The sequence below is a fragment of the Xenopus laevis genome, chromosome 2L, assembly GCF_017654675.1.
Source record: "Xenopus laevis strain J_2021 chromosome 2L, Xenopus_laevis_v10.1, whole genome shotgun sequence".
Taxonomy (NCBI): domain Eukaryota; kingdom Metazoa; phylum Chordata; class Amphibia; order Anura; family Pipidae; genus Xenopus; species Xenopus laevis.
The window spans coordinates 165072904-165133851 of NC_054373.1; the positions used below are offsets into that span (position 1 = coordinate 165072904).

The 60948-nt window shown below is 40.6% G+C and overlaps 3 protein-coding genes and 1 non-coding gene across 5 annotated transcripts; 1 reads left to right on the forward strand and 3 right to left on the reverse strand.

The window, feature by feature from the left end:
- Nucleotides 1-20694: 20694 nt before the first annotated feature.
- Nucleotides 20695-27677, reverse strand: rasl11a.L (RAS like family 11 member A L homeolog). The gene is made up of 4 exons (XM_018247712.2): nt 26901-27677; nt 25128-25184; nt 22142-22221; nt 20695-21372 (listed from the first exon to the last, which is right to left on the reverse strand). The coding sequence occupies exons 1-4, from the start codon at nt 27019-27021 to the stop codon at nt 20911-20913; spliced, it is 720 nt and encodes a 239-aa protein (XP_018103201.1). The 5' UTR covers nt 27022-27677; the 3' UTR covers nt 20695-20910.
- Nucleotides 27678-32845: 5168 nt separating this feature from the next.
- rpl21.L (ribosomal protein L21 L homeolog) lies at nt 32846-44892 on the reverse strand. 2 transcript variants are annotated; one of them, XM_041580851.1, is made up of 6 exons: nt 39751-39792; nt 37618-37696; nt 36450-36511; nt 36170-36282; nt 33877-34027; nt 32846-32966 (listed from the first exon to the last, which is right to left on the reverse strand). In XM_041580851.1, the coding sequence occupies exons 2-6, from the start codon at nt 37682-37684 to the stop codon at nt 32877-32879; spliced, it is 483 nt and encodes a 160-aa protein (XP_041436785.1). In that variant the 5' UTR covers nt 37685-37696; nt 39751-39792; the 3' UTR covers nt 32846-32876. The 2 variants fall into 2 exon arrangements, with proteins under 2 accessions (XP_041436785.1, NP_001079727.1); NM_001086258.2 differs by lacking the exon at nt 39751-39792 and adding an exon at nt 44866-44892 and having other exon boundaries at nt 32849-32966.
- Nucleotides 36009-36138, reverse strand: LOC121400261. Its single transcript, XR_005965667.1, has one exon. It is a non-coding gene; the product is annotated as a small nucleolar RNA SNORA27 (small nucleolar RNA).
- Nucleotides 44893-46824: 1932 nt separating the features above from the next.
- On the forward strand, nt 46825-59482 carry mtif3.L (mitochondrial translational initiation factor 3 L homeolog). The gene is made up of 4 exons (XM_018247714.2): nt 46825-46981; nt 49455-49945; nt 53034-53188; nt 58693-59482. Exons 1-4 carry the CDS (start codon nt 46956-46958, stop codon nt 58897-58899), a joined length of 879 nt encoding a protein of 292 aa, XP_018103203.1. The 5' UTR covers nt 46825-46955; the 3' UTR covers nt 58900-59482.
- The last annotated feature ends 1466 nt before the right edge of the window (nt 59483-60948 follow it).

The following is a 60948-nucleotide window of genomic DNA, read 5'->3' on the forward strand; positions in this document are numbered from 1 at the left end:
CACACTAATAACAGAATCCAGCAAGGAAAATATAGAGTGAATAGAAGCTTATTCTTTATGCAAGAACAAAAGGAAGTTTAAGGGTTTGTATCTGTAAAGTGGGCCAGATTATATGATCTATAGGCGAGCATTAGCAATGGACTGAAGGTTACACAGAGAGAGTTGCTAGGGACCAGACAAGGCAGTAACTGCGCTGAAGCACAGGAAGTAGTTCAAGGTTTCGGAACCTGTCATATTTCTTTCTAACGCCTCCACATCCCATCTTTTGTTCAGTGCTACTTGTCTCATCCTGGATAATATACTGTGTTTTGTAGCAATTACTTGGCAATGTGTTGGAACAGATGAAATGCTCCTGAACTCATTGTAATTCAGAAAATGCATTGGCAAAGTCAGACACATCTCGCACGGTATTGTGCTCCAGTCCGTGACTCACGCCTCTGACGTAAACCATAGTACAGAAATGTGTGATAAACAGCAAACACTCTCCTCCGGCTTTCGTCGCCAATTTATCAGCCCTTAAATGGAGCCTACTTCCAGTAAGGTGAAATAAACTGCCAGTCAGTCTTCCATGTGCGGCCTATAAAAATAACCCACACTCCTGATTTATGTTGATTTTCTTTCCATAACTGTGACTCTCTGGATATAAAACATTGTTTTGATGACTGGGAGGGGGGCACTGCTTTTGTTATCGTGACCCTTGTGTTTTATTCAGATAAAACTGCACAGGTTTTAAAGGTAAAAATAGAAGGAGGAGAAGCGGCCAGTGTAAATAATTCATCTATTGTTGCTCTAATCTGTATGAGCCAAGAGCTGGGAGAGCTTTATATATCACACCATTGATCCACATCTGATCGTAGGGAATAGATCCTAACCCTAAGGAATTGTTCACTCTAGTGTTATAGGCCTGAGGGATTTGTAGCTGATATATGTTTCATTGTTTCCTATCGGGTCACAATAAATTACACAGGCAATAAAAAGCTTTTTTATATAGTCATAAATGGCAGCTACTTAAAGGTGGCCATGCATGGGCCGATAAAAGTCGACACCTTATTGGTCGGTATATGGGGCCCTCCGACGGGCTGCCCTGACCAATCTCTAGCTAAAATTCAGCAAGATGTCAATCAAGCAGGTTTAAAATCCTGTCTGATCAAGGTTCGTTGATGTGCTCCTCACACTGACCGCCTGTATTCCCATCGTTAACTTCCCTGTCCGATTTTGGCCTTAAATGAACGTTATCATGACTATAAACTGGATAAACAAATCCGTCTTTCATAAATTCAGATGAGAGTGCTAGTGATGAGCGAATTTATTTGCCAGCCATGAATTTGCGGCAAAATTCTGAATTACTTTATGTGCAAATTTTGGCAAAACTGAGGCGAAAATTGAACACAGAAAAATTTGCCCAAAAGAAAAAACACCCATTGACTTTAACGCATTTGGACAAAAAAAGTCACCATGAGAAAAAACGCCCATTTACTTGAATTTGGAGCAAGAAAAATTGTCGAGCATGTAAAAATTATCGCATGTAAAAATGCCAATTGACTTTAATGTGTTTCGCTAAATTTTTGCCTTTTTGCACAAATTCTCTCATCACTAGAGAGTGCTCATAGAGGCCCCAAGCCAGTGTCGGACTGGCCCACCGGGATACCAGGAAAACTCCCGGTGGGCTCAGGTGTCAGTGGGCCCTTGTGCTGCTAAACGTCTGACCTATTTCATGGTCATTCCCTATTTCTATGAGAACAAAGAGGCTAAATAGATGGAACAATAGGTTATAGTATGTTTAACTAAAGAGACTAGGTGAATAGAGGTTGAGTGAGGGAAAGAAAATTAATAGTACTGAGTGTGGGCCAAAACTTTCTTGGTGGGCCCGACACTGCCCCAAGCAGCCACATCTATAGACTCGCCTTTAAAGGAGGAGGAAAGCTACGGAGGCATTTTACTGGCAATAGATTAGCTGCAATAGTGCAAACCTGAATGCTATATTTATTTCGTACAATGTTTTACCATACCTGAGTAAAAAGTTTTAGAAGCTCTCTGTTTATTTAGGATAGCAGCTGCAGTATTAGCTTGGTGTGACATTTCCTGCTTGAGTCTCTCCCTGCTCACTTATAGCTCTGGGCTCAGATTACAGCAGGGAGGGGGAGAGAGGAGCAAACTGAGCATGCTCACGCCCAGGGCAATGAGGTTTAAGCTGCAAACAGGAAGTCTGATACAGAAGCCCATGTGTACACAATAGAAGGAAAGAAATGCTGTGTTTCTTTTGACAAAGGAGTCAGAGCAGCATTACTTTGAGGGTTTACTGGTATATTTAGGTGGACCTTTCTGATAAGGCTTATTTAGTTTTAACTTTTCCTTCTCCTTTAATTGCTCAACTGGATGTGGTGCAAACCAGGCACAAGTATTTCTGTTACAGTTACAAGTGTTTTTTTAAATGTTTGCAAACGCATGCTGAATGCAAATAAACCTATATATTGCACACGCAATGACGTTGCTACCCGGCGTGCTGCGCACCACTGCGCATGCGTGCCCGGCGCCGCACATCAGAAAGTTTCTTTTTTAAAATTGATTGGGAATGGGAGAGGGGGGTAGTGTGAGATCGCAGGAGGGGACAGTGAAAGGGAGTTCTCAACCCAAACCCGCCCACGACCAACGTTTTTTTTGAGATAGCCAGCCTGAACCCGCCCGACCCCCAGGTTTTGGGATGGTCCACACATCACTAAGGAGCACCATATATTTTAGCCATGACACTCTAATAAGATTTATATACACTTTCTGCTTTTGAAAAGTTACTACAGGTATGGGACCTGTTATCCAGAATGCTCAGGACCTGGAGTTTTCCAAATAAGGGATCTTTCTGTAATTTGGATCTCCATACCTTAAGATCATTTAAACATGAGTTAAACCCAATGGGCTGGTTTTCTGTGCAATAACGAATAATTTAAATCTTAGTTGGGATCAAGTACCAGGTACTGTTTTATTACTACGCAGAAAAAGGGAATCATTATTAGAAATTTTAAATATTTGATTAAAATGGGAGTTTCTGGATAACAGTTTTCCAGATAACAGACCCATACCCATCTCTATTTGTAACGATAGTATGTAGTTCATACAGGAGTTTGTATGTTTGTTTCAAGACCTTCTTAGTGCAATATCTTTTGGTTATTTATACATTATACATTTATATATTTTACAATATTTATTATGTATGTATGTATATATATATATATATATATATATATATATATATATATATATATATATATATATATATATATATATATATATATATATATATACATATAATGTGGGGGAGGGGGTACCATGGCCATTCAGTAGCTTCTTACATTGATGGTCCAGCTTGGCCTTGAATTAAATAATGCTGAGAGTACTTAGCTACATAGAAAAAAAATAATCAGCCCTTGCAGTTCAGCATCTTCAGCAACTTCAGGGAAAAGCATTCAGGTATTTCAAGGATGAGTTATTTTCCACCTATCGCTATATTTTCCTGCAAGGAGATATAAAGGGGATAAAAGCGCTGCTGCAACTGATCCCGTTGTCGCCATCTCATTCAGAACGATGAAGATGAGAAGTTGCACATTATAGCGTAGGCGTTGATGGGAAATAGCTGCAAATGAAAACATTGTTTATTCCAAATACATTATGGTGACAAATGCAATTTGCGGCTTGCTTTTTTTTTTATAGAAATGCTTTGCGATTTCACTTAGAAACAGAGAGAGCAGAGACGATGAAGGTGTTTGGCTTGTCAGAGTCTAATGAACCATAAATGCCTCTTATTCTGTGTGAGTTACTGAGTCAGGGAGTGGAATCATCTCGCAATTTCACTTTCAGTAAACACAGCTAATATGGGCAGGCTTCCGGCACTGTAAAGGCATTAAAAGAAAAATAAAATATATCTTGTTCTTAAACACACACGCACATGCAAGCGTATGATCCAGTTACTTCCTGTCATTTATAATCTTATAATACACAAAATGTAAATTATAGCCTTATAAATGGTGAGTTCTGATGTCATCAGTTATAAACAGTGAGTTCTGATGTAATTTCTGTCACATGACTCACTGAAATTTGTGTATTATAATAAATAATATGAGGATATTAGAAGTTACCTCGGAGTTCCATGACCTGTATAAAAACACTCGGCCTTCGGCCTCATGTTTTTATATGGTCATGAAACTCCTCGGTAACTTATAATATCCTTATAATTTACAAGAGGGGGTACTTTATTCACTATATAATACTAAAGAGCCAATGAATATCCTGTAAATTATATCTTTATAAACGGTGCTTTGTGATGTCATCAGTTAGCTTAGTGATGTAATTTCTGTCACATGACTCACTGAAACGTGTGTATTATAATAAATAAAGATAAATCTGGTGGCAACCTACTTGGGGCCCATAATTGCAAAATATGAGGATATTAGAAGTCACCTTGGCGTTACATGACCTGTATCCATGGTCATGGAACTCCTCTGTAACTTATCATATCCTTATATTGTACAAGAGGGGGTACTTTATTTACTATATAATCAGACTTCTTGTAAATCCTTGCTTTAAAGTACATAAACATGCATTGCAGTATATGTTTATACATGTCACGCTATACAATATATATAAGGATATGTTTAAAGGGACAGTAAATGCCGATATACATCTTTTCTTCAACATAAGCCACATCAATAGAATTTATGCTGAAAATACATTTTGCCTAGCCCTTGCACACCCTCTACTTTTGGGTTGCCACCATTTCTATCTTTGCGATTCAAGTAAGGGGGTGGTGCGGGTGACATTAAGGGTGGGCTAATGATGTATGTGGGCTGGGCTATGACACAGCAGCCTGTGATTGGTTGAATCATATGTAGCTGGGGGGGGCAGGTCTGCTCTGTTTTCTGTCTCTTGAAAACCAGACAGGCAGTTTTGAACCAGTTCAAAAGCAGACAGGTGGAAGCCCTACCTTAAAGGGATACTGTCATGGGAAAAATTTTTTTTTTCAAAATGACTCAGTTAATAGTGCTGCTCCAGCAGAATTCTGCACTGAATCCATTTCTCAAAAGAGCAAACTGATTTTTTTATATTCAATTTTGAAATCTGACATGGGGCTAGACATATTGTCAATTTCCCAGCTGCCCCAAGTCATGTGACTTGTGCTCTGATAAACTTCAATCACTCTTTACTGCTGTACTGCAAGTTGGAGTGATATCACCCCCTCCCTTTTTCCCCCCAGCAGCTAAACAAAAGAACAATGGGAAGGTAACCAGATAGCAGCTCCCTAACACAAGATAACAGCTGCCTGGTAGATCTAAGAACAACACTCAATAGTAAAAACCCATGTCCCACTGAGACACATTCAGTTACATTGAGAAGGAAAAACAGCAGCCTGCCAGAAAGCATTTCTCTCCTGAAGTGCAGGCACACGTCACATGACTTGGGGCAGCTGGGAAATTGACAAAATGTCTAGCCCCATGTCAGATTTTAAAATTAAATATAAAAAAATCTGTTTGCTCTTTTGAGAAATGGATTTCAGTGCAGAATTCTGCTGGAGCAGCACTATTAACTGATTCATTTTGAAAAAAAAAATTTTTCCCATGACAGTATCCCTTTAACTGCGAGTCATTCATGATGCACAATAAGGAACACCTGCAGCCACAAAGTAGGTAATAACTACAGGGCTTCTTTGCACAAAGTCATGTTTTACACTATGGGCCCCAAGAGCTTAGTATTGGGCACTTGGCTCACAATGGTGTAATACTATACAGCAGACCCAGTGGCAACAAAGGTGGGGGCCGGGGGACAAGTGGAAGGTCTGCTGTATGGTAGTCCTTCTCACAAGCAAGTAAAATTAAGGGGGACACGCATGGTGACAGTGGAAACTGGGTTCCCCGTGAAGCCACTGCTCCAGAACTTGCATCTGCTTATATGTAATTGTCTCCTGCAATACTAAGTGATGTTAATAGCACTAGTTTGTCCGTGCACCATATTCATTGGAAGACAATGCTTGCATAACTCCCAATATTTGGAAAAAAAAGTAAAAAAAGATCTGCTATGCTACATGCAGACCACTCCCGTAGTATGGCCACACCCCCTAAATACCATACCCATTTTACAAAATTTGTTAAAGGAAAACTATATCCCCAAAACGAATACTTAAGCAACAGATAGTTTATATCAAATTGAATGACATATTAAAGAATCTTACCAAACTGGAATATATATTTACATAAATATTGCCCTTTTACATCTCTTGCCTTGAACCACCATTTCGTGACTCTATCTGTGCTGCCTCAGAGATCACCTGACCAGAAATACTACAACACTAACTGTAACAGGAAGAAGTGAGGAAGCAAAAGGTAGAACTCTGTCTGTTTATTGGCTCATGTGACCTTACATGTGGTTTGTATGTGTACACAGTGAATCTTACGATCTCAGGGCGGCCCTTATTTTTATATTTATGATTACCCAATGGCACATACTACTAAAAAAGTATATTATTATGATAATGGTTCATTTACATGAAGCAGGGTTTTACACATGAGCTGTTTTACTCAGTATCTTTTAATAGAGACCTACATTGTTTGGGGGGTATAGTTTTCCTTTAAGTTATGGCAAGTTTGAACAATTTTGAAGATTTTAGGTCCATGATTATTGGCCCTAATGTGTTATTACAGTTTCGCTAATGAAAGTGAAATTGCCCTTAAAAGGAGAATTCAACTGTTTTAAAAAAAACACCCTTCCCCCTACCCCACGTAGACCTCCCTCCCTCCTCCCCCCCAGCATAGCAGCACCCCGGGGAATTGCCCCTAATGTTTACTTATACCTCGGGCCAGATTCAGGCATCAGAGTTCCATGCAGCCATCGTCCGGGTCTTTGTGTCTTCTTTCGGCGCTTCGGCAATTTTTGTCAGTTTCGGCACATGCGCAGTTATCGCAAACCGGCAAATTGCTCCAACTGCGCATGCACCGCTTCGCTGGTCTCCCACTCAGCTTACGGAAGACCCAGAAGATGGCTGCGTGGAACTCCGATGCCTGAATCTGTGCCGAGGGGTAAGTATAAAGTTAGGGGCTATTCCCCAGGGGGCAGCTATGCTGGGGGGAGGAGGGAGGGGGTCTACGTGGGGTGGGGGGGAAGGGTTTTTTTTAAATCGGTTGAATTCTTCTTTAAGCTGCAATTGTATCTTTGCTTATCTTAAATAGTTACAAATATATCTTAGGGGCAGATGCATCAAGGGTCGAATATCGAGGGTTAATTAACCCTCGATATTCGACTGGGAATGAAAACCCTTCAACTTCAAATATCGAAGTCGAAGGATTTTGCACAAAAACTCGAAGGAATAATCGTTCGATCGAAGGATTAAATCCTTCGTATCGAACGTTTCGAAGGATTTTAATCCAACGATCGAAGGATTATCCTTCGACCAAAAAAACTTAGCCAAGCCTATTGGGTTCGGTAGCTTTTAGGTGGCGAACTAGGGGGTCGAAGTTTTTTCTGAAAGAGACAGTACTTCAACTATCGAATGGTCGAATAGTCGAACGATTTTTAGTTCGACTCCTTCGATTCGTAGTCGAAGGTCGAAGTAGCCCATTTGATGGTCGAAGTAGCCCAAAAAACACTTTGAAATTGGAAGTTTTTTTACTTCGAATCCTTCACTCGAAGTTAATGAATTGGCCCCTAAGTGTAGGGGCCAGATATTCTGGGCTCTCTGCCAAAAGCCTCTTATCTAAGTGAGTTTGAGAAACATATCTTTTTCTGCAGGAGATAAATATGGGACATATCAATCGGGACAGATGGGAGGTAGCTTGCCTTGAAGGTTGTGGGAAATGCCAAAGAGGCTGCTGTAAGATGCTATAAACAGTCATGATTGATTGGGCCTGTGGGGCTGTTTGGGCCTTTGTGTACCAATGGCAGGGCCTATTTTCAATAGTTTCATGCAACTGATTGTCTTTCCATTTGATACATAGGCAGGCAGTTTGGGACGTTTGCCCACCATGCATTTTTCATGCTTAATATGTAGCATTGACTGCCCAGTCAGATGTGAATGGGCATTGCATGAAATGTGGATATTTGTGCACAATTGTGAATGTCTCTGTTGCCTGCCATGATGGACCTCAATTTAACAAAGTTACACAACATCACTATTTATTGCTGTTTGTCTGGTTTGTGTAACAGGATTGTGAATTATTAGTGATAACGTTCAGTCTTTGTTTATCTTTCACAGTCTTCTCAACAATTAATGTAAGAAGCTCCTGTTCCCCAAGATCCAGGGAGTTTACTGAATTACTGGACCATTGTGTGCATTATAGTTCTCACTTGAATGAAGGTAAGTGTATACTTTATTACTAACACATCTAAATGTTTTGTGGTTTTTATGAACTCAGTAGCCAGTAAAACCCTACTTTGCTACAGCACAGAGATCACATCAAGGATTCAAAGATAGGAGCAAGGCTGCTTTATAATCAGTCTCCACTGGGCTTTGATATTAGTTCCAAACAAATAAATATAGTGCTTGGAAGTGTGATTTCCCAAGATAACTACTAAAGCATCGATATTAGGCTGCGGCCAGATAAGTTTAGACTTAGTTCCACGCCTAATAAGGACATTTCGCAAACATATAAAAATATAAGAAGGCTGAGCTCAGCTTGGTTCCGGGGAAACAGTTGCTTTTCTTGAGCCGGGTGCCAGGAATGCAGCTTCACATGGAGCCCTGGGGGGAAGCAACCGCTGGAAATAAAAAATAGTTTCATTAAAGGCAGGCGACAGTGTATTTAATCTTGGAATGTGATGTTATTCATAAATGAGAAGAAAAGAGTTAATTGAATTGGCTGCATTTCTTTATTTGTCTGGATACAATATTTGTGTGGAGAAAGAAAAGAAAAGGATCAATTGAGAGAAAAAATTGGTACCACTTTAAAACCTATTTAGGTCCAGGCCTCCTAACCTTTCGAAAGATGACCTGTTTTCAGGCCAGGCTTTGTGGGAAGGCCACAAAGACCAGGGCCTAGGGCAAAATTAGGGATGGAATGCCACCCAGCTGCATCTGCCTCTGGAGTACTGGTGGAGCAGGAGTCTCTAGTCTGGGATACAAGGAGAGTTGGATTGCCAGTTTGGCAGTTGGGTGGATGGGGAGCGTGGTTGCAGCTGGCCTAGAAATCCAGCCCTGCCTGTTTTGCAAACATATATGGAAATTGCTTTTCAGTTTGGTGTCCACTGGACCCTCTAGACTCCGTTAGCTCACAGAAGTTGCAGGGTCTGCTTCCTTTACTCTCATGTTTCTGTAAATACAAGAATACAAAAAATGGACTAGCAACAATCCATACTATTTAGGATGGAATGGAGAATGTGATACTGAATCCTTTCAGATATTAGTGTGCAGATCATCAAGAATATTCAGTATTGGGAGACCCTTGTAGCCTGTTGGAAGAAAACTGACACTTTGGTCTTTGACTACCTATGGAAAGAGCCATGGGGGGAGAAGCAGAAGATAACATTCTACTGAGTGGCAGTTTTGTATATCAGTACAGATATGTGTAGAATGATGGTGGATAAAATGGTTATTGGAGGATGAAACATAATTCAATAATATAAAACAGAGTGATGATGCACAGGTTATCCTGAAACTCATTGGATCTGTGGATTGGGTGGAATTTGGCTGACTAACTACTCCAGATGCAAGTCTCAAGCAAGTCATGAGCCTTACCAAACGCTGATGTCTCTACGGTATACACCCATCTCTGACATTACCCAATAGTGCTGGTGGGGCACAGGTTGCTAGAAATGTTTACAAATATCAGACTGGTTTGGGGGAGGGTTGGGAAGGGACAGAAAATGCCCAAACCTAAATGATTACAGCAGGGGCGTAACTATAGAGGAAGCAGACCCTGCGGCTGCAGGGGGGCCCAGGAGGTATAGGGGCCCCATGAGGCCCTAATTCATATACAATTTCAATAAATATTGGAGAAACAAGTCAACCTCTAAACATTTTGGGGGCCTGAAAAATAATTTGCTGTGGGGCCCAGTAATATCTAGTTACGCCACTGGATTACAGTAGAGACCTGTCAGATATCCTAGCAGTTGAAGAATATCAAGAAAAGCAGGATAGGACACTCAGATATAAAAAATTTGTAATCCTTTATTGACATATAAATACCCACTGCATTTCAACACCCACTATTTTAGGGGTTGAAACGGCTTGGCTATTTATATGTCAATAAAGGATTACTAATTTTTTATATTTGAGTGCCCTGCTTTTCTTGATATTCTGTGCACTTTTTGGGGATCATACAGTTGACCTCTGCAGTGAGCACCAAAGAATAATTATTACTGTATTATTACTGTACTATTGAGTTCACCACCAATTATTTTACTGTCCTAGCAGTTGTATTCAGGAATGCCCTGTGAAGCAAAATGAGTGAGATAAGCATCATCTACAGATATCTCTATAACTATATGTCATCTTCCCCCTCCCAATTTGTCCATTGTATTGCTAAAATATTATATAACATCATCAATTCAGCAGATTTCTTTTTATATACAGGTTTCACTGGATCATGTGACACAAATGACATCATAAAGTACCAGTTTTAACTGATGTAATATATTTTACAGGTCATTCCTTGCAATTAGTAAGACGCGCTCCGTCTCTCACCTCCTGGCGCGTCTCTCTGCATCGGCGGGTGTGCAGGCACGCACTTCCGGGTTAGGGGCTAGGTGACGCTGGCGTTTGACGCCAAGCGTCTTGACACCTCCATCATGATGCTGAGTGTCATGACGTCACCAGGGGGTGCCGGATTTGAATTCTTGGCGCCAAACCTTCCTTAAAAGGCCAGTCCACCATTTTGAGAATGCCCAAGCTAGGCTTCAGTTTACTGTTCCTGCTCAAGCTTATTTTGTGATTGATAACCTGTTTTTTTGACTCCTGCCTGACCCTTGACTACGATTCCTGCCGTCAGCCTTGACCCCTTTTGCCTGAAACTTTGACCTTGTCTTTTCTAAATCCTTGTCAGCACCTCCTTTACAGACTTGTTGTTTATTTGCACTTCCTCCTTCCGCAGCAGAAAGCACGTCAGTGAACACCGGAACCCACAGGGTCCACCTGTGCGTCCTAAGGTACTATCACTGAACAAGCTTCCTGATAACAAGATTGTTACAGTTAGCTTGGGCCAGTATGGAACCTTCACCGGCTGCTGCTTCCTCAACTATGGAAGGATTTTTTGACTTTATGAAGAAGCGTCTGGACGGCCAGGAAGCTCAACAGGCTCATCTTTCTTCAGCATTACAGCATATTATGTCTCGTCTCGAGTCTCTTCAAATTTCTGGGTCCGCGGCTCACTGTTCACAGTCAGCACCAGCAGAGGTTCCCAAGATTCCTGCTCCTGTTCATTTTGGGGGTGATCCGGATGCTTGTCATGGATTTCTAACTCAATGCAAGATTCAGTTTGATTTGGCACACAATTGAGTATAATAATGATATCATTGTAGAGACTTGAGGTATGATGTTGTGCCCATAAAAGTTATGAACATGAAATAACAACTACTGAAAACCACTAAAACTGACCATTTCTATTTTCCAGGGAACCAGGCTAATAAGAACCAGGAAAGGGAATTGTAATTCTAAGAGAAGTTGTTCTGACGTTCTTCTTGGTTTTACCTCTGGCCTTGTTCATTTGGAATTCACTTCACTTATTTTTTTTCTGTATTTCATGACATTTGAACATAGGCAGAAGTTTGTTAGGTATTTTTAATAGAAGTTTTTGTTATCCCAGAGGTTCTGCTCTTACGAAAAAAAATGCGGAGCCTTTTCCTTCATCATCCCTTTAGTGTCGGTGATGAGATTCTATGACGTACATAGTAAAACTCATTCCTGCAACCTTTTGTGCTTATGCCTAGTTACATTTTATTGCTCTTTACGATATATGAATTGGCAAACAATTATACGGCCTACTACCAGGGAACATTCGTACAAAGAGAGCTGTTTTTTAAAGGAGTTCCACATCTGTCGACTGTTACAGAGACCCTCACTTCAGTTATCAGTAGGATTGCCACCTGGCCGGTAAAAATGATGGTTGATCCCATTGTTATTAATAGGGAAAAAAGATAAATATATAGGAAGGCTGGTATTTTTTTCCAGAAAAGGTGGAAAACCTAGTTATCAGAGACATATGGACTAGTCAAATGTTACCGTCCACAGCGATGAACAGAGGCAAAGTTTGCCCCAATGCAGAAACTAACTGCCTCCTGTATAAAGTGTCCTACTGAAAGTCTCTTCATGTTCTTGCTCAACACAATTCTATGGCCAGACCCATAGCTCATATTGCCTCCACTTCCATCTCTGATAATCAGTATTCTGTTGAGTGAATGTGAATCACAGAGCTGTCAGCCCTCATGTCCAGATGTTGACTGATTCTATTATGGTGCTACTTGGGCCATAACATGGTTGTTAAATACCCTATATTTAAAGGAACCTTTGATATGTAAACACGAGTGGTTCATCTAGAGATGCAAAATGTTCCATTGTAAATGTTCAGTGAATTCCATGGGTCTCCATGTAACAGGTAAGAGAATCCTTGTCTTAGTTTGTGGTGTTCATACTTCTTATTATTTTATTATATTAGTACTCTGTGTATGTTGTATTGTAAATGCAAGAAAAGACCTGGAGTAAACACTTAAACATTGAGAAAACAAATATTATTGAGTAGCCAAACACAAGAGACCTTTGCTACAAAGAACTTTAGTCTAATTGTGCTCATGAAACTTAATACAGAATCAGTTTATCTAAAAGCAAGTGTCATTTTCCCCAGCCATTATTTCTATAAGATACTGCCTTGTAGTATGTTTTAATGTGATTCGATATAATTCTTTTGATGTTATTTGCTGTGATTTTTTCGCACTAATACATGCTTGAGATGAGCTACCTTGTAAATTATATTTCTTATGTATTATTTACAAGGAAACCCTACTGCCATTTCTCAGCCCAACTGACAATCATGTCCACCTCCGGCTGGCTGAAATATCCAGGAGGATCAAGGGGCTCCTGTGTGATCCAGTCATTGGAATTATGGCCATAGCCTTTATCTACAACAAACTGTAATGCCGTTTTTCTGGCAATTGTGTCCACATCTATCTACCATGAACAAAATCCATCTGATGTTGTATTAGTTAGTGTCACCTGTTTATACTGAGGTTTAGCAGGTCATATACAAACTAACTCTGGTGGCTGACTCGGTTACTCCTCCTCATTTTCATCATGTGGGTGGAGCTAAGAAAAATGGCAACCCTGACCAATATTGCTCATATAGTAGGCTTACTGGAAAATACGTTAGAAAAAGCACCCCAAATTCCAAATGGTCTGCAAGTGACCCTGTCTGATCCTTAAACCATCTTCACAGAATGCATTCCTAGCATTAAAAGAGTTGCACCAGACACAGGCCGTGACAGCCAGCGAGATATTAGATATAGGGTGCAAGGAAACTAAATGTGTGCTGCTCATATATAACTCCAAACAGCTATTAACATCTTCAGTGTCGGACTGGCCCACCGGGATACCAGGAAAACTCCCGGTGAGCCCAGGTGTCAGTGGGCCCTCTTGCTTCTAACCATTTAGCCTATTTCATGGTCATTCCCTACTTCTTTATGGGAAATAAATGGAATAATAGAGTATAGTAAGTAGATATTAAAGACTAGGAGAAATAAGAGGTTGAGTGAGGCGAGAATAGTTTGGAAAACGGTCTAATGTTTTTTGGTGGGCCCCTGGCATCCCAGTCCGACACTGAACATCTTACATGTACCATGAATGTTTTATTAGGTTACTGCAACAGCTTTACCCTTCTAGTTCAGCTTGTTATTCTAGCCTTTATGTCAACTGCCATTGTAGACTAGTGACAAGCTTCTTTATAACCCCCCAAAGCCCTCTTTTTGCATGAGAAACTCCTAACTAAACATTATAAGGCAGTAGTCCCCAACCAGTGTTGCTCACCAACCCTTTGGATGTTGCTCCCAGTGGCCTCAAAGCAGGTGCTTATTTTTCAATTCCTGGCTTGGAGGCAAGTTTTAGTTGTATAAAAACCAGGTGTCAAATAGCTCCTCCTGTAGGCTGCCAGTCCACATAGGAGCTACCAAATAGCCAATCACAGCCCTTATTTGGCATCCCAGAGACTTCATGTTTGTGTTGCTCCCTGACTCTTTTTACATTTTTAGTGTGGCTCATGGGTAAAAAAGGATGGGGACTCTGGCTATAAGGCAATGGGACATATCAGCCCAGGAGCTTTGATGTAATGTCATCAAAGGGCACAACCAACTGGTCAGAGCTATAAATGGAACATTCCAAAGTAAGAGAACTCACTCACCCCAGTGGGCACAGCTATAACATTTTATACACAAAAGTTAATGCAAGAGGCAACTACATTAGAGTGCATCTAAAAACAGTTTCTGGAACATATATTGATATCTGGAAGATGTGGCTCCGGACTGTGCAAATATTTGTTCACCCTCTCCTCCGCCTTATGTCCAGATGTTCTTTTGCAATTTGTACAAGCCACAATTTTCCATGATTAACAACATTAGCCAAACACTGGGGATGCTAGGAGACATAGTACAGTCTGATTTTCATTTACTGCTGACAGATTTGGAATAGATGCTGTTTTTTCCATTATATTGAATGTGGTTCCCTGAATGCTGTCTGCACTCTGTGCGCCATTACGAGGGCCACAGCCCTTAATCAAGTGCATTGGAGGGCACAAAACGCATAGGGCCATTGGAGATACGGCTCCTTTTTTAATAACAATACATATTTATAACTTTGATTTTGGCAGCCCTTGTACCCCTTCTTTGTATGCTGTGTGCTTTGCCAGTGCCCATGTGACTTTCGTGTCTATAGATGTTTAAATTCATATGTCTGTAAGAATGAACAAGTTCTTATAGAACTATTTTAGGGGGCAACATACTTACTGTATACCTAGGAAACTGTTTTTTTTTTAATTCAAAATATTTTATATAAAATGTATTTATTTTAGGACCAGATATATTTGAAATGCTGATGTATAATTTATATTTCATGAGGAGTTGGGCAGGACCTGGACTTGGAGGTGGGCATTCTCTTTCTGTTTTACCGGTTGATACTAAATTGTGCAAAACTACAGGTTCCATGAAGGACACTGACAATTTGCAGAGAGGTTTGACTAAACCAGAAAACTGGGCAGCAAACTGGAAAACAAGGATCAGTGTTGATAAATGCAGGTTATATTCAAATAATATAAATGCAATTTATACACTTAGGGGTTTCCTTAGAAAGATCTGGGGTTTTTGTGGATAACAAGTTGTCTAATTCTGGGAAGTGTCATTCTGTGGCTACTAAAGCAAATAAAGTTCTGTCTTGCATAAAAAAGGGCATTAACTCAAGGGATGAAAACATAATTGTGTCTCTTTATAGGTCCCTGGTGAGGCCTCATCTGGAGTATGCAGTGCAGTTTTGGACTCCAGTCCTTAAGAGGGATATAAATGAGCTGGAGAGAGTGCAGAGACTAAGTGCAACTAAACTGGTTAGAGGGAGGGAAGACTTAAATTATGAGGGGAGACTGTCAAGGTTGGGGTTGTTTTCTCTGGAAAAAAGGTGCTTGCGAGGGGACATGATTACACTTTACAAGTACATTAGAGGACATTATAGACAAATAGCAGGGGACCTTTTTACCCATAAAGTGGATCACCGTACCAGAGGCCTCCCCTTTAGACTAGAGGAAAAGAACTTTCATTTGAAGCAACGTAGGGGGTTCTTCACAGTCAGGACAGTGAGGTTGTGGAATGCACTGCCGGGTGATGTTGTGATGCTGATTCAGTTAATGACTATAAGAATGGCTTGGGTTATTTCTTAAATAAGCATTATATCCAAGGCTATAGGTATTGGCACACATAGGGGCAGATTTATCAAAAGTTGGGTTGAATTTTTGAATGAAAAAAATTCGAATTTCAAGCTATTTTTGTGTACTTCCACTAGGGAATAGTCCAGATTCTATTCGAATTTGAAAAAAATTTGAATATAGAAAGTTTTTTCAATTCGAAATTTGATCCTTGATAAATATGTCCCCATAGTGTGTGTGTGTGTGTTTATATATATATATATATATATATATATACTAAACAAAGGGTGCGTCAGCTTATGCATGCTTTGTACAAACTTTGTAACTAAGGGCTCTTACTCACGAGCGGTTGTAGCTGCGCTCCCCTGCGTTCCATTTTTCTGCGTTCAGCCGCAGGGGAGCGCAGGAATAGACGCATTACATTTTTTCCAATGGGGCTGTACTCACACAGGCGCGTGTAGGCGCCGATCGCAGGTTGAGACATAACATTCTGCATTTTTCCTGCGTTCGGCGCCTACACGCGCCTGTGTGAGTACAGCCCCATTGGAAAAAATGTAATGCGTCTATTCCTGCGCTCCCCTGCGGCTGAACGCAGAAAAATGGAACGCAGGGGAGCGCAGCTACAACCGCTCGTGAGTAAGAGCCCTAAAAGTGTTTTTAAGAAAGTTACAGTTCAGTTGTGCAAGAATATTTTTTCAGGGGGTTATATATTGAGAGTGCTTGGGCTACCTTGTTTAGTATGTAAATTAAGCTATGCCCACATGCACCCAAAAAGAAAGGTGAGGAGTGGCATTTCAGCTTGTTTGTTTAAAAATATTTATTTATTTATATTTATTATTATTAAAAAAAAAAAAAAAAAAAAAAAATATATATATATAGTAGTCCAAGTGGAACGCACACCATAAGAGGTATCCAAAACTGGGTGCCAGTCCTTAGTAAATACAATGTATAGATCCAGTGGTGACAGCACTCCGAGTCAAACAATCATGTCAAAAGCATCAGGAAGTTGATTATAACAGGTTTATTTATTGGATAAAATAAACCTGTTATAATCAACTTCCTGATGCTTTTGACATGATTGTTTGACTCGGAGTGCTGTCACCACTGGATCTATACATTATATATATATATATATATATATATATATATATATATATATATATATATATATATTATTGGCACCTCCTATATATATATATATATATATATATATAGGAAGTGCCAAATAAGGGCTGTGATTGGCTATTTAGTAGTCCCTATGTGGACTGGCAGCCTACAGGAGACTCTATTTGGCTTTTAAACAACCAAACCTGCTTCCAAAACAGGAAATGAAAAAATAATCACCTGCTTTAAAGGCCACTGGGAGCAACATCCAAGGGGTTGGAGAGCAACATGTTGCTTGTGAGCTACTGGTTGGGAATCACTGCCCTTGTTGCAGCCCTGTACTGTTTGATAAAAGCCTTGGGTCCCGTGTGAGTAGAAACTGCTTGGGCAACAAAACACTGTGCGTGCCATTATCCTTAGGTGTCACCAATTAGAACTCTATAAATAATGGGTGGGTGGATAAAAAATGTTGACAAAAAACTGAAATGGCACTACTATTACCATAATAAGAATTATTCTGAAACCATTAAAATAAAAAAGCAACAAACAATGTTGTCTGCAAGCCCTGTGCAATTTGCGAGGAAGACATTAAGAATTTTAAACTTTAATCCTGTCTTATGAGCTGAAGTTGGCTAGAGAAAATGGAGAGAGGCCCTCCTATGTCTGCATTGTGTGTCTGACTGCAGGAAATCTTATATTTAAAGCATTGGAGTCTGGCAGCTGGATTGTGTTATTGCTGGGAAGCACATTCCATTTGTTTTTATGAAATCCCAGGAATGTACAATAACAAATAGTGGGTTACGCCGAGGATTGGATTCATTTAGCAAATTAACATTGTGTCAGATCTCAGCCAACTAAATACTGCTAAGTACTGGGGATTTGGCCATGGGGATATAGACGTGTGCGTCAGTGCTAATTGCACAATGGAGAGACTCTGTCACTTAATATCTTTTATCTATTTATCTTTTGATACAGTTCAGAAGTAAAGTACAACGAAGCAGCGCATGGGGTGACACCTTCTTAACCAGGTTACACATTCCGCTGTAAGTTTAGGGGGATTCCATTGGCTTGTTATGATTTTGTGATTATTTCCTTTTTGGACACTAATGACAAACTTCACATCTTAAAGAGAAAATAAAAATATAACCTGCCTTTTGACATGAGCTCATTCGTTGGGGTTTATGTAGAGCATAGACACTAAGGGGGTTATTTACTAAACCTCAAATTTATCTGGTCAGCCTTGTCGGGGCAAAAACACGAATTTTTCATGGAAAAAAACCCCTACATTTTTTCGAGATTTATTATACCCCAATGCTGCAAAAAGCCAGAATCCGAAAATCTGCCATCTCAGACCTGTCAAGGTCGTGTATACTGTAAGTCAATGGGAGATGTCCCCTATCCCAACTGGAAGATGTTGTGGTCTGTGCTTGGGAAAAAACTATTTGGGCTTTATCTGTTTTTTTTTTTTTTTTACCAGTTCAATTTATTTGAGTTACTTTATTATTAAATAAGGCAATATCTGGGATAAGAGTTTGGTTGAGCATTGAAATTCGTATTTTAGTAAATAACCTCCTAAATTTCCAATTATATATTAGGGATGCACCGAATCCACTATTTTGGATTCGGCCGAACCCCTGAATCCTTTGCGAAAAAATACCGAACCAAATCCTAATTAGCATATGCAAATTAGGGGTGGAAATGGGAAACCATTTTTACTTACTTGTTTTGTGACAAAAGTCATGCAATTTCCCTCCTGCCCCTAATTTGCATATGCAAATTAGGATTCGGTTCGGCCGGGGAGAAGGATTCAGCCGAATCCGAATCCTGCTGAAAATGGCCGAATCCTGAACCGAATCCTGGATCTATATAATTTTTTTTTTATTATTATATTAGACATCCCTCATTCTACAGAAAACCAAGATACTGTGACCAGCCATTTCCCAGCCTCCTTTAGGCTCAGTGTCTTGTAGCCCCTCCCACACTTTGTTCCATTGTGACCTGATGGATTTTTGGATACAAGGTCCCTCCTTGCACAAAAATCCTTGTATGAACAAACATTGAAAGCAGAGGGACTATCACATGACAATGGAATTATGTGAGGAAGGGGTTGCATGACCCTAAGTGGTGGGGAGGGCAGTCTATCACGGTTTCCTTTCAATAAATGGGGGAACATATTTCCTTTTAAAATTCTTTAAATACCTAGGGAACATTAGCACAATAAAAAGTGTATGCAGGTATGGAACCTGTTATGCAGACTGCTTAGGAGGTTTTCCAGATAAGGGGTCTTTCTGTAATTTGGATCTCCATACTTTGTCTGCTTTAAAAAAAAAAGTTTATATGCCACACTCATTTTAATTGTTATTAAAATGACATGCTATAGACATGCTATATAATAGTAAACAGGGGCAATGTTTTCCAAGTCTAGCAACCCTAAACAGCGGATTGCTTTTTATTATTTCTTCATCGCTGTTTGGATGGTAAAAGAAAACATCTGCTGGATTGTGGGAAAATGCCGCCCTTTTTACGTACCCTTGAGATGTTTCTGCACATTTAAAGGGCCAGTAACAACAAAATAACAAAACATCCATTTTAAAATTGAATCCTATTTTTTTGAAGAATATTATCAATATTTACTAAGTAGAGACTACATAAATATAATGTAGTATTGCATTAAGTGAGTTTTCATTACCCGACGTCACTATAACTTTAATGCTCATTGCAGCAGGGCCCTTCAATACATTTTTTCTAAGGGAGTCTGAACAGGAAAGATGTACTTGGCCTTGTCTCTAATAGGAATGTTATTAATGTCTCTCTTTTATAGCTGTTTACTTTCATGTGGATGACTAGCAAGTGGTAGCTGATGATTGGTTGCTAGGGGTTACTGGACCTGCACAGAGGCCGATTTGTGCTGCAGGGTCCTAGCACCCGTCAACTTTGTGAGCAACCCCCTGCAGAAGCATGCACATGCATGCGCCAAAACGCTGGCGATTAGCGCATCTCATGCTGCCCCTACCATCTTGCCGCCCCAGACCAGAGCCTAGCCACAAATCGGGGCCTGGACCTGCAACTTTTATCCCATTTCAAGTGATGGGCGAATTTATTCAGCAGGGGCGAATTTGCTGCAGATTTCCGTGTTTCGCCGCTGGCGCAATAAATTCGCAAGATAGCCGTGAAAATTCAGCGAAGTCACAGGTTTTTGACGCCGGTGACAATTTAAATGTTGCGACAATTAAACGCATGCCCATTAACTTTAATGCACGTCGAACTGACGCTGGCTTTAAAATTCACGGTTTGCTTCTTTTTTGCCGTTTCGAAAATTTCTCTTGAAATTCGCAAATTTTGAGGCGAAACGAGACAAATTCGCCCATCACTACACATTACCCTATTTATATTTCTGGTTTAGCCTTCCTTTAAAGGACAAGAAAAGTGAAAATCTCTAGGGGTGTCTATTTGTTACGCAACCTCCAGTGATTAAAATCACTGACCTGTTTCCTCTGCCAATTCGGAGAAAAAGTCCTGGACAGCCAAGAGGTACACTGGCGGGGGGCCCGGGCGAAGAAGGTGGGGGGCACAGCCCAATAAGGTTCCACCACTGGAAAGGGCCAATAGAAGTGGCTGAAGATGGTACATGGCTATTAGGAGTTTACTCTGGGCTGGTCTATCAATAAGCAAAATAGGTGCTCTACAATGGTTTTCCACTTCATGTTAAAAAGCAGACAATATAAAGATGAATGGTACAATATTATTTATTATTTGATATTAAGGCTCAGACACATTGCTGTGGAAGTTCTAATGGCCTGCAGGTATCCCGTAAAATACATTACAAAATATATATATATATTTATAAATAAAAAATAAACTAAACAAAAAACTGGTTGGTAGAAAAATAAAGAAAATCTGCATTTAAAAAAAAAAAAAAAAATGAAGTCCTGTTGGGTAAATGTCCCTACGCCACCGTGGAGGAGGCTTTCACTTTGGGAGACAAGGCCTGCTTGAAGCGTCTCTTTAAATCCTGCATGTTGGGGGACTTTGGGCGGGGAATGATGGAGCCCCTCCTTTTCTCTGCGGGATTGGTGCCCTGCAGCTTGGTGATCTCCTTGCACAGGTGCTGGAACACGTCGCACACATCCTCGCAGCTTTCACTGGTGGAGATTTCCACAAAGGTGCAGCCCAGTTCATTGGCCAACTGGATGCCCTCATCATGTGACACCTCCCTCATGTGCAGCAGGTCCCCTTTATTGGCCACTATAATGACCGGCACCTTAGAGTCCAAATGAACCTTGCGGATGTGCTGGTAGAGGGGCCGGATGCCCTGATAACTCCTGAAGTCCGTCATTGAATAGACAAGAAGAAAACCTTCGGCCCACTGGACGTATCTCAGAACCTCCGGGGAAACGTCATCCTCCACCTGCGCACAAACCATATGGGAAACTGTCAGTCACATTCGAAAGTATTGCTTTTAGTAGGAAAATAGGAATTACGTCATTGGCCAAAATGTAGGTTGACATCCCAGGGTCAAAACATTTAAAATGTTCTCCTTGTGATAATGGATCGTTTCAAAGATGGATTTAAAGGAACAGTAACACCAAAAACTGAAAGTGTTTTAAACTAATGAAAATATAATGTTCTATTGCCCCGCACTGGAAAAACTGATGTGTTTGCTTCAGAAACACAACTATAGATTATATAAACAAGCTGCTGTGTAGCAGTGGGGCAGCCATTCAAAGTACAGGACGCACAGTATTAACATGTTTTGAAGAATCCATTGTATACTACAGAGCTTATCTGTTATCTGCTGTGTATCCTGAGCCTTTTCTCCTTTTTCAGCTTTGAATGGCTGCCCCCATGGCACCCTACAAATGTATAGTTATTGCTACTTTGTATTGCTCATCTTTCTATCCACGCCTCTCCTATTCATATTCCAGTCTCTTATTCAAATCAATGCATGGTTGCTAAGGTAATTTGGACTCTAGCAACCAGATTGCTGAAATTGCAAAGTGGAGAGCTGCTGAATAAAAAGCTAAATAACTCAAAGACCACAAATAAGAAAAAAAATGAAACCAATTAAAAATTGTCTCAGATCACTCTCTACATCATAATAAAAGTTAACGCAAAAGGCGAACAACCTATTTTTTGGGGTCCCCCATAAACAATGATACAGGTAAGATGTTATGTACCTTAATACATCCAGGGGTGTCTTGGATTTGCAGAGAAGTCTGTTCCCCATCCATAACCACAAGCCTGGAGTATAGATTCCCTGTGTATATGAAATATACATATTAAATGACTTGCATCACTCTTACTCCTATTAGTACCAGTGAGCATATGCATTCCTAAAATGTATTTCAGTCACAATGCATAGCACACTACGTTTCGGCCTAACCCGAGGCCTTTAAAGAGAGAGAGAGAGAGAGAGAGAGAGAGAGAGAGAGAGAGAGAGAGAGAGAGATACAGTAGATATAGCATAGCAAATGGACCAGCGCTCCTGGTTTATCGTGAAAAAATTGATGTGCTTTATTCACAATGCATTTCCAACGTTCCAGTCCATACTGGGGCCTTTTTCAAGGATAAATAACACTGTACACACATCATTTATCCTTGAAAAAGGCCCCTGTATGGGCCGAAACGTTGGAAATGCATTGTGAATAAAGCACATCAATTTTTTCACGATAAACAAGGAGTGCAGGTCCATTTGCTATGCTGTATTATAAGATTTGACCTACGCACCCATCTGTATATTCCAAATCCGAAAAGAGTGCATTCACTATATGGAAATTATATATATATATAATACTTACCGTTTCTGTCCAATACAGTGATCTTCGTCAGGAGCATGTACAGAAGTAACAAAACTTTTTTTTACTTGTGTACATGCTCCTGACGAAGGTCCCTGTATTGCACCGAAACGTTGAGTATTCTGCATGTATTTTCTGTTTAAATCAATCTTTGTTGCTCTTTTTCAAATCCTGAAAGTGCAGCAGCTTTGTTTGTATCATATATTATGATGTATACTAAAACATACTGTATAACAATCATTACACACTTTATCTTTTATACTTTTCATAGCTTTTTTTTCCATTTGGTGGCCCCTCTGGTTATAAGGTCCCACAGCAAATACCCTCTCTGCTTTACCCTGTCCTGAACGGAGTCCTATGATCAGTCACTCCTTGGCAGCTACATATTGATATATATAGAAACCATCCCCAAACCTTATGTTAGTGTAACTGTATTTTATCGGACTGGCAATCTGTGGGTTCTGGCAAATGCCAGAGGGGCTGCAATAAGGTGCCATAGAAAGTCAGTATTTAGTGGGCTGGTGGGGGCTGTTTGGGCATCTGTGTACTTGAAATGCCAGGGCCTATTTTAATTCTCAGTCCGGACCTGACCCTGCTAGTGCCACAGCAACACTGTATTTAACACCCCCTCTAGCTACAGTCTGCCTAATGCCTTTTGGTGGATAACAGCCTTAAAGGAGAATTAAAGTTTGCAAAGAATTAGTCTAGACATATTACTGTTGGGTACTGTACCAGCCCAATGCTCTCTGTCCTTTAGCTGAACATCTTGTGTATTCAATTTTGCCGCCCATTAGCCGGGGAGTAACTACAGAAAAGGCAGATCCTGCAGTGTTAAATTACTTTCCCCTTCAAATTCAGATTTGTTCTTCCAAGTGTAGTAAAAATTGTGTATGGTTGCCCTTTAAAGTGACCATTAGATACTTTCAGCATGCATGTGTGATTTTTTGCAGATACTTCCACTGAAACTGGCTGAAATGGCTACTTACAAGACGGTAATTTTAAGCTTGCACGTAATATTACCTCTCTTCCTCCGTCACTTCATATGATTCCATATATAAAACAAAGGCTTATATAGTGTCATATGCTTTAATAAAACTTTTTTTAAAAATCAAATTTTGCACTTATATTTCTTTCATTACAATCATTCATAGATAGGCTGTCTTTACAGGTTGCCCAGTTGGATCTGGGATGGGCATAGATAGGTCTTTACAGGTTGCCCATCCAACTGGGTGCAAAATTTGATTTTTAAAAAAAGTTATATTAAAGCAAATGACACTATATAAGCCTTTGTTTTATATGTGGAATCATATGAAGTGACGGAGGAAGAGAGATAATATTACGTGCAAGCTTAAAATGACCGTCTGGTAAGTAGCCATTTCAGCCAGTTTCGGTGGAAGTATCTGCAAAAAATCCCACATGCATGCTGAAAGAATCTAACGGTCACTTTAAAGGGCAACCACACACGAGGTGCTGATCCACTTTTATGTACAGGTGAAGCGATTCTGCAGTTGAGAGACTGAAACAGGATCGGCAGGAGTAAACAGGACTATATTTTTTCTATTTATTTGTATTTTATTAGTTGCCCAGGAGTATAGGGAGCCCAGTAATTTCGTAATTAATCAGTAATTTCAGAATCCCTTGGTAGAATAGGTCAATGTATCAATGCTTTGGGGCCCAGTAACATGTAGTTCAGCCACTGCCCATTAGCAACACCAACTACCCAATCATCTGGACATGTACGTCAGGTGTGGGTGACATATTTGAATATGTCCGGGAGTGTACGGGGAGTGTACGGGGCTTCAGCAGATGAGCGAATTGTTAGTGCTGTTGGGAATAATAGGAAGGTGGCTATCTGCTTGTATGGCATCGGCCCTTTCAGCCCATGGGTCAGTATGTTGACTATTGTAGAGCGTCGGCCAGTGTATGACCAATTTTACCAGCCCCAGTGCTGGAAACATAAACACATCTGTATCTCAAATACAAAACGGAATCATTCTCCATCTGGAAACCATGAAAGCGCCCACTGAACCAGCGCACGGATACAGATCAGTTCCTCCCATCTGGACTCTGTAAATATCCCTTAAACCTGTGTTATATCAGCAGCAGTTGTTTATTACATGTATGGGGCCAAAGCTACGGCCTCCCTACAAACATCTGGTGTCCAACTCTGTGTGGGACATTGAAGTCTTTATAAGAGGAGAAAATGCATTGGACGGGAATGTGGGATGATTTATTGTGCTGCTAATCTATAGAATTGGGGACTTCCCAGCAGAACAGCTGCAGGTTTTGGCGTCGTTACTTTGGGACCTCTACGTTATTAATTGCAATTAGCACGGATGTGCAAACGATGCTTCTATTGAGCACTTACCTGTATTGGCTTCATAATCTCCGATGAATCTCTTGGTCAGGAAGCGCACAATCATGGCTGGAAGACAAAATCATTTCCATGAATGAAAAGAAACTCTTCCCTTGTCATACTGAATATACATGTGCTGCCAGTTATGTGTATTTCTCTACAGCAGCTATAGACTCATTTGTGACACTGCAGCTGTCGTTAAACTACAACTCCCAGCATCCTTTGCTGCATTTTCCCCGGGACCACTCAGAATGATAAGTGAAAATCCCCAGAGGTGTTTTTTTTTTTTTGTTGGTTATATAAGTTTCCACACCTTAGAATAAGGTCCTGCTTTTCAATTGTCCCAGTCCCTACGGCACCGCGTTGAACCATAGAACACAGTTGAGACATGTTGTGTCTTACATGAGTTTTGCGGTTCAGGGCGTTGCCGTGGATACAGGAACAATTGAAAAGAATGGGCTCTATTATACCCAACTATAAAAGCCCATATCAAGTTCCCAGCTTGTTCTCCAGTAGCTGGAATTTAACTTCAAGTATGTTATAGAATGGCTAATTCTAAGCAACTTTTAAATTGGTCTGAAGTTTTTTTTTTGTTATCTGGCCTTTTTTTTTTGACTCTTTCCTGTTTTCAAATGGGGGTCACTGACCCCATCTAAAAAAAAAAAAATGCTCTGTAAGGCTACAAATGTATTGTTATTGTTACTTTTTATCAGCCGGGCCAGACCCCCTCTCCTGATGCTCGTTTTTGTTTTTTTTTTAAAAAAAGGGGCCCTGGACTGCAGTCCCAGTGGGCCCGGGGCCCCCAGTCCGACCCTGCTTTTTATCACTCATCTTTCTATTCATTCCCTCTCCTATTCACATTCCAGTCTCTTCAAATCAGTGCATGGTTGCTAGGGTCATTTGGACCCTAGCAACCAGAATGCTAACATTGCAAACTACTGCGGAATAAAAAAGCAATAAAAATGAAAACCAATTGCAGAATATCACTTTCTACATCATACTAAAAGTTAATTTAAAGGTGAACACCAATAGGCATAACTACAGAGGAAGCAGACCCTGTGGCTGCAGGGGAGGTCCAGGACATATAGGGGCCCCATGAGGCCCTAATTAATGAGAAATATCAACATATTTTGCGTAAATCAGGTCTACCTCTAGACATTTTGGGGGCCTGAAAAATAATTTGCTGTGGGGTCCAGTAATATCTTATTACTCCACTGTGAACTACCCTTTTAAGGGGACTCCACTTGCTTGTGATTGAAAGCAAAAAAGCAGCTTGCGTAGTCAGACCCAGCAGTTCATCCGAACATGACACATCAGAAGTCACTGCTGTGCATGGGGTACCATTATCACTGTAGGCTTAGGGCACAGGTTGTTTGTCCCCAATGGTGTAACGACATATGAAGCAGACCCTGCGGCTGCAGGGGGACCAGGAGGTATAGAGACCCCATGAAGCCCTAATTCATACGCAATATCAATAAATATAGGTAAAACAGGTCAACCTCTAGACAATTTGGGTGCCTGAAAAATAATTTGCTGTGGGATCAGTAATATGTAGTTACACCACTGCTTGTCCCCATCCCAAATCATCGCACAGAGTATCAGAAGCCAGCAAACCTGCTGAGAAACATACAAGGTAGACTTCTGCTACATTCTGTCCATAGACAGAACCAGCAGTGCAGAAAGGGGCAGGCAGATACTGCTTCACATTATTCAGTTCCTATAATTCGACAGAACCAAGACAGAAATGAATAGTCAATGGCCAAGTGCAGAGCAGAGATCACTTACCTGTTTTCCCAACACCGCCGGTTCCCATCACTGCCATTTTAATCTCCCTGGCGGTAAAGTAATCGGCGCTCTCCGGGATGGGCGCTAGCAGAAAGTTACTTGACATGTTGGGCAGCCGCATGGAATTGGATAGGGGGAACCGCTAGTGCGCAACGGAACGCGCAATGAAAATGCAGCGCTTAAATAGCGCTGGGCTGGCTATGGAGCCTGTGGATACGATCTAACCAACTTTGCGTCTTCCCAGCTGCTCCAAGTCAATATCCAATGGGTTGATGCAGCGCTGTGTGCGCCAGGAGCAGATGTATCAGTGTGCGCCGGGGAGATGTATCAGTGTGCGCTGGCGGCTGAGCTGTGATACTTATAAGCGCTTGGGAAGGGAAGGCACATGCCGGGGAGGGGGCGCAGAATCCCCACATAAATATTATCCAGTAAAGGCACTGGAGGCGGATCCGGGTGACAGCTGAGTGCGCACAGTGACGCGGAGCCTCTGTCATTAGCGCTGGGACAGACACAAATCAGCCGGGGGGATTCACCAAGAGGCGCAGGAGGAGGAGGAGGCGCAATGGGCTCTGCACTGACCCCGAGAGAAGTCCCAGCAGGAAGCGGAGGAGGCGTGGGAGGAGAGGAATATCCTCTGCAGGAATGTGCCCATCTCCATTACCGGCTCTGCTGCAGCCTCTCCTCATTCACTAATGGTCAGAGACAGACTGGGAAATCCCTAAGGAAATAACACAACCTCTGGGGCCCTGGACAAACTCACTGCTTTTTCTAAACTCCATAAATGATCAATCAGATGTGGATCTCACTTCAGCTGCTGCATCAGAAATTAGCAAGTGATTTGTGCCAATGACTCCCAAGTGGGAAGGTTCCTACATAGAAATAATGATTGTAGGAAGTCACCCCAGGCCCCTCTCTATTGTTGGGGTCCCTAGGGTTGTCACATGACCTGGTCGGTAAAAATGATGGTTGATCCCAATGTTATTAAAGGGCATGTAAAGTCTAAAATAGAATAAGGCTAGAAATGCTGTATTTTGTATATAAACATAAACATGAACTTACTGCACCACAAGCCTAATCCAACAAATAATTTATGCTTGCAAAGTTGGCTACAGGGGGTCACTATCTTGTAACTTTGTTAAACATCTTTGCAAGACTAAGACTGTGCACATGCTCAGTGTGGTCTGGGCTGCTTAGGGATCGTCATAAACAAAGCTGCTTGAGTTCTGCATGGCTGGGAAGTAAGGCGGGGGCTCCCCCTGCTGTTCATAAGTATGATTGTTTCCCTGCTCAGCAGTTAGGGACCATCTGACAATTCCTATCCACAGCAGTAAATGAAGGGAGAATTTCACTGCATACAGTCAGGTTTCTTATAAAAACCGTACACATTTCTTAATTAAAGTATATTGGAGATAGGTTTCTTTTTAATTAAAGAAAGTAAAAATGGGATTTTATTTTTTTGCCTTTACATGCCCTTTAAGTAAGCTTTAACAGAAAGATCTATATAAATATACCAGTAAACCCTCAAAGTAATGCTGCTCTGTGTCCTCTGTCACAAGAAACACTGCATTTCTTTCCTTCTATTGTGTACACATGGGCTTCTGTATAAGACTTCCTGCCTTCAGCTTAAACCTCCTTGCCCCGGGCGTGAGCATGCTCAGTTTGCTCCTCTCCCCCCCCTTCTCTGCTGTAATCTGAGCCCAGAGCTGAGTGAGCAGCTAATTTCTTTTATTATAGGCTCATTACCTGCCCAACTACTTCCAAAGATGCCTTCATGCCCAAAACCAAATGGCATGATAGATTAACCCTCCATGTGCCCAGCAGAAGTTTGAATTTCATTTGCACTCATTTTGTGCCCTCTGACTTTAGGGGCAATATCCTGGAGGGGGTCAGTTTACATTGAAAAAAAAAAAAAAAGTATTTTCCCAGGACAAACCTAAATCTATTGCTTATACTGAAGATATAACTTTCATTATTTATGAAAAGAGAACCAGTTTATTTTATGAACAAAAAGACAATTTGATTTGGAAAGCCCTATGTTTCCCGAATGTGCCAACACCCTACATGTATAGTGACTTGCATAAACTGACAGCTGTGCACCCCCAAACTTTTGCGCCAGAAATCAGCAAACTTTCCCTTTAAATGCCACAAATCAGCAGGATTACCCAAGGAAACCACATTTTTAAAAAGAACAGTCTGACTACTCTATATTGGGTAACTGTCTCCCTACTCCAAACTAAAATGCTCTGCTAAAATTGTCATTTTTGTAAAAATTTCAGAAACAATCTCCCATATAACAGACATTGGAGATTTGAATGTCAGGGGCTTGTGAACACTTTATCACCCATTATGAATGGGATTTCTAAAGTATGTGCAATGTAGAGACCCAAAAGTGTGCATACAGGTTGCCATGGGCAACGCTTTGGCTGTTGCAAAATAAGCCCCCTCCATTGTTTTCTTCCCCCTCCCCCAACTATTCATCCCAGAAACCCTTATATTTTTGGAAAGTGCACATTCTGCTGAATTCAGCATGGATAAATATGTCTATTCCAAACAGCATTGTATCTCCTTAAGGGTCAGGCCACACGAGCAGATTAGGGGAGATTAGTCGCCCCAGCGACAAATCGCCTCTTCTTTGGGGCGACAATCTCCCCGAACTGTCTTCCCCCTGCCCACCACCGGCTAAAATGAAAATCGCCTGCAGCAATTTACATGAGGCGCTTCGTTTTCCAAAGTCGCCCGAAGTTTCCTCATGTGGCGAAAGGGAATTTAAAAATAAAATGGATTTGGATAAAATGGAGTCTATAGGAGCTGGCCTGTGTAATTCAGAGCTTTTTGGATAATGGATGCCATAAAATATGGGGAGGCCAATATATCAAAGGTAGAATTTCAAATTCATGCGAGTGGTTTTTAATCTCCCATTAACTTGAAATTCGACCAATCAAAATGTATTGGAATCAAAAAATTTTTAAAATTGGGTGAATATGATTGCCCTGAAAACTGTAACCAAATTCGATTTGAGTTTTTAAAAAGTCAATTTGAGTTTTTCTCCGAAAAAAAAACTTAGAGTTTATCCCTGGACGTCTCCCATTGAACAGCAATTTGACAGGTATTAGGTGGCGGAGTCAAATATGAGTTCTTAAAGGGTCAGAATATGATAAATCTTGAAAATCGAATTAGAATTTTTTTTGAAAAACTAAAATCAAATTTCAATAACTCCTTAGTCGAAATTGACAGTTTTAACCATAAAAAAAAAAAAAAAACAACGAAAATTCGATACTCAATTCAACAATTAATAAATCTCACATAAGTGTACAAACCCCTGAACTGTTGTGTATTTTATACATGTATAACATTATCTGGGTGGAGAAGACACTGGAGGGCCACCATGCTGCAGAAATTGAGGCTGGAGGGAGCAGCAGGACAAGTCTATGTTTAGTCACATAGTCCCATAGGAGCTTATAAACTAAACTCTCAGGAATAGCTGGCCATGCATGGGGGTTAGTGGCACATATTTTGGTATATAGGCATTAGGCAAAGTTCCCAACTAGTATTAGTCCCATGGGTATTGGCTGGTTTGTTTATGGAACAGGTTTGAAACTTCATCTGCCGATGTATCATGTCAGCCAGCGACTGGACACAGCTCCTCTGCACTTCTGCTGTTACACCATTAAGGCTGTTTAGCCAAACAAATTTAAAGACAGGAAGTCAGACATACTGTGTACTGGCAACTTGTACACTATCCCTGCATTTAGCCCATGGGCGATTGGTCAGATATCAGAATTAGTGTGTCTTGTACCCTTTAACCTAGTGATCCCCCAACCAGTAGCTCATGAACATGTTACTCACTAACCCCTTGGATGTTTCTCCCCGTGGCCTCAAAGCAGAAGCTTATTTTTGAATTCCAGGCTGGGAGGCAATTTCTAGTTGTAAAAAAAACAGATGTACTGCCAGTCTCCTGTAGTCAGTCCATATAGATCAGTGATCCCCAACCAGTAGCTCACAAGCAACATGTTGCTCTCCAACCCCTTGGATGTTGCTCCCAGTGACCTCAAAGCAGGAGCTTATTTTTGAATTCCAGGCTTGGAGGCAAGTTTTGGTTGTATAAAAACCAGGTGCATGGCCAAACAGAGCCTCAATGTAGGTTGACAATCCACATAGGGGCTACTAAATGGCCAATCACAGCCTTTATTCGGCACTCCAGGAACATTTTTCATGCTAGTGTTGCTCCCCAGCTCCTTTTAATTCTGAATGTTGCTCACGGGTTGTAAAGGTTGGGGATCCCTGATATAGAGGCTACCAAACAGCCAATCGCAGCCCTTTTTGGCACCCCCATGTACTTTTTTCATACTTGTTGTGCTCTCCCAAGTCTTTTTCCATTTAAATGTTGCTCACAAGTAAAAAAGGTTGGGGACCCCTGCTTTACCCCAACATTAGGGTCAGTCATTTCCTTAGTTGTACCCTTTAATACAATTATTCCTGCCTCACTTTATTGCTGTATGCTTCCTGAACAGCCATCATCTCAGCAACAGGTAATTGATAGATTATGAATTATATTTTCCCTTTAAAATAGTGATCCCCAACCAGTGACTGGAGAGAAACATGTTACCAACCGTTTGGATGTTGCTCCCCGTGGCCTCAAAGCAGGGGCTTCTTTTTCAATTCCAGGAGGTAAGTTTTAGTTGCATAAAAACCAGGTGTACTGCCAGTCTCCTGTAGGCTGCACGTCCAGATAAGGGCTACCAATAGCCAATCACAGTCCTTATTTGGCATCCCAAGTAACCCTTTTCATGCTTGTGTTGATTTACATTTGCTTGTGGCTCACAGGTGGATATAGAGATATAAAGCTTGGGGACCCTTGCTTTAATACAAAAAGGGGGTTATGAGAGCACTCACATTGCTAAGTAGAAATACATATAAGTATAAGGGAAGTGCTACTGACATTACCAAATGGGTCAGTGCACATTCCCTGGGCTCCTGTCTAAGTAATTCGGTAGATATGCAAATGAATGTGTTCACAAAGACGGGTTTTTAGTTACAAAGTTATGATCAAAAAGTTGAAAAGCCACCATACAACAAGGTAAACCCCATATCGCGGTCCCTAACTTGTTTACCTCTAGTCATAGTATTGAGGATCTTGTGCCTCTCTGCATAATAGCATTAAGGTGGCCATACACGGGCCGATAAAAGCTGCCGACAGACCGTGTCGGCAGCTTATTGGCCCGTGTATGGGGGCCCCCGACCGAGATCTGGCCGAAAGTCGGCCAGATCTCGATCGGATGGGATTAAAAATCCCGTTGGATCCCGGCCGCATCTGTTCGTTGATGCGGTCCCGCGATCCGACCGCCCGTTTGGCGAAAGCTAGGATCCGATCGTTGGGCCCTAGGGCCCACGATCGGATCAGCCCGATATTGCCCACCTCAAGGTGGGCATATCGGAGGGAGATCCGCTCGTTTGGCGACATCGCCAAACGAGCGGATCTATCCGTGTATGGCCACCTTTAGTTGAAGTAGAAATCTGCTGAACCTTGGTTTCTGAGGGCTAGATCCTCCCCCGCTGCTAACTTGCAGCTTTTAAGAGAGAGTGATTGCCCAAACCAACGCCCATTTTTAAAAAAAAGTATAATATGAAAATGGTAAAAACAAAGTAAAATTAAATATATTATATAAGTGCATACTTATATAGTGTATATATGTATATGTGTTAGTACAAGTATAAATAAGAAAAATGTGAACTAAAATAAGTAAAGGACAAATTAAATAAGTGTAGTAATAGGTATAGTGAATGTAAATGGGTGTCAGAAGTGTCCAATACAATTTTGTATTTGACCCTTGCTTTAAAACATTGGCTGTATAGAACCAAGGGAATCCTAATATTAAACCGATCTAGCAAAACAGAATAAACTGGTAGAGGTGGGAAAAAGCTTTTAAAAAAAACCCAGACAATGGTCAGTTGGAAAAGAAATAGGTTTAATTGCATTTATGCCATGAACTCGTATGGAATAGGCTCAAGCAGCTGTGGCTCGACACCACCAGTCCGAACAAAGTGAGCTTCTCTGGGCTGGGCAGGCTGTAAGGAAGATAAAAAATATATACAGTTAACCCTTTGTTATACACTCTGGAAATTAACCAGATTGTCTCAATTCTATAGCAATTTGTAAATGCTCTCAGAACCGGTGAAATGGTTGACTCATATTTGCTCAGAAAGCAAATAGTTAGGAGAAATATCATCATCGAGCATTGGAAAGTAACAGAGCAGCATGAAAACACTGCCCAGACTTTTACTCCAATTATTATGTTAAAGGGGTAGTTCACCTTTAAATTAACTTGTCTGATACAGTGCTACGCAATATGTTGGCGCTATATAAATATATTTTAATAATAATAAAATGATAGAGCGATATTCTGAGGCAATTTGCAATAGGTTTTCATTTTATTTTATTATTATTTGTGGCTTGAGTTTAGAATTTTATTCCGCAGCTCTTCAGTTTGCAATTTCAGAAGTCTGGTTTCTAGGGTCCAAATTCCCCTAGCAACCATGCATTGCTTTGAATAAGAGACTGGAATATGAGTAGGAGAGGCCTGAATAGGAAAAGGAGGAATAAAAACTAGCAATAATACATTTGTAGCCTCACAGAGCATTTGTTTTTTTAGATGGGGTCATTAACCCACATTTGAAAGCTGGAAAGCTTCAGAAGCTGAAGGCAAATAATTAAACAAATAAATAATGAAGGTCAATTGAAAAGTGTCTCAAAATTGCCCATTCTATAACATACTAAAAGTAAATTCAAAGGTGAACCACCCCTTGAAAGTAAAAATACACAAAGTTGATTATAATCATTATGTATAACCAGAGGCAACAAGTCATTGAGGAAGCACCAAAATAGCAGATTTAGACCTGTATCAGCCTCTAGCAGATTATATAATTACAGCTCCATCTGCAGTTTAATATTAGCCTGTTAAAGCATTTGTACACTGACCTGGCGTTTCAGTTCGACCCATAATCCCTTTTCCTTGGCCTCTTTCTTCTTCCTCTCATTCTCTTTCACGCGCTGGAGGAAACTGTCTCTGCTCTTAGAGTGACGAATGTGCTCAACGCGGACATTGATTCTCTTGGCAAGGATACGGCCCCTAAAATAATATTTATAGTTGAACTACAATCAATATTTAAGCATAGAACTTAAGGGGAACTATCGTGAAAATGAAAATGATATGCTTTATCATGCTGAAACTTTTAGTATACAATCAATTAAAAATTAGTTGTTTCTGAAATAATCAAGTTTATGTTCACTATTCCTCTCTTGGCATCTGTTTCTCCTCATTCTGTCTTCATGCAGCAGTTGGGTGTCAGATGAATGATCCAATATATCTTATAGGGGGCTCCTTTTGCCTAGAAGATGTATTAGAGCTCACTCTGTTAAAATCACCAGACCTCATGTCTCTCTACATGCAGGATTTGTGCAAAAGGCAGTTATTTTATTAGATTTTGTTTGTACTGGAATCAGTTATTTGAGTGAGCTCTAATTCATCTGCTAGGAAAGGGAGCCCCCCTGTAACATATTGGATCATTCATCTGTGAAGGGCAGAATTCTCTGTCCAGACCGGTCTGATTTGCTAAATCTGCAGTTTGGTGCACCTTGCAAAAAGATCTATCTTCTGAGTTTGAGCATTATCCGTGTGTCCAGATGTGGTGATTTTATGAGAGATAAACTAGCAACCTCTTCATCTAGCACATGACTTTTTGTAGATAAGACTTCTTAGCTTCCTCTTGAAAACCAAAATTACTACAGGTAGGAGACCGGTTATCCAGAATGCTCAGGAACAGAGGATTTCCAGATAAGGGGGTCTGTGTAATTTGTTTTGCTTCTAATGAGTATTACTTATATTTTAGTTTGGATCGAGTACAAGGTACTGTCTTGTTACAGAAAAAAAGGAAATGGAGACTATGGGAGAAAACCTTCCCGTTATAAAGAGCTTTCCGGATAACCGATTGCACACATTCTGGTGAGATGCAGCAACCAAAATATCAGGAATCACTGCCTGTAACATCTCAATAATTGCAGTCGGAAGCGCTACAGTAGTGGTCTTTGAATCAAAACACCCCCCTGCAGGCAAGAGACTTTTTGCAACCTTAGTTGTTTGTATGATTTAATGGGCAAGAACAATCAGCATTGCAGTGGACTGTACACTAAGGGGCAGATTTATCAAGGTTCGAATTGAAATTTCGAATTTAGAGTTTTTTAATGGTCAAAACAGTTAAAGTGATACTGACACTAAAAAATGAATTTTAGCATATGAATGTACATTAACTGTTACCTATAGGTCATGGTGATCATTTTTTGCAGAGAGGTTTGTTTTTGTATATAATTGTTAGTTGAAGTTCCTAAGCCTGACTCTCTGACACTCTTGACACTCTTACTTTGCCAACCTGACTGTCCCATCTCAGCTTGTTAGTTACAGTTTCTAATGCTAACTGACTCCTGCTGCACAAATATGGCAGCCCCCTTATACAGGAACATGGGGGATCAGACGGGTAATGTAAAAGCATCATGCAAATACTTTATGGCAAAGTTAGAAGTAGCTTGCAAAGCCAATATTATAATAGATGTAAAAAAAGTTTAATTTCAGGTGTCAGTATCTCTTTAAATTAGACTAGGAGTTAATCAAATTAGATTTTTTTAAAAAATAATTCAAATTCGATTTGCGAGATTTATCATATTCTGGCCATTTAAGAACTCTTAATACAAATATACGCCACCTAAAACCTGCCAAATTGCTGTTTAAGTCAATGGGAGATGTCCAGGGATCAATTTTGAGTTGTTTGCAGCCTTCCTGACATTCCTTTCCCCCCCCCAGGGGAAAAAAAAAAAACTTGAATCGAATTTTGAGTTTTCAGGTCTATTCCAGTTTAAAAAATTTTGTTTTTTTTATTTCGATTGGTTGAATTACAAATTTATGAGAGTTTAGGGGAGTTTTTAAACACTCGCATGAATTTGAAATTGATAAATGTGCCTCTAAATAAACATCCGCAGTCCTTTAGCATGGTCACCATAAGAATACATTCCTCTGTTTGTTTAGACCTGACACTTGCTATACAGCATGATGGGAAAAAAAATGTTTCCTCTGACAGGACACAAGCAAAATATGTAGAATTTGCCTGGGTTTTAGAAGGATATTTGTGTTGCCCTCTTGAATGTCCATTGTAGACACAAAGATCCAAATGGTAAAGTGAAAAGGGCTTACTAGCAAGTGTTAAAGAGCAGTAGGACTTACCTGAGCTGCTTGTTCACAATAATTCCTACAGCGTGCTGTGTAACATTGTAAACTCTGCCAGTCTTGCCGTGGTAACATTTGTGGGGCATACCTTTTTGGATTGTGCCCATACCCTAGACAAAAAATTAAAAAACTATAAAGTGGTCCCATTTTTAAATGCTTAGAATTGGCAAAATTCTTGATGAACAACTGAGCTTGCTGCTGAACTGTAAAATCCTACAGCATTTTTTGATTTTGCCAACAGCTAGAGCCGTCATGTATAAACTATTGTGTTTCTTACCTTTATGTCCACAATATCACCCTTCTTGTAGATGCGCATGTAAGTTGACAGAGGTACGGCACCTGTAAGACAATAAAAAACATATATGTTTAACAATCATCCCAATAATGCTGGATGTATTACTTCTGGATAATATAGAAGATAAAACTTGCAAATTCTTAACATAACGGAAAACAGTGGCTTCTGATCCAGTCGTATGCAACACAATTCAAGCACAGCAGCTCCAGGCTACAGGTGAGTGTTTTTAAAGTAACAGTTCAGAGTAAAAATAAAAACTGGGTAAATAGATAGGCTGTGCAAAATAAAAAAAATGTTTCTAATAGGTGTAATGTCATGTCTAAAAGCTGGAGTGATTGGATGTCTAACATAATAGCCAGAACACTAACTCTGAGTCAATCAGTGACTATAAGTGGTGCCACATGGGACATAAATGTTATTTGCAATTGATCCATTCAGCTCAGATTCAAAAGCAACAGATATGACCCATGTGCCCCCCCCCCCCAAATCACTGATTGGTTACTGCCTGGTACCCAATCAGTGGAAACCAAGAGAGCTGCAAAGCAGGAAGTAGTGTTCTGGCTATTATGTTAGACATCCAGTCACTCCAGCCTTTATACATACTAAATATATTAGAATTTTTTTTCATTTAACACAGCCTATTTATTCTGTTTTTATTTACACTGAACTGTTAGATTAAGTTTTACAGCAAAATTCATTGAAGTCTACACTAGTGATGTGTTGGCGGCATGATAACCGCAGGTCGGGCTGACCTCGCAACCCCCCTTTGCAGGAGGCGGTGCCAGTTTCCAACTTTATAGCCACAGGCCTGCTTGTCCCGGCCCTTTTGTGATGACATTGGTGGGTTGGCGTGGGTCTATAAAGGGAAGTCAGGTGGGTACAGATAGGGAAAACCCGACCCACACATCACTAGTCTACACAGAGTATTCTAACAAAAATCATAGCTCACAGCCTGCTTATGGGCTTCTTTTTGTGGTATTGGTCCTAGAATACTTCCACAACTTATTCACTGTCCACTTAATGACGGGTTTAGTTTTTTTTTTTTTCTTTTGCCAACAATGGGTAGAGAAATGTCAGTGAGAAAATATAAAAGGAAGACAGGTTGTTCCACAGAAAATACCAGACATCACCCAGGTGATAGAGTACTTACCATGCTTGCGGAAGGGTCTGGAGAACATATAACGAGTTCCTCGCCTTTTTCCTCTTGTGTTGGTCATTTTTGCAGATTACTATCAAAGAAGCACAAGGATTTATCAGTAAGGCATAATACTTACTACAAATACACTGGCTACACGTGTAATTCACCTTTAAATTGACTTAGTAGGCTATAGAGCAATTTTCTGAGAATTTGCAATTTATCATTTATTTGTGGCTTTGAATCATTTTGTTCCAGTATCTCTCCAGTTTGAAATGGACAGATATCTGTCATTAAGGCCCAATTTATCCTAGCAATCAGGTGGTGGTTTGAGTGAGAGACTGGAAGATGAATAGGAGAGAGCATGAAAGTAAAGAAAGGAACATTAAAATTGTAACCCCCATAGGTTTTGGGCTGTTGGGTGGCAACTGTAAAAAAAGCAGAAAAGATGGCAATTGTAAAAAGATAAAATAAAGTGGGGCTAAAAATGTTGCCAAGAAAAAGTACAGGTATGGAACCGGTTATCCAGAATGCTCAGAACCTGGGGTTTTCCAGATAATGGATCTTTCTGTAATATGGATCTTTGTACCTTAAATCTACTAGCAAATCATGTAAACATTAAATAACCCCAATAGGCTGGTTTTGCTTCCAATAAGGAGTTATATTTTAGTATCAAATACAAGCTACTGTTATTATTACAGAGAAAAAGGAAATTGTTTTTAAAAATTTGGATTATTTGGCTATAATGGAGTCTATGGGAGACAGCCTTTCCATAATTTGGAACTTTCTGGATAACTGGTTTCCAGATAACGGATGCCAAACCTGGACTCCTATAATATAGCATACTAATTAACAGGTGAACTACACCTACAACATCCAACAGTCAATACATTGGAAATGTTTAAAGCACAGGCTGTTTCTCTGAATATTTGCACATATGCTAGATTTTCTAGTCTTCACAACAACACATACAGAGCATGGTTATTCCTCTGCACTGAATCAACATTTTACAACAGGTCCTAAGACCTAATTAACTTTACAAAGACATGTATGAAAGGTACCTGTACTATATTTGTAATTCACACTATTGCAAAGGAGAGGGGAGGGTAACACCACTGGGGGCGCAGTAGTTTTAGAAACCAGTGATTCAACTCAGTTACCTGGGGCTGGAATTGCTCTCCCCCAAAAAAAAAAAAAAAAAAACCACCAGCCCGGGGTACTGTTTGCTGAGCGCCCAACTGCCACCTTTGCCTTTTCCCTGAGGTCTGTTCCCTGTGCCGGTTCATGGAAGACATGTGTTCACCCAAGCTTGATGGGAGAGATGCCTGGAAGACTAGATTAAGGCAGGGGTGCTCATTAAAAAGTACCACAAGGTGGATACATTTTTCGTTAAAGGGCAAATGAAACCCAAAATAAAAACGGAGTTCTAAGCAAATTTCCAATATACATCTGTACAGGATTTCTGTTTACTATATTCTCTCTCTCTGGGAACTAAGACTTTTGCAACATTGTTTAAACAGTAACAACCAAGAGTTAAGCAAATGCTGCTTTCAATGGCAATTGTTTTTTTGTTTTTACAAATAACTTTCATGAGAAAACTTCGGAAAATGAAGAGTCATCCCGCCTGCTATTTAGATTCTAGCCAGCAGGAAGGCAGCGTTGTGCCCTTATCCTAAAAGCTCAATTTTTTCAAAATAAATATTTAATGGATAGTTGCAGTTCTTTCATTAGGGCACATTTTTAATGTTGGGGTTGACTTGCCTTTTAAAGCATCCACCAGCCCAGGGTTACCAGTAACAGAATGGTATTGGTGAGGCAGCGCCCCAGTGATCTCATTAGGCACCATTTGTAACTGCATAAAAATAGACATATATAAAGGGGGATCTCTCAACCTAGTCTAGGCAACTTTCCAATACATATTAGAGATTGTCAGCAGTTGCAATGCCATGTAATTGTAACGGCAGCTGCACATCAGGGCCCAGGGGCTCCACTGTTGGTCGGTTTTGGCTCCAGGGGAAGGGAGGGCTCCTGGGCGGTTGAGAGTTCGATTCCCACCAGGGAAAGCAAATATAAACAACTACCAGAGCTGCAACAACAGTTCCATGACTGAGGCGGTCTATTACATAACAGATAAGGAGATTTACTTACCTGGTAAAGCTCTTTTGCATAGGCCCGTACTGTCAGTGCAGGACGACTGGGGTTAAGTTCTCCTCTCTGGAGGCAGGACAAACAATTAATGAATTTTAGACTCCTCCTCTTCCTGTGTCTCCTTCCATCCTCAGTTTGTTGAAAAGTCTGTGAATGGAGACACACATAGAATAGAACTAACTCCCTATCTAGCTACGGATCGGCAGCAACCGGCACCCACACCAAAAAAAGGGCGGGATGCTGCACTGACAGTACGGGCCTATGCAAAAGAGCTTTACCAGGTAAGTAAATCTCCTTTTATGCATACGGCCCTACCTGTCAGTGCAGGACGACTGGGGATGTCCCAAAGCCGTCAAAAACAGGGTAGGGAACTAAAAAGTATGGAACTAGTAAACATCCAAAACTAACAATTTGGAACTAAAGGAAGCTAACTACGTGCTACCGCTGCTAGTAGCACCTTCCGTCCAAAATCCGACTGATCGGAATTATACAAATCGAACTTGTAGAACTTTGAAAAGGTATTAGGGGAAGACCAAGTGGCGGCCTGGCAAATCGACTCCAATGAGGCGTTATTGTGGAAGGCCACCGAAGTGCTCATCTTTCTAGTGGAATGGGCCCTCAACTGCAAGGGAGGGGGCCTGCCTGACTGAGAATAAGCAGTAGAAATGGTGTCCACTATCCATCTAGCCAAAGTTCTCTTGGAGGCAGGAGAACCAGATGTAGGCCCCTTAAAAACAATAAACAAGGCTTCTGTGTGTCGAAGAGCCTGAGTTCTCCCATGAAGAATCGGGGTACCTGATAGTTGTGCCTGGAGGCCATGATGTCGACACATGGATTGCCCCACCTGGCGGTGACTAGCTGGAACACAGATATCTTGAGCTGCCATTCGCCGGGATCCAGAGTGTTGCGACTGAGGTAATCCGCCTGCCAATTCTGCAGGCCTGGAATGTAAATGGCAGTGAGATTGGTGGAATGGGACTCCGACCAATTGATAATCTTGGCTATCTCTCGCATTGCAGCTGCACTTCTCGTACCCCCTTGTTTGTTGAGGTACGCCACTGCCGTGCTGTTGTCGGACTGAATTCGAACATGTGAAGCTTGGAGAAGTGGCGACCAGTGAAGTAGAGCATTGAAGATCGCTCTGATCTCTAAAATATTTATGTGGAGATTCCGCTCCTGCTGGTTCCAAAGGCCTTGGCAAGATCTGTGCTGCCATGATGCTCCCCAGCCGAGGAGACTGGCATCCGTGGAGATTACCACCGGAGCCGGTAGATGCCATGGTTTGCCCTTGGTAAGACTGTCGTTCCTGGACCACCAATTGAGGCTTTCTCGAACCGCCACCGATAAATGTATCTGTTGCGATAGATTCTGGTGATCCTTGTTCCACAGTTTGAGGAACTGCCTTTGCAAAGGTCTCATGTGGAATTTTGCGAATGGCACTGCGTCTATGGTCGAAGCCATTAAACCCAAAAGTTGAAGAACCGAATATGCTGAAGCTGTCTGGGATGGTAAGGAACGGATGATTGATTGGATATGCAGAACTTTGTCCGGTGGCAGGAAAAGACTTTGGAGGGTAGAATTGACTACCATGCCCAGGAAGGGAAGACATTGAGTTGGAGTTAGAATACTCTTTCGAAAATTTATGATCCAGCCGTGGCGAGTAAGGTGATGAAGACATAACTGTGTCGCCATATGAGCTTTTGGGCTTGATTCTGCAAAAATTAGAATATCGTCCAGGTATGGATAGATGTGGACGCCCAGGGTGCGAATCATTGCCACCAGTGCTCCCAGCACTTTCGTAAAAACTCGTGGTGCCGAGGTCAACCCGAAGGGCATGGCTTGAAATTGAAAGTGTTGGTGGTTGAGGAAAAACCTGAGGTATTTGTAGTGATCTGGATGAATTGGGATGTGAAGATAGGCATCTTTCAGATCCACTTTTGTCATGAATGCACCTGGTGGAATGGCTGTTGTTATGGAACGAATAGTCTCCATTTTGAATCTCTGGTATTTGACAGTCTTGTTGAGTGGATGTAGGTTCAAAACTGGGCGGAAACCGCCATCTCTTTTTGGGACTAAAAAAAAATTTGAATAAAAACCTTGGAATTGTTCCCTTTGGGGAACTAAGGAAATGACTCCCTTTTCCTGGAGGTCCGACAGAATGGAAGTGGTGGCTGTCGCTTTGACAGGGTCTGAAGGTGTTTTTGAAGGCACAAACCTGTAGGCTGGAGGGAAGCGAGTGAAAAAGATTCGGAGGCCTGAAGTAATTATATTGAGAACCCAGGTGTCCGAAATGGAGGCTTGCCATACTGTTGCAAACTGTTGGAGTCTGCCTCCCACCTTTAAGGAATCGATTCCTACTGAGTCAGGAGTCCTGACTCTTGGAAGGACCCCCTTTCCTAGTATTCTTTTGTTGTGATTGCCACGGTTTGAATTTCTTGTAATCTGTCTGTCTATTGTTAGAGGTTGAGCGACCTCTGTTAGATTGGCGCGAGTAGGATCCCCAAGATCTGTGATGGTAGTTGCGTTTGTGGATAATTTTGTTGGGTCTTTTACCCTGTGGGAGGAATGCGCCCTTTCCACCTGTTACTTCTGAAATGATTTGTTTAAGCTCTGAGCCAAACAACTGGGTTCCTTCGAACTTAAGTGATACCAATCTGTGTTTGGAAGCGGTATCTCCCGACCATTGTCGAAGCCAAAGAGCACGTCGTGCCGTGATGGATGCTGCAGATGCTCTAGTGGTTAACTTAGTAACATCTAGTGAGGCCTCGCTGAGGAAGGAAAGAGCGATAGATAGTTTATCTATCGTGGTCGCCATGTCTGAATGTTTGACAAGGGGGGATTTCTTAAGCTCTTGGCACCAAAACTTGGCTGTGCGTGCCACGCTGACAGAAGCTGATGCTGAGCGTAAAACTGCTGCTGAGTGAATAAAATCCCTCTTGAGAGCCGACTCCATCTTCTTGTCCATAGGGTCGCGGAAAGAGCCTGCATCTTCCGCTGGTAGTGTAGTGTTCCGTGATAAACGAACTATAGCCGAATCTACCTTAGGCGATTTGTCTGCAAATTGCTTGAGCTCATCTGCCACAGGATATTTCGGATAAAATTTTTGTGGAACAGTGTTCCGTCTGTCTGGCTCAGACCACTCATTTGATATAATTTGAGTAACAGATTTGCTAGTGGGAAATGCCCTGGATTTCTTGTGGGTGTTACCCAAAACCTTGTCTATTTTGGAAACAGGTAAAGGTGTGTCCTTAATTTCAAGGGTATCACAAAGGTACTTAAGAAGTAATTTGATATCATCAGGTTGTTTAGAGGAATTAGCCTCTTCAGAAGCCGATGATTCTGTATCAGAGGAGCCACTGCCAATAGAGTCTGAGTCTGAAACTGAATTAGAATTAGACTGTGAAGAATCCGAATGGTTACTCCGAGGAAGTCTAGTCTTAGGTCTAGACCTAGTTGGAATAGGTAAGTGGCCAGCCACAGCCTGCTGGACTGACGAATGGATATGTGATTGTAACCATCCAAAGAATTGTGAAAATTGTTGATTCGTAGCCGTAGAAGCTGGAGAAAAATCTTGTGGTGCAGATTGTGAATGAGAAGAATGAGCAGGGCTGGTTGGGCCCGGCGAATTTGGTGTAGGAGGGTCCTGACTAGCATGGACTGTGGCAATAGCAGATATAGGCATTGGAGGATGTAAACCATCGTCAGAGTCTGCTGAATGGGTAGATTTTGACATCTTGTGGAGGACAGGAGGGGAAGGAGAGGTATGTGATGCCTCCTTCTTTTTCCCTCTCTTTTTAGTTGGTCTGGAAGGCCTTTTATGAGTTTCAGAAAAGTCCTCAATTAAGTCAAAAAGCTCCTTAGAATGTGCCATGATGATAGATTGGACAAAACAGAGCTAATACTGAATGTTCCCCGTGTGACTCAATGATTTAGCCCAAGTAGTGAAAAACGAGCGCACTTATCTGTGCTGCGTGTACCAGCCTGTCTCGCTCCTGATGACGTCACCGCAATGCGCTGAAAACTTTGGCGCGTCTTGGAGAGAGGCGCGGCGGAAGTGACGTCAGGAGCAGGAGGCGGCCAAGGACTGGCGGTCGCGGCTCACCATGCGGCTCTAAGCGCAGCCGTGCGCAGGGATAGACCCAATAAATGCAGGATGGTAAGGGAAACCGCCGGTCATCCTGAATGCGCCTCTAATACATACAGGGTGTAAAGGAGCTCACAAATCTCGGCCAGTAAAGGGTGAGAGAGGGCTCACAAAGGGGATATAACGCTGCTCAGCGAGGAGCGGAGCACACACTCATAGGGCTCAGCAATAAAGGAAATGAACAAGGAGCACACAATAAAGAAAAGGGCTCACCTGAATAGATGTGTACAGGAAGGTCTCAATACACTACAAGCACACTACCATATTAGGGGGCTCAATATAGTGTAGAGCGCACAATTAAAAAAGAAAAATAAAAAATAAAAAATGTGGAGAGGAAGAATGATGTGTCCACCTCCGAGCAGGACAAACAAAAAAACTGAGGATGGAAGGAGACACAGGAAGAGGAGGAGTCTAAAATTCATTAATTGTTTGTCCTGCCTCCAGAGAGGAGAACTTAACCCCAGTCGTCCTGCACTGACAGGTAGGGCCGTATGCATAAATAGATATTCCATACAATGTTCCATTACCAACAACCTCCTCCCAAAGTAACAGCACTGCTGAGTGTATCACTACTCCCTCTACTACACACTGACAGGACTTGCCTGGGAGTCAAATTAGGCCCTAGCATTCGTAGTACACAGAGGCCCAACCAGCCCACTTAGTAGTCACTTTCTATGACTTACAGCAGCCCCTCTGGCATTTACCAGAACCCACAGATTGCCAGTCGGGCCTGCACACTGCCAACAACACGTCCAGCTCCTACAGGCGCACACGCCATCACCGGGCTGCCATGGAAGTACGAGGCCCCAAACACTAAGTGCCCAACCCACACCGCCAGGGAAAGCGCTAATTCGCCCTCAGATGTATAATATAAGGCAATCCCGTCAGCCAGTTGGGTTACACAGCGAACAACACAAGCCAATTAAGTTAATTTCAGTCAAATATCGGAGCCCGAGCTCTCATGCGGCTACCTGGAAGATGGCGGGTCCGGCGGAAAGAGAGAACTCAGGCTCCGCCTCCCCGACATGAAGCATTTCCGTCTGTCCAACTCACTGCCTGTCCGCAGTCAAACCTCATAAACACTGTCCACTGAACTTGCGTCGCTTATCTTGTCCGTCTAAATACGCAGTCTGTGTTTGAAATAATACACAGTCAATATTTCTGCGAATATAATACCGGCAAACGATATAGACACATAAATGGCGGCCTGAAGGGCTGGGCCGGACTTTGAGGGGCGTGGTTATAATTTACCAACGTCAGCAGTGTATAGTGACTGAATTGTGTCACCTCAGAATGAGCATGTCCGCTTGCTCAGTGTTTATAGAAAAATATAAACAGACGGTATTTGCCCCATGTCTCTTGTGGGTGGGATAGAAATGATTTATCAAACTGCAACACTCCCCATCCCACCAACAGTTATAGGCTGATTTTAGTGTTAAATCTTACCAATACATAAATTCAGCTCTCCCAATATTTTCTGTACTGTCCAAAGCACCTTATGCTGAACTGTCTATGCTTTTAAATTGATAAATAAAGTATGTTTTAATGGGCTGTTCACCTTTGAGTAACCTTTTCTTTTTTTTTGGTTTTGCGTTATTTAGCTTTTTATTCAGCAGCGCTCCCTTTTGCAATCTCAGCAGTCTGGTTGCTAGGGTCCAAATTACCCTAGCAACCATGCATTGATTTGAATGAGAGGCTGGAATTTGAATAGGAGAGGCCTGGATAGAAAGATGAGTAATAAAAAGTAGCAATAACAATACAGTTATATCCTGTTTTTAGATGGGGTCACATACCTCCCAACTATTTATTCTATTAACAGAAGAACCCAGATGTCAGAAGCCGGCATTTGATGGTGGCAGGCGGGGAGAGCAGGAGAAGAGCTCAACCTACACCCGCGAAGGATAGTGCCAGGTCAGCCCGAACCCGCCTGACCTGCGGGTAAACCCGGGGTCCTGCTGGTATCGGGCCGGCCCACACAACACTAGCACACGTATCACCAGAATTTGTTGACCACACCCATTTTGGTGGCCACATCCCCTAATTACCATGTTCATTTTACAAAATTTGGCAGGTTATTAAAGTTTGAACACATTTCTTAGTTTTTATGTTATTACAGTTTTGCTAATGAAGGTGAATTGCCCTTTAAGCTGCAAGTCGGTTTCCACAAGTGACCTGCTTATCTTAAATTGTTACAATTACTTATGTGCTTATCTTAAATTGTTATAAAAGTATGCAAGTGCACCTGGTGGCTGTTCTTGGTTCTCTGCCAAAAGCCAATTAAGTTAGAAACGTTGTATCTTTTTCTGGCTGTTCAGTGCAGAAGATCAAGGAGAAAGTCGGGACATTTCAGTAACAACTAGGGTTGCTACCTGGCCGGTATTTTACCGGCCTGGCCGGTAAAAATAATGGTTGATCCCAATGTTATTAATAGGGAAAAATTATAAATATATAGGAAGGCCGGTATTTTTTTCCAGAAAAGGGGGCAACCCTTGTAACAACTTCTGGTCCCCAAAACATCAAAACGCCCATGTAGTTTCACTACTACTCTTGATTCCTAACCTCATAAAGAGATCAGTGCAGGGACTGTATTTAGAGAAAACGGGGGACTTCTAGCAATGCAGGAACCTTTCAGGGGTGGGTCATCTTTAAGTTAACTTTTAGGGAGGCATAAATTATTAGGAGTCCAACCTGCAGCCCCTCCAGGTGTTGCAAAGACTGCTGGGAGTTGCAGTTAAATACAGCAGGTTGGGAACCCTCCTGTTTTTGAACACAATACCTATCATTTGCTTCACATAAAGTGTCTTTATAATGTAAATATTTCTATATACAACCCCCAAGGGCAAATATTTTTCATTTCCTACTAAAACCAGCCCTGATTATTTGTGTTAAGTTTCGTTGTTCCCTTAAATGTCACTGAACAACAGCTTCGTAGCTGTACGTGCCTCCACAGACATTGCTAAGGCACAATTATTGACACTGGTTGGGTGTAGCAAAATGGCTGACATCGCTCGACAGGAAGTCTTTGTCATGTGACCTGTAGGGTATCGTACGTCCTTCCTGTATGCCTGAAAACACAAGACAGGACAGGTACAGTGTGTATATGGCGCCACCCCCTCCTTTGCTATGTCAAGCGCTGTTTGTAGGTCGCAATTCGCTTGTGTCCTGCCTTCTTAACCTTGGCCAGCGCCGTCTGTCTGTACTGTCCTTCCCATGGGAGCCGTCCCCGCAGTGGTTGCTGTTATAGGCTGGAGAAAGTCAGGGGGGCTTGTCCTCAACTACCCAGCAATACTGTATTGTGGGAGGCGAGGTCACGTGATGTTAGGTGACAGGTTCACTGATATGCTTAAAAGCCTTATCTGAAACCATTGGGAAGCTCAGTTATTTGAAAATACCAGTAATTCCATCTGGCTGTGCTTTCTTGTCCACTCCATGAACAGTTTCTTCTATCTGAAGTTCCAGTGAAGGCAGTTCTTTGGCAATAAACACTAAATTCATACAACTACTCGTAAGGCAATTGCTGTAATCAAGTGTGTAAGTTTAGTGTTATTGTCTCAGTAAAATCTATAAGGGTCAGGCCACACTGGGCATTTTGGGGGAGCTTTGGTCGCCTGGCAAGTGGCAATTACTCACCTCATTTTTGCGGCGACCATCTCCCCAAACGCCTTTCTTCACTCTGCGACGACTAAAACAAAAAATGCTGGCGCTAATCACAGGCAGCGATTCGTTTTCCGAAGTTGCCTCACGAGGAAACTTCAGGCAACTTCAGAAAACGAAACGCTGCGCGTGATTAGCACCGGCGTTTTTTAATTTTAGCCATTTTTTCATTTTAGTGAGTTTGGGGAGATTGGTCGCCGCAAAAACGAGGTGATTAGTCACCAGGTGACCAAAGCTCCCCAAAGCGCCCAGTGTGGCTGGACCTTTAAAAATTCAGAATGGTGTCACAATAAACACCACCGAAATCTTTGCTTATTTTTAATAGAAAACTATGTGCATACAGGATCTATCATTCCGGAATCTGAGCATTTATTTCTTGCAGCCTCCCCTGCTGCAACAGGTATGGGATCTATTAACCAAAAAGCTCCAATTTATGGGAAGGCAATTAAACACATAGACTATTTAAAGAGAACTAAACCCTAAAAATGAATAGGGCTAAAAATTCCATATTTTATATACAGAACTTATTGCACCAGCCTAAAGTTTCAGCTTGTCAATAGCAGCAATGATCCAGGACTTCAAACTTGTCACAGGGGGTCACCATCTTGGAAAGTGTCTGTGACACTCACATGCTCAGTGGGCTCTGAGCAGCTGTTGAGAAGCTAAGCTTAGGGCTCGTCACTAATTATCAAGCAGAAAATGAGGTTAGTCTGTAATATAAGCTGATGCTACAGGGCTGATTATTAAATTCTGATGCTAATTGCACTGGTTTCTGTGCTGCCATGTAGTAATTATCTGTATTAATTAATAATCAGCCTTATATATGTGTTCTGTATATTGTGAGTGGGTCCCTAAGCTCAGTAAGTGATAACAGCACAGAGCATGTGCAGTGAATCAGAAAAGAAGATGGGGAGCTACTGGAGACACAGATTTTTACTGCTAAAGGGCTGTGGTTGCCTTGGGCTGGTACAGAAGGACAAAACATAATGTACTATATTTCTAGCTACTTCAATATACAGATATTTCAATCTCACTGTGAGGTTGACATGGAGTTATTTTATAAAATAATTGGCTGGTGTGTCCATTAGATAACTATCCCTTTAATATGGAAAACATGATTAAAATGGGTTGTTCACCTTTAAAAATGTTCTTGCTTAACATCTTGGCAGGCCGAGGCAGTGGCGTAACTACCGTACAGAAGATTGGTCTGGGCCATCAACTGCCAAGGGGTCTGCTTTATGGTAGTTCCGTAACTTTTTTTTCTGCAAAAGCTATGCACAAGTAAATGTTAACGGTCTGGGAGAACATTTTGTGTTCTTGGGTGCACATTCAATACATCGTATAATGTTTTCAGAAGGACCAGCATTCCATTCTTCATGATTTATAATAGCATAATACACAAAAGCCCTGAATGTCCTGTAGGGATGCACGAAATCCGAACTAATTTTATCAGGATACAGATTCTGCCGAATCCATGAGCCTGGCCAATCCAAATCCAAACCCTAGAAAAAAAATCATGTGTAGGATACTTCTACCTGTGCACTGGCTCTTCTGGTGCTGACGAAGGGTTTGGATTTGGTTCAGTATTCGGCTGAATCCATACCGCTGGATTCGGGGATTTGGCTGAACCCTGAAAAGTGCATCCCTAATGTCCTGAAAATTATATACTTATAAACAGTGTTGTCATCAGTAGTAATCAGTGCTGTCACATTTCTGTCACATTAATTACTGAAACTTGTGTTTTTTTATAATAATTCATGTTAATATGAGACTATTAGAAGTCACCTTGGTAGATCTCAATCTTCAGAAACTGTTTTATCTTTCCTTCTATTTGAGCTTTATTGTTTTTTGCTGCACAGTTTACATTTTTGTGAAAGTGGAACATCTGTTATTTTCTGTATTGCAGTATGTCTGGTGCACACTTTAGGAAAATATTTTTGGCAGCGGCGAACAATGGAAGGTGTTTTTTTGGGAAGCACTTCATGTTGCCTAGTCAGTGGTTTAAAGCTGCATCATATTGCACATCAAATTCCATGACATGCGTGAGAAGGGGACCTCTGGCGATTCATGTGAAGGGATATTCCACAACTGAACAAGATGATGAATATAGTGGAAAACCAGTAAAAAAGAAAAAAGTTGACCCCAATGCCAGAAAAGTGTTTGGAAGCATTGGGCGTAAGATCCCTTACCGCCTTATTCACATCATTAATGACAACGGAGAGGATCTGGGAAACATGCATAGGGCTGACGTTATCCGTATTATGGATGAAAAAGGGCTAAAATTGGTTCCCATCAAGGAAAACGCTGATCCACCGATCTACAAACTGCTAACGGGCAAACAGATTCATGAAGAGCAACTGAAGCTTAGAGAGAAACAGAAACTTTCCTCCAGTCATGGTATGCATTCTTGGCAAACGGGTGGGCTGCTAGTTTGTATAAATGTGAATGTTTGCATTGGAAAAAATTCATGGGACTGGCTATAAAAACATTTTTCTCATTTACAGGTGAGTTGTGACCTTGTGGGCCTCTATGGCCCCTTCCTTCCCCTTATTAAAGGGGAACTATTGTGAAAATAAAAATTTAATGTTAGCTTCCGCATACTGTAATAAGAAACTTTCTAAATACAATCAATTAAAAAATCTACATTGTTTCTGAAATAATCAAGTTTATGTTCACTATTCCTCTCTCAGCATCTGTTTCCTCAGCATTCAGTCTTCATGCAGCAGTTGGGTGTCAGATAATCATTGACAGTTTGATCCATTATATCTTATAGGGGGGGGGCTTCCCTTCCTAGCAGATGTATTAGAGCTCACTCAAATAACTAATTCCAGTACAGTCAAAATCGAACAAAAAACCCCTGCATTTTGCACAAATCCTGCATGTAGAGAGACACGATGTCTGGTAATTTTAATAGAGCGAGCTCTAATTTATCTTCTAGGCAAAATAAGCCCCCCTATAAGATATATTGGATCTAACTCTCAATGATTATCCGACACCCAACTCCTGCATGAAGAGAAACAGATGCTGAGTGAGAAATAGCGAAGAGAAACTTGATTATTTCAGAAACAGTACAGAATTTTTTATTGATTATTTTTACAAAGTTTCTCATTTCAGCATGTTGAAGCTTGTATTAAATTTTAGATTTCCCAATAGTTCCCCTTTAAATAAAGACAGATGAGTGCTGGGTGATTTTATGCAGTATGATATTTGTGGCTTTAGTGTTTCCTGATCTAATTAGTATTGGGTGTAGGTTCCATTTTAGATTTTTGGATTACAACAAGAATTAATCTAGTACCACATGGGGCTGAAATGAGCCTACTGAAATACGCATGGCAAATTCAGCCCCTACTTAGATAGTAGCCTACATTTTTCAAACTACCCTGCCTGACTCCCCCAGTTAAATACTGACTTAAAGGGGTAGTCTACCCCCTTGTTCAACACCAGTTCAATAGGACTTTTTGGCTATTGTTTTAAAGTAATAAAGTATACATGACTCTGAAGCCCAGTGGCTTTCTTTCTGCCCTTGGGCCAATATTGATCAAACAGGACCTCTTAAGGAGGGGTCAAGTCAGCAGATGTGTATGGACAGCTTCATTTACAATACTGACACTGTTTCAAAGAATTATACTCATGCCATCCCCAGGATGATGTCCAAGGGGTGAATATTTTTCTTTTTGGCAGTACAGCCACCTTAACTTCTAGGTCTGACACACTTCGGGAGGCAGAATTCTGCTACTAGTACAGGTATGGGATCCATTATATGGAAACCCGTTATCCAGCAATTTCCGAATTACGGAAAGGCCATCTCACTGAGGGGTGAATTTATCAAAGAGTGAAGTTCTGCCACTAGAGTAAAATTACGCAGCTCTCAATTCATTTCTATGGGATTTCGAAAGGCGTATTTATCAATGGGTGAAAGTGAAAGTTCACCCTTTGATAAATACGCCTGTAAAAATCCCATAGAAATGAATGGAGAGTGGCAGAATTTCACTCTAGTGGCGGAACTTCACTATTAACTTAATTTTTTGATAAATATACCCCATAGACTCCATTTTATCCAAATAATACAAATTTTTAAAAATGATTTATTTTTTCTCTAAAGGTTTCCATTCATCCAGGTCATGATATATCTAGTAGAAGTAAATCTAGAGCAACTGGACTCGCTCATTAATCATTGAAGACGTTTCACTACTCATCCAAACAGCTTCTTTAGTTAAACGGACTGGTAGGGAAATCCTGTGCATATAAACTCTTCTAATTCTGTCACAGTAACAACACAGTATTCACAACTGCTGTGAGTTTCACTTGCCATCTCTTTGGATAGTTACACTGCACCATTGTGATTGGATTATTGGAAGAGTTTATATGCTGAGCATTTCCTGTACCAGTCAGTTTAACTGAAGATGAGCTCCGATGAGAAGCGAAACATCTTCAATAATTAATCAGCAAGTTCAGTTGCTCTAGATTTACTTCAACTAGAAACACAGGTTTTATTTATCATGATTTTATAACCATTGGCTAAATGGAAAGGGACATGGCCAGGCTGTGTGTGACAGCTATTATTACAGTGCTGCTAGCTTTTTGTTGCAGTTTCTGTGTAGGACAGTGGAGATTCTGTTGAGCTTCATGGAGATTCTTTTTGATCCCATTGTCAGAGGTTTGTTACCTGCATCAATAAGCAAGTGAGTTTTCAGTTCATAAAATTGCCAATAGAGTATATTTTATAACCTTTATAAGGCAAAAACGCTTTGTAATTTAGCTTTCATTTCTCTTTTTGTTTTCAGGTGTTTAACAAAATTTATAGATACGGTATTAATACATTAAAGGGGACCCATCACCTGAAAAAAATATTCAAAATCCTATTTTATCACATTAGTCAAGTAAAATTAACTTTAATTATACTATATAAATGATTTGAATCTTGTTTCTTCAGTGTAGGAATTTATAATTATAGCAAGCTGGAAGTAGCCATTTTGCGGACACTGTTATTAAGGCAAGCCTTGCATCATATCAGAATCTTGTTTGTGCACCAGAATGGGGGACCTGATGTCCATCCCCGTGCCCTGGCTACACAATTAAATGGTAAAGAGAACTGGGGGAATGTGTGGAGAGCAGTGATATCTAGTAAGTGCTGAATGGAAATCGAAAATAATTGTCTGCCCTGCCTCTATGCATAAGGCATAGAGGCGGAGCAGACGATATTTGATTGACAGCTTAGATTTTTAACTGAGCTTACAACAGCTATGAATGCTTTAATAAAAAATAGAAATTGTATTTCATGTTTAATTTGAAAAGGATTTTTTATACAGCTTTTTGTGTCTGGGTGACAGGTCCACTTTAAGTTTTCTGTACTTTTTAAAATGCAAGTAAGAACTAGCACCCTGCTTGCTCTATAAAGGTATTTCTTATATGTGTATCAACTTGCAACTTTATTTTCAGACGGGGTGCCCATCTAAATAATTGTCACCTTCCCAACTTATTGCAGGTACTGTGCAAATAAAGGAGCTGTCCTTCTCAGCAGGCATCGCAAAGCACGATTTGGACATAAAAACAAAGCAAATCCTACACTGGATTGAAAAGAAGCACCATGTTCGTATCAGTGTTCAGAAAGGGAGCTCTGCAGAGGGCAATGACAAACTGGTAAGTAAAGTCTGTCTTTGTGATTAGACAGTCGTAGGAGTGTCTTATGGGTTCAGCTTCATTTAAAGTGATACTGACACTAAAAAATATTCTTCAAAATATTAACGTACATTAAAAGTTGCCTATAGCTCATGTAGATCATTTTTTACTGATAGGTCTGTTTTTGTAATTAATTATTACTTGAAGTTCCTAAACCTGACTGTTTTGCCAACCTGACTGTCCATTCTCAAAATGTCAGTTAGAATTTCTAATGCTAACAAACTACTGAAGCTCAAATATGGCAGCCCCCTCATAGAGGAACATGGGGATCAGATGGGTAATTGAAAATCATCTGCAAATACTTTAATGGATAATTAGAGATAGCATGCAAACACAATGTTATGATAGATGTAAAAAAAGGTTCAATTTCTGTTGTTAGTATCTCTTTAATCCCTTTAATAGGAAGCTAACATTTTTGTTGGTACCAGCCAAAGTGTTTGCAGTGTTAAAGTCTGGGCATGTTTATTGCTGCTGCTTCAGTTTACTTACTAAGGTAATTTTTAAAGTAACCAAAAAAACTCTCAACAGACTGCCCTGCCTGATGAGATCATGCCTAGACAGATATTTGTAGTCAAATTACCTAGAATTTTGTTTCTGTTTACTTATTTATGTCATTCCTTTATGTATCCATGGAAACTTCTGTAGCCCGGTTTTTGTTTTGCATGACCATCAGCAGCATTAGAGGCCTTTTTTTTAAAGGGATACTGTCATGGGCAAACATGTTTTTTTTTTTTTTAAAAAAAATGCATCAGTTAATAGTGCTGCTCCAGCAGAATTCTACACTTAACTCCGTTTCTCAAAGGAGCAAACATATTTTTTTATATTTAATTTTTAAATCTGACATGGTGCTAGACATATTGTCAGCTTCTGAGCTGTCCCCAGTCATGTGACTTGTGCTCTGATAAACTTCAGTCATTCTGTACTGCTGTACTGCAAGTTGCAGTGATATCACTCCCTCCCTTTCCCCCCAGCAGCCTAACAACAGAACAATGGGAAGATAACTAGATAACAGCTGCCTGGTAGATATTAAGAACAGCACTCTATTAAAAAACAGGCTTCACTGCAACACATTCAGTTACAATGAGTAGGAGAAACAACAGCCTGCCAGAAAGCAGTTCCATCCTAAAGTGCTGGCTCTTTCTGAAAGCACATGACCAGGCAAATGACCTGAGATGGCTGCCGACCAGTGTTATAACTAAAAAAAAATACATTTGCTGGTTCAGGAATTAAATTTTATATTGTAGAGTGAATTATTTGCAGTGTAAACAGTGTAATTTAGAAATAAAAACGACACCATAAAAAAAATGACAGAATCCCTTTAACTTTGCTAATAAAGACAACCCATGTGTATAATGCAGATATTTTTTCTCTGCTTCATGTGCCTTTTTTAATTTGGTACATCTTTTTTTGGCATTTAACCCAGATGTTCGATTATGTTGTGAATAATGATCTTCCCAGTACCCATTAACCATTAACATCAGTTTGTCTGAATATCAGAATATAAACAGTTTTGTGGTATCAATGTGTAGGGCTCTTTTTATTCCTCCGTTCCCGTGGTGGTGGATTCCCTGTTGCACAGTAAGTCCAAATAAGGAACAGCCCTTGCAAATAATTCTGTTCCCTTCATTGTTAGTTTAAGGTACACCGTTATAATTTGGGTATTTAAATGTGGGGGGAGGGGTCTGGTCACTTTAGCTATTTCAATGCCATAGTCAGCTCTTGGATCTATGCCGCTCATTGCAATATAAACAGACACGCGGACAGATCAAAGAGTCATCCTGAAACATAAAATTTTCAAAGCAAGCACTATGTTCTTTTTATGCGGGCAACATACCTTTCATGGCATTTAAAGGATCAGTAACATCAATTTTTTTTATTAAAAATTTGTTAGTGTAGAACTAAAAAAACCCCACAAAGACATATTAAACTTTTAAATCACTAAGTCTTTGTTAAGAAACTCCAAAGTTTTACCAAAACTCCGCTTGCGCTCCTCTTCAGAAAAGGCGACATGTCGTTCGATTTCTTCTCCCTGGCAATATCCTATAAGGAAGGCAGGGAGGAGAAATCAAGCGCTGCACGATGGATCACCGGATTGCCTTTTCTGAGGAGGAGTGCAAGCGGAGTTTCTGTAAGTTAGTTCCTAATAAAGACTTAGCGATTTAAAAGTTTAATATGTGTTTTTTCGTTTTAATCAAATACATTTTTTAATTAAAAAAATTGATGTTACTGATCCTTTAAGGATAGTCTCACATATGGGGGCAAATTCACTAAGCGCCGAACGCTAGCGTCAATTCGCTAGCGTTGGGCATTTTCGTTACTTCGCAAATTCACTAACGAACGCTGGCGTAGATTCGCTAGTGTTACTTCACACCCTTACGCCTGGCGAATTTTCGCTACGGACGTAACTACGCAAATTCACTAACGCGCGCAGTGTACTGAACGCTACCTTTTACGCTAGACTTCCTTCGCCACCTCAGACCAGGCGAAGCGCAATAGAGTAGATAGGGATTGCTTCCAAAAAAATTTCACATTTTTTCTAAGTCCCAAAAAACGCTTGCGTGTTTTCTATATTATGGGTGATAGGCTGAAAAAGATCGAGAATTTTTTTGGGGCTCCCCTCCTTCCCCCCTACATTTCCTAACTCATGGCAACTTAACTATACAGTGGGCACATGTGTAGGGCAAAATAAAAATTTTATTTGATGTTTTGAAGGTTTCCCAGGCATTTGTAGTGATTCTACGTATTCCTCCATTGAAATTTGAATTTGGCGCCGTATGCAAATTAACCTTTGCTAGCGTAACTTCGCTTCACTTAGCGAATCAACGCTAGCGCAACTTCGCAACCTTACGCTACCCCTGTGCGCAACTTCGGAGTTTCGTGAATTTGCGGAGCGCTGGCGCAACTACGAATCTTAGTGAATTTGCCCCATGGTGTTTGGTTGGTGGAGAGAACACCTAACCTTTGAATTCTGGACCACCTTTAATATGCACGGACAAGCATAGCATTCGCCTGTTAGTGCCCACGCAGAATGGATTTTGGTGCCAAAACTGTCATGGCATCCTTAAGTACCATGAAATTATGCATCTGTGGCATCAAACATGGGGTGGATTTTGGTCAAAAACATCAATATACATTTTCTTGCCAAAATTCACCATGTGTACACAGATGGCCATCAGTGCAGATGAGTGTATATGTTCCTGTAGAAAACATCATGTGTGACACTATCATACCTCCCAACTGTTCCTTTTTCGGAGGGACAGTCCCTCTTTTGACAGCTCAACTTGCAGTCCCTCATTTGTATTGGAAAGTCCCTATTTTCTCTGCACTGAACAAACAGAAAAAGAAACAAGGTTTCTAACTTAATTGGCTTTTAGCAGAGAACACAGAACACCTAGCAGGTGCAAATAAGATACTTTGTAACAATTTTCAGACACAAAAACACAGTTTAGATAAGGAGAAATATTTTCAAACTTTCATAACCTGCCAAATTTTGTAAAATGTGAAGGACCATTACTGTTATAAACCTCTAGGCTGCTGCAGTAAGGTCGGGATGTAAAACACTGCAATTCTAGCCATATTTGTTTTTAGGCTTTAGTTCTCCTTTAAAACAAAGGTATTTTTTTCACTGTATCATTCAGATCAGAGTCTGAACTGGAGAGCTACAAAAAAAAGATTAAACAATGAAAAAACTAAATCCTGTTCATTGTTTTATCATACAAAAAGATTACTGTAAAATGAAATTCCCCTGGAAAATCTCCTATTCCCCATGGCTATGCATATGCTTTATATATTGTTTAGCCAGCTGCTCCATTCATTTTAACAGCTGGAGTTCCTGTGAACCACACCTTCACTGCATATTTGCTTTCAGTACCCTATCCTTCAGTTCTATAGACGTGCATTGCAGTGCACGTATATATATATATATATATATATATATATATATATATATATATATATATATATATATATATATATATATATATATATATATATATATATATATATATATATGCAGTCTCTTTTTTGATACATTAGTGACTTTTTCAGGTATGGGATCTATTATCAGGAAACCCGTTATCCAGAAAGCTCCGAATTACTGGAAGGCCGTCTCCCATAAACTCCATTTTATCCAAATAATTCCAATTTTTTAAAATGATTTTCTTTTTCTCTGTAATAAAAAAAGTACCTTGCACTTGACCATAACTATGATAAAAGATATAACTAATTAATCTTTATTGGAAGCTAAACCAGCCTATTGGGTTTATGTAATGTTTAAATGTCTTTTTAGTAGACAGGGAGGCTCATTTATCAAAGTCCCAATTTATCTCATTATTTTCTGAAAACTACTCCGACCAAATCCGCACGGGTTTTTTCCCCTTATTTATCAATACATGTTGCCAAAAATTTCCTGTGCGGGAAAAAAAAACTAGAAAAATTGGGATTGTACGATTTTTTTTATATTTTCTGCCTGAAAACTTTTTCAGAAAGAATATATATATCTATAGATCATCTATAGATCATATAGATATATAGATCAATATATCTTCTGGACTTCTCCCATTGACTGATATGCAACCCCGGCAGTTCTGAGATGCCGGATTTTCGGAATCGGACGTTTTCCATCCTCGGAGTATAACAAATCCTGAAAGATTCAAGTTTTTTTCCCCACTAAAAAATTCGGATTTTATAGTAAAAAAAAAAATAGATATGCATCGAATCCACTATTTTGGATTCGGCCGAATACCGAATCCGAACCCTAATTTGCGTATGCAAATTAGGGGTGGGAAGGGGAAAACATTTTTTACTTCTTTGTTTTGTGACAAAAAGTCAAGCAATTTCTCTTCCCGTCCCTAATTTGCATATGTAAATTCAGTTCAGCCTGGCAGAAGGAATCCTACTGTAAAAAGGCAGAATCGTGGCCGAATCCTGAACCAAATCCTTGATTTAGTGCATCTCTAAAAAAAAAAAAAAAAGTGTGAATTTTTCGTGTTTTTGGCATTCGGACTTTAATAAATAACTCCCTTAGGGTATGAAGATTCAAATTAGGGATACACCGAATCCACTTTTTTGGATTCGGCCGAACCCCCGAATCCTTCGTGAAAGATTCGGCCGAATACCGAACCGAATCCGAACCCTAATTTGCATATGCAAATTAGGGGTGGTAAGGGGAAAACTTTTTTTTACTTCCTTGTTTTCTGACAAAAAGTCATGCAATTTCCCTCCCGCCCCTAATTTGCATATGCAAATTAGGATTCGGTTCGGCTGGGCAGAAGGATTCGGCCGAATCCGAATCCTGCTGAAAAAGGCCGCATCTTGGCCGAATCCCAAACCGAATCCTGGATTCGGTGCATCCCTAATTCAAATTACAGAAAAATCCATTTTCCGGAAAAGCCCAGGTCCCAAGCTTTCTGTATAACAGGTCCTGTACCTGTACTAAATACACTTTTGTTCTGTTTTGCATGCAGGAAGTTTTAAATCAGATAACTGACGCTGTGTCCGAACATGCTACTTGCGTGGTCAAACCTAAACTTATCAAGGAAGGAAGGTCAGCAGTGTGTGTCCTAAGGCCATGGTCTGAGAAGGAACTACGTGAGCAGAAGAAGAAGGTCAAGGAGCAGCCTCAAGGAACAGATGTATCTAAGACAGAAAGCACAGGTCTGGGGAGTGTGTAAACCATCACCACTGAAATGCCTACATTGGGGCATGACAGACTTTTTCGCCCTGGAAAAAAAAAAACAAGAACAATAGATGTCACATTCAGTTTGGGGTTTTGCTTTTTTGATGGGGACTAAAAAAAAATATGTAAAATAGAAAAACCTGCAGTCTAAATAACTTTAATATGGGAACAGAGAACAAAAATGTGAAAATTTAGGATTGAAGTTGCTTGGGTCAGTGAGATGACTTTCTGGTGACAGTTAAATTGTGCAGAAAGGTGAGTGTGAGTTCTCTAGCCCATATGGGAGTAGACGCACAATCACAACAAATGGACACCAGGTAATAAATCAAACCGGAAGCACATTCCCTGTTACACTGTTTTATCTCTTGGTGAAGCTTGAGGCAAATGACCTGAAGAGCATTAAAAAGAATAACACAACCTAAGAAAGCAGCCAATAGCAATCGGCCTTGCCGGCTATACTGTCACTGTCCTGCAGCAACCTTAAAGGGGAACTATCGCAAAAATTTTAATTCAATATACTGAAATAAGAAACTAAATACAATCAATTCAATATTCTGCATTGTTTCTGAAATAATCAATTTTATCTTCACTGTCCCTCTCTCAGCATCTGTTTATTTTCATTCTCTCTTCATTCAGGAGTTGGGTGTAAGATATTCATTGACAGTTATATGCAATATAGTTTATGGGGAGCTCCTTTTGCTTCGAAGATGTATTAGAGCTCACTCAAATAACTGATTTCAGTACAAACAAAATCTAACAAAATATCTGACTTTTGCACAAATCCTGCATGTAGAGAGACATGATGTCTGGTGATTTTAATAGAGTGAGCTCTAATACATCTTCTAGGCAAAAGGAACCCCCTCCCTATAAGATATATTGGATCTAACTGTCAATGAATATCTGACACTCAACTCCTGCATGAAGAGAGAATGAGGAGAAACAGAAGCTGAGAGAATAATAGTGAAGATTAACTTGATTATTTCAAAAATTATGCAGAATTTTTAATTTATATTTAGAAAACTTCTCATTTCAGTGTGCTGAAGCGTATATTACGTTTTCATTTTCCCCTTTAATTGTGCAAAGTTTGCGCTACATATGATACTGTCACCCGAGTGAGAATATGGGGCCATATGATCCTAGCATACAGCTAAATATACTATTCAGAGAGAAGCTATTAGCAGTGTCAGTTATTTGAAACACATACATTCTAAAGTGTCATTCTGTTTCAGAAAACACTCGTGTAAAGCTGTTGTCACTGCTGTCTTGTGCAAATACGAAATTCAATGAGTTGCTTTGTCCTCGTCCCTGATTAGTGTAGTAAAAGTGATCGACCGTGCATATCTATCTTGCGGAATGCTTTTTGTGTTCCTATGTTTGCTGCCAGCTATAGTTGCTATATGGTTTAGCAGCATAGAACAGTTGTGTAGAAACAAAATGATTAAACCGAGTGCATGCTTTAATAGTAATGGCTAGAGCATGTGAACATTTTAATGATCACTTACTTGAAGTGCCAGCCAAAACGTCTACCCTCTTATAGAATTCTTCCCATTTTGCCCATGGACAGTATCACGATAAAGCTAATTTATATCATTTTGTAGTAATCTGAAGTGGGTAGCGACTGTTGATTGAGACTCGACATTACACTAAAGGTCTTTTTGCTTTGATTCACATTATGTTATTGGCTGACTGAGAATGCTGGGTACTTGGTTGTACAAAATCAGCTGGAAGGCTTCTGATCTCCATTTTCTTAAAAGTCATTTCAAATTGTCTTCCCTAATAACTTGCCACCTTATTAGTGAATGAGCTGTAGAAATTTCTGTTCAAGGAGTGTTCTAACACAACAAACTAATACAGCATCTCTGCCCTGTGTTTGTATCCATGAGGAATGATTTCACTTAATAAAGTTTTCTTATGAGGCACTCGTTTCCTATACTTTATATGAAATGCACATGTACACAAACTACAATTTATTCTAAAATCTTCATCATACAAAGTCTAGGCAGGGGTCCCCAACCTTTTTCACCCGTGAGCAACATTCAGATGT

What these genes read in the sequence shown, in the direction of transcription:
- mtif3.L (XM_018247714.2), top strand. Translation starts at nt 46,956, where the DNA reads ATGCCTGAAAACACAAGACAGGACAG. An exon ending in GAAAACACAAGACAGGACAG is followed by an intron (nt 46,982 to 49,454) that starts GTACAGTGTGTA and finishes TCTGTATTGCAG; the next exon opens with TATGTCTGGTGCACACTTTA. An exon ending in GAAACTTTCCTCCAGTCATG is followed by an intron (nt 49,946 to 53,033) that starts GTATGCATTCTT and finishes AACTTATTGCAG; the next exon opens with GTACTGTGCAAATAAAGGAG.
- rpl21.L (XM_041580851.1), bottom strand. Translation starts at nt 37,684, where the DNA reads ATGACCAACACAAGAGGAAAAAGGCGAGGAACTCGTTATATGTTCTCC. An exon ending in GTGATATTGTGGACATAAAG is followed by an intron (nt 36,283 to 36,449) that starts GTAAGAAACACA and finishes TTTTTTGTCTAG; the next exon opens with GGTATGGGCACAATCCAAAA. An exon ending in GGGTCGAACTGAAACGCCAG is followed by an intron (nt 32,967 to 33,876) that starts GTCAGTGTACAA and finishes TCTTCCTTACAG; the next exon opens with CCTGCCCAGCCCAGAGAAGC.
- rasl11a.L (XM_018247712.2), bottom strand. Translation starts at nt 27,021, where the DNA reads ATGCGGCTGCCCAACATGTCAAGTAACTTTCTGCTAGCGCCCATCCCG. An exon ending in CGGCGGTGTTGGGAAAACAG is followed by an intron (nt 25,185 to 26,900) that starts GTAAGTGATCTC and finishes TTTGTCTTCCAG; the next exon opens with CCATGATTGTGCGCTTCCTG. An exon ending in ACACCCCTGGATGTATTAAG is followed by an intron (nt 21,373 to 22,141) that starts GTACATAACATC and finishes GTTTGTGCGCAG; the next exon opens with GTGGAGGATGACGTTTCCCC.